This window comes from Mytilus californianus, unplaced genomic scaffold (assembly GCF_021869535.1).
Source record: "Mytilus californianus isolate M0D057914Y unplaced genomic scaffold, xbMytCali1.0.p SCAF_10, whole genome shotgun sequence".
In the NCBI taxonomy this organism is placed as follows: Eukaryota; Metazoa; Mollusca; class Bivalvia; order Mytilida; family Mytilidae; genus Mytilus; species Mytilus californianus.
The window spans coordinates 18018750-18090838 of NW_026262582.1; the positions used below are offsets into that span (position 1 = coordinate 18018750).

The 72089-nt window shown below is 32.1% G+C and overlaps 1 protein-coding gene and 1 long non-coding RNA gene across 2 annotated transcripts; one reads left to right on the plus strand and one right to left on the minus strand.

Annotated features, from left to right (window-relative positions):
- The first annotated feature begins 12255 nt into the window (after positions 1 to 12255).
- On the plus strand, positions 12256 to 23168 carry LOC127718697 (integumentary mucin C.1-like). The gene is made up of 4 exons (XM_052224753.1): positions 12256 to 12274; positions 13222 to 13344; positions 13942 to 14058; positions 22837 to 23168. The coding sequence occupies exons 1-4, from the start codon at positions 12256 to 12258 to the stop codon at positions 23166 to 23168; spliced, it is 591 nt and encodes a 196-aa protein (XP_052080713.1).
- Positions 23169 to 47273: 24105 nt separating this feature from the next.
- On the minus strand, positions 47274 to 48109 carry LOC127717724 (uncharacterized). The gene is made up of 2 exons (XR_007989317.1): positions 47998 to 48109; positions 47274 to 47655 (listed from the first exon to the last, which is right to left on the minus strand). It is a non-coding gene; the product is annotated as an uncharacterized LOC127717724 (long non-coding RNA).
- Positions 48110 to 72089: the final 23980 nt, after the last annotated feature.

Below are 72089 nucleotides of genomic sequence, written 5' to 3' on the forward strand. Positions count from 1 at the left end.
GGTCTTAAAAACTTAACAACACATTAGTGTGTCATGTTCAGGTAATTTTCAGACCTAAACACTGCTGTTAATCCAGGTTGTTCAAACTATTGTTTGCATTCTTTTATGACATGGTTAGTATTAGTTCAGCTTGTTTAAAAAGAAGATGTGGTGTGATTGTCAATAAGATAACTCTCAACAAGAGACCAAATGCTGCAGAAATTTACAACTATGGCCTTCTTCAATGAGCAAAGCCCATGCCGTATAGTCATCTATAAAAGGACCAGAAATGGCAGATGTAACAACAATTCAAAGGAGGAAACTAACGACCTAATTTATGTACTAAATAATGAACGAAAAACAAATATGTTGCACAACAACAAACGACAACGACTGAATAATAGGCTCCTGCCATGGTACAGACACTTTCAGAATATGGCGGGATTAAACTCGTTTGAAGGCGCCAACCCTCTCCTAACCTTAGACAGTGGTGTAACAGTACAACATAAGAACAAACTATGAAAATCAGTTAACAAATGCTTAACTTATCATCAGATGGATACAAGTAGAAGTACATATAACAAAAACATAGTGTGGATATTGACGGCTAAATACATCCCAAAAAAAACACAAAGACACTTAGTACAGATCTGAGAGTTCTCGCAGTTACTGACATCTAGTTGAAACACAATAACAACTAATAAAAAAATCATGCATCTAAGACTAGAATATCAATTAGTACACATCCAACATCCAATGGATTAAAGTGTAAAGACGTCATAAACAGTCAGAGAAAAACTTGATCTTGTGCAATGCCAAGGTACAGGTAACGACAGATTGTAGTGCCATGAATGTGCATATATATAGATAAATACATAAATAATATTTAGTTTGATTCAAATTAACTGATAACTAAATCAGTAGTAATACTAATAAAAACAATATTCAAAGATCTTATTACAGTATTGCATTGGTTGATTGGTCTTAACTACTTGTATAAAACTACACACTTTTGAATAATCTCAAAAGCTAATGCACAATATTGGACTGACTAAAAGGTAAATGTACTGACTTTTCAATTTGAAAATATCTGAAAAATAACTTGAACATGTCTAGCATGGTCTAGATTAAGTCTTTTCAGTTTCAATTCAGGAATATGACAGTTGTTATCCATTCGTTATATGTGTTTGAGCTTTTGATTTTGCCATTTTATAAAGGACTTTCCGTTTTGAATTTCCCTTGGAGTTCGATATTTTTGTTATTTTACTTTTTTTCGTTTGATGAAAAGATCAAAATTGCCGTTAAAGAGTAAACAATTTATTTTCTAATAATTAGATTTTTGATGTAACACTTCTTCTGATTGGCTGAAAGTTTTTTGTCTATCAGATCATATACATAATTTTGTCCTGTGACCATAATGTCATCAACGTTTTGTCATGATTTACTCCTTTAAAATGGAATTTTTAGAATTAAATCATAAGAAATGACTAATAGTTTTTCTGTCTATTCGCAATAACTTCAAAAATGTCGTGCACACTTTTAAATAACACACTACGCGGGTTATTCAATGTGCGCCACATTTTTTATTCTATGTCTTCATAGACAGAAATATATTGCAGTCATTCCTTAGTTGTATACGAATTTATCTATTCACATAGCTTTTTTTTTACAAGAAGGGAACGTTCAGTGTACATGTTACACATATGTATCAGCTGTGCATGTATCGTTATTAGAGAATATACTACAACAATTAGTTGCAGCTGATCGGTCTTTGAAAAATATAGGTTAATATGCTTACCTTAAATAGCAATTGAAAAAATTGGCGCTTCTGGAGCTTTTTTTCAAGATTTACCTAAACCAGGAAAACTGAAACGAAGGAATTTGAAAGCAGTTTTTTTTTAATATAGGGAGGATGCCAATGCGGTTATCGTAACGTAAATGATTTCCTTGCGACGGCAAAACAAATTTCAGATTTTACCCTACTTCAAATGCTTGGAAAAAGGGGGAAAATATATTGTATGACCAAAAGATTGATATGTAATTAAAGTTCAGACATTTATCTATCTAAATATATATGTTTTATGGGTATGGGAGTGATTTGGTACGATAAAAAAAAAGTTTGAAGTGGAGGTGTTGTGAAAAAAATGGCCGCAGGAAAAAACTGTGTCAAAGGTAATACTGATTTTAGAAATCATTCCGAGATCTGTTACTTATCCGATTTTCTTCATTGATGGCTTAAAATTTTGGAAATATGTTCAAGTTTTATAATCCGTTATGAGTCATCCTTATGGGTCGATTTTCAGTATAGTATTTGAAAAGATGTGAAAAAAATCGTTTACGCCTTCCAAAACACCACTGACACTCGGATTCCTAAAATTTAGAACTTTCTCCTTCCACCTGTATCCATGGTTTCACATTGAAAACAACAGCTGCTTGCGGAATCGAGTGGATATGTGTATGAACAGTGCATGGTTTACAGAAAAAAATCTGCGAGAAAAGTAATCTGTTCTCGTCTACCGGTAATATCTTATCCGACATTGTGTCTGATATGAAATTTTAACCTTGAAACAAAATGTCTTTTACCGACTCTTTTCTGGACGGATTGCTGACTGAGCATAAAGAAAACGTTGGAATAGGCCACTCACGTATAGTAAGTACCTAAATTATATCTGATATAAGCAAATTCGTCCGATTTCAGTAAGGGGATTTTCTTGTTCGAAACTTTGTCGATTTAAGTCTTCAAAAATAACTTTAACGTATTTACAAGATGTATTTTTTGTTTAATTTACTTTTAACTTATAAAATAAAAGGGACTTTCTATGAGCAATATTTTTTAAACGATCCTAATGGCCTTTTTATTTAACTATGAATATGTGATGAGGTAAATTCTCCTAACGTCCGTACGCTATCCATTCGGAATATCTCGGGTTTTAATCATTATTGATAATATTCGGATTTTTCAGTGCTTTGCATTGCGTTCTATGATAGTTGGAAGAATTTGAACAGATTATATTTTTATTTATTATTTTAAGACAGAAATATGTTGTTTAAACCATTGGATAATATTGTACCAAATATATATTTTTTTCTTAATTTGTGGATCAGGCATAATGAACAAAAGTTTTCATCTTCAAAGATGCTTACTGTCAAAAAATTATTTGATAGTTTGGGAGAATTTGCACACAATACATTTATATTTTTAATGGTTCTACAATATGTTGTTTAAATTATATTATAATAAATTGTTCCAAATATATTCTTTTCAACTTGTGTATCAGTTATCAGTTTTCTTTAAATATTCTCACTGTTTAAAATGTGTAACATGTGTAACACATTTTAGAATAAAAGTATTTGAAGTCTTAGTTTTGAGTTTAATACATTTTTCGTATGTCAATTTTACTTTATAATGTAATGTATGCCTATTAACTGACACATTTATGTTTGAACAGGATTACAGATGCTGTGTTTACTTATAAAACAACATTCTATTACTACTTAACAATATAAGAATTAAACTGCAGTTAAACTTCTTTTTTCTTTTCAACAATTTGAGTATTAAAAAGTCAGATCATTGGAAATTTGATTGAAATTATCAGTCTATTGGCTAGAGGTATAGGGAGAGGGTTGAGATCTCGCAAAACATGTTTAACTCCGCCACATGTCCCAAGTCAGGAGCCTCTGGCCTTTGTTAGTCTTGTATAAAAATTATTTCCGTTTTATTTACCTGTGTACGTTATTTTATTTGGCGGCATTTTGTCCAAGGTTATGGTTGTCTTTCTGGTATTGTTTTTCATCTAACCCCCTTGTTTTATTAATTTTGTATTTACATCGTGTCATAGATCAAATTTATTCGTTCAGTGTATGTTCACTTGTTTTTGTTTATATGTCTTTTGATTGAGTTTAGCCATTTCAATTGATATTTTATAGTGTGTCTTTCTATGTTGTGATGTTACACTATTGTTTCAGGTAGGGTGAAGGTTGGGGCCTATTAAAACGTTTAAACCCGCTGAATTTGTTTGCACCTGTCCTAAGTCAGGAACCTGATGTTCAGTGGTTGTCGTTTGTTGGTGTGGTTCATAAGTGTTTCTCGTTTCTCGTTTTTTATATAGATTAGACCGTTGGTTTTCCTGTTTGAATGGTTTTACATTAGTCATTTTTTGGTGGCCTTCGGCTATTTTCTGTCCTTTGGTCGGGTTGTTGTTTTTTGACACATTCCCCATTTCCATACTCAATTTTATTATACATTACAACAAAGTTTTGTGGTGTATATAGGAGTTATCCTGTCTGTCCATCCATCTGTTTGTTTATCCGTGACAGCTAGGGCGTCCATTTGTCTGTATGTCCGTCTGTTCATCCGTTTGTAAATATCAGATGAGGTATATGGATTAAAAGAATACCATAAAAGAAGCTTAAGGTCAACTTTATCTGAGGTAGATTGAACTTTAGTCTGAAAATAAACACTAAATCAACAGACATTTTTTGACTCCTTGGTTTTATCCTACTAAACTTAACAATCTTTTTAAATATTCGCTATGCACATGACAATGCACAGTCAATAACATTAATGGTACGAATTTTTCTGCACCAGATGAGCATTTCGACAATAGATATCTCTTCGGTGATGATCAAGGCCAAAATATTTGAAAATACAAAGCTTATTGAAAACATGATATTGTTAAGCAATTAGGTCGATTTAAAAAGTTTTTAAAATTAAAATAAATGTAATTTTACTTAACAAAATAAAAAAGAACAACAGACCAAAAACCTACAAAATAGATTATATTATACATTAATAATAATTACGATTTGTGCTTATTTTTTACTATAAGCGAGGTATCTTTGATAAATATTCAACAGTTCACCAGGGAAGATGGCAATGCAAATTTAATGAGATGGGTGAACACACTGAATTCGAAACAAAAAAAGCACCTTTTAATAATAAAAAAAAATTAAATAATAGTGTTGACCATATGCCTTATTATTCAAGTTAATATAAGCAAGATTATCATGGGTAGTCAAGGTAGTTAAAAAAACATCGTCGTGGTATAAGCAATTAAAAAGACATAAAAATACAGTACATTGCAATAAGACTTGTGAGTTCACATGATTAAAGTTCAATTCCATATGGGATAAAACGACACCATGCGTCACGTGTTTACACTACATGGAGAACATCAAATACCGTCAAATATAAGATCTATTCTCTATATCCAATCGTGTCTAGGTTTAGATTTTCATTGATTAAATAGAACTTGTTGATGAACAATCTGTACAAGAAGTACACAAATTTCTAAAGTTAACGGTAGAAGTAAAAGAAGGTAGACATTTTAAAAATGGTAAGTCTTAGTCACTGATTCCCAACATGATATAAGCAAATTTACAGATCTAACATTGTTGGGCTGATGTTTAGACGAGTTGTGTATACAGAATGTACACAGCCATGTATCACCATCACTGCTGGTGATCCGATGGATAAATCTGTTGTAGAGTTGTCACTGGTTCAGACGTACTTATATATATATATATATAAAGGTAAGTTTATAGATATTCAAATCATAGCATAAGTCCAGGTCAAAACCAGACTTGAAGTGATAGCAATCCAGATCAAATTACTTTCTGAACGGAATATGAGTTATGTTGACATGTTTGTCATGAACGTTTATTTTCATCAATTAGTTCTTTGTAAAACGTCTGCGTAATACGACAATCGTATTTCTCGAAAACCTTTGTAAATAATTTTGTTTTAATATAATTAAATATAACTATTAACATGTACTTAAAATTTAAAAACAAATGTTGACATTTTGTATGCATCTGGGTAATAATGAGCATTTCTTTTTAACCATAAAATAACATATATCGATATGATTAGAGTTTTTTTTATCATATAAAAGTTTAACAAAAAAAGAGAACTCCATGACAAATTCAATAGGGGGATGTCGATAAAAACTGACAAAATCATACGCTATCAAACAAATGAATAAAAAAATATAGCCATATTAATGACTAAATCAAGAATTTTTTAAAGAAAGTGGTGGTTTAAATATTGTTTTATAGCTAGCTAAACCTCCCACTTGTATGACAGTTGTTTATAGTTCCATTATATAAATTTGTTTATGTCATAAACATCAGAATAATTTGTTTTAGCGATGTTTGTATTTTAGAATATTAGTATATCCTACAATTTATCTTCAGGAACACTCTAAAGAAATCTATGAATTCAAACACATCAAACTCTATATTTAGCATACAGTATCCAGTAATTAGTTTACCCTGCAATTTCATTCAGCAAAGACAGCCTTCTCAGATGTTTTTAGAATTCCCATATTTGTTATAGGTAGGGAACCTGTGACTCCCTTTATCTTGCAATATGTCATGATGATAAACTTCTTAATTTGTTAACAATAAAACCATTGAAAATTATTTTACATTCTAGGATAGGTTAAATATATGGATGATGGTTATAGTCTTAGGAACCAGTTTACACCGTTCAAGTAAGTTATTATTAATTAAGGTTCTTAATGATAGAGTAGAGATACTTTTTTAAATCTTAGGGTACACTCATCACTTTGTAGATTCCTAACGGAATATGTTATCAAAGACGCTGTCATTGGAAGTGCCGTTGTCGAAGCTGAGCAGCTTTCATCCTCTTTTATTTCATTTTTTTGAATGTTACTGGATTATCTATTTGTACGAGCAAGAATATTAATTGATTGTGTGTTGGTGTTTAATCACTTTAAGCTGTCTTGACTATATCGCGGCGGTTAGATAATATGTTTGTTGTTCCGCGGTTTGCATGTTGTGTCGACTAAAACATTATTTGTTTGTGCGTTTCGCTGTGTTCTTGCGTGTGTTTGTGCTGTATTTCTGTGCGAATTTAGCGATTTTTGTAACATTGTCAAAAGAGGAAGGTTTGGCTAGCCATTAAACAAGGTTCAACCCACCATTTATTTTTCTTAACATGTCCTGTACCAAGTCAGGAATATGGCAATTGTTATGAAATAGTTCGTTTTTATGTATGTTGGCGTTTGTTTTTGTTGCACTTCTGTGTTCCTGTATTTCCTTTGTTTTCCTATTATGGTTGATGTGTTTCCCTCGGTTTTAGTTTGTAACCCGGATTTTTTTTTCTCTCAATCGATTTATGACTTTTGAACACCAGTATACTACTGTTGCCTTTATTTAGATAATTTGTTTGTGGTAAACCGGACTAGGCGGTAGAGCGGCAACCATCGGCAGCAGAACGGACAATTCTATTTAACTAGCAGTCGAACACACCTACAACCAGCGGGATTCTAACTTCTAATATCAGTGTTGACAGAGAAGTGATCATCGTAGATGATAAACTAAGAAATATTTTGTAATTCGTTTAGGCGTTCCTTGTGAAGGTAAATCCAGAAAACGCTGCAGATGCAATACTTTTATTAAAAATTCATTTTTACATATTCACGTTTCGATACAGATTGTGTTTGTCTCCAAGTGTTTATCAGATAGGAATAAATTAAATGTCGATATCTATAAAAAAAAAATCACATTTCACGAAAAGTCCCGCCAAAGGAAATGGAAAAGTCATGATGTTTATTTTTGTTTGTAACATTTTATTATTTATCTACAAACAGCAGGTAGCATCTCTGCAATTGATTAAAATCGTAATCAGATTTATTTGGATTTTAACTGACAGTAACAACTTCTTCAATATGCTATGTTCGATTTCCATCGTACGTTTAAGACCTACCTAGAATATAATTTGATATCGAGAAAACGAATTACACAACTCGCGGCAATAGTTTTTTTTTTTAATTTGTGACCTCGAATTTAACTTATCAATGATGAGTGTATCATCAATGGGCTTGCGTACGACTGAATGCTTAAATTTGACGTGTTGATACAAAAAAATCGGTAAAACGGGTGCTCCAGAAGGGTAAACACGTCTAATCAAATTTCTTTATATCACAATATGATTTTAGGTTTACTATCTTGGTTTCCAGCTGCCTGATTTGACCTTCAAAAAAAGTAAAATAAAAAAAATACCGAACTCCGAGGAAAATTCTAAACGGAAAGTCCCTAAGCAAATGGCAAAATCAAAAGCTCAAACACATCAAACGAATGGATAACAATTGTCATATTTCTGACTTAGTACAGGCATTTTTTTATGTAGAAAATGGTGGATTAAACCTGGTTTTATAACTAGCTCAACCTCTCACTTGTACGACAGTCGCATCAAATTCCATTATATTGGCAACGATGTGTGAACAAAACACACAGACATAATAGGTAAAAAATAGGGGTACAGTAGTCAACATTGTGTTGTACCCCGATTTATACGCTTCTTATGTTTTTGTTTTCTAAGGTGCTTGCGAGGAAGATATGATTGCTTGTTACGATGATGTTTGTATTCCAATCGATTATCTATGTGATGATTTTGCCGATTGTGCTACTGGGGAAGACGAGAATGGCTGTAAGTTGAGATGCATACTACCTTATACTGTATGCTTTATATATCATATATACATATATGTAACAACAACATATGAATTGGCTGTTATAAAATCTAAAGGTCTATGGGTAATTTCATTGTTCGTACCCAAAACTGCAAATAACGTCACGTCATTGATTGAATTTCCATTGTTTGGGACGTTTTTCACCAATCACTACGTTTTTGTAAATATTATCTAGAATTCATTAGATTCTGAAACGGCGAATTAAGTAAAATGTTGAACATTATTAAAAAAATCAGTTTTTAAAACTGAATCGTGATTGTATTATCATGCGACTATTATCATCATTGTTAAAGTTCTGATTTATGTAGATTTTAAATATGATAAGTCTGTGCAATGTACATTACAAGTCTAAACAGGTCAATTTAAACATTAAATGAAAGTACAAGCTTTGTAATATTTTGTTAATGTTATTCAATCAATCTCCGTTTAAGTGTTTTCATTAGGATGCTAGATACAACTTAACAACACATGCTTTATTAGGGACATTCTTAGATATATAAAAAAGACAGGAAAATGTTAAATTCTTTGATGTTAGGTTTAAATTACGCATTATCTTGCTATTATAGTAGATTCAACGGGTGTCATAGCATTTGTAATATTAAAACAACTTTAAATGTTAGTTTAAATATACATGTTTTACAGTTGTAAAGTTGAACAGGTAGACTGTTAGGCTATATACGCGCAATATCTTTCATATATATAAAGAGAAGATGTGGTATGATTGCCTATGAGACAACTCTCCACAAGAGTCCAAATGACACAAAAATTAACAACTATAGGTCTTCGTACGGCCTTCAACAATGAGCAAACCCCATACCACATAGTCAGCTATGAAAGTCCCCGAAATGACTAATGTAAAACAATTCAAACGAGAAAACTAAAGGCCTAATTAATGTACAATAATATATTTGTTTGCTCTTTTCATCAAAAGAGAGGCGAAGGATAATAGAGGGACATTCAAACTCATAAGTCGAAAATAAGCTGACCACGCCATGGCCTAAAAAAGGAAAAGACAAAGATAAACAGATAAAAACAATAGTACACAACACACAACATAGAAAACGAAAGACTAAGCAACACGAACCCAACCAAAAACTGGGGGTGATATCAGGTGATCCGCAAGGGTAGGCAGAACCTGCTCTAAATGTCCCTGTCATTGCGGGATAGATACTCTTGCTTCCATCAGGCTTGTTTAGCTAAATTCTTTTAAAAAGTATTCTGCCGTTCAAGAAAGAAAGGTATCCTCAACAGACACGTTTATTCCCCTTAAATATATTTTTACATATGCACCTATCGTTTTTGACACATATTCTATGTGTCTCTCCGACTAATGAATTTCAATTGATTTCCCTTCGGTATATTCTGCCTCTCTTTAAGATTAAAGATCATCTGACGTGAGCATTTTTCATCAACAATTAAATTGATGCACAAGCCTCATTTATTGTTAGATATAAATTGATTGTAGTTGCACATATATGATATATTAAAATAAGTTATACCTTTCGTCACCTGTTCACCTGGCCCTAATAACTGTCGCCTTCATCATGTTGATACCATTTGCAATTAGAAATTGTAATTCTAGAGTCAAATACATCATTCCAGAAATAGGTGTTTATGAAAAAGCTAGTTGCCTGAGCTAATTAATCAATAATCACGAAATCTGAAAACACATAAAAGAAAATAAAATCTATACACAACTCTGATTCTGATAGTTCAGCAGTAAAGCTAATTTGAACTAAAGTGTTAATATACTTTTGCCTGGCATTGTTTAAATGTAGCAGATCGATTTCATTTGAAATGCAGTTTAGATAAAAACAAATGTAGGAATCTGAACCTTGGTGGTACTCCGAACCGCGATGTTCACGCTGAAGTGCAATGGTTTGTCGATGACGTGTTTTTTTTTTTTCTGACACGCTGAAATGTAATGGTTGCATTGTGACACTATCATGTTGTTAGCTACGTTGAAGTGCGTTGCTGGTAATGCTGAGGTGCGATGGATTAAATAAACTGATTGTCAGGTTTTTAAGTAAATCATCGATAGTATGCAGCAAAATTAAATAGACGATCAACCAATCATTCAATATGAAACTGTAACTAAGGACAATTACATTATGAAATATACATGTATTCTTGTATTTTTTTTAAATGTATAAAACGCCGTTTAAAGAAATTCACTTTAAATGTATAGACGGAACTATAATATCAGCAGGGTACTTATAAGTGATGTTCAAACAGTATACGATTATCACATAATCCTCGTTTGTATGGTAAACTGTCTTATTGCAGGTTGATAATTCTTTTACCGATTCTTTATTACAACCATACACAAACATATCATCGATACCAAAATACAATAAATGTTTGATGGACACTAAGGAATGAAAATGTTTATACTTACTAATAAAAAATTATACTTCTCATGATAATTGCACATTTGTATATTTTAAACCACCAAACAAGCGTCATATAGACCATATCACACATTAACAAAAGAACCATCACACTTCGGCGAAGACCCTCGCACTTCAGCTTCCCCATCGCACCACCGAGTCCTATACATTTACTATGGAATAAATGTTGTTACATATCTGTTTAAATTGCAGGTATAGCACCAGAACCATGTTCGGAATTTACCTGTATGGACCTAACATGCATAAACTATTCTCAATATTGTGACGGTATAACTGACTGTCCGTATGGTGATGACGAGGCGCTTTGTGGTACAGGCATTAATATTCTCTTCAAACATTTAGAACTTGCCCATGAGATTTGTAAACACACTGCCTTCTTATTTAAAATATGCATTCTTTTTTTAACCCTCAATCTTATACACTTCTCAACTTATTAATCCGGATGGTATCACAGGATCATCAGTACTTTTATACCTTGGTTCTAACATAAACACAGATACATCTATTGTATTTTTATGGAATTATAAAAACAAAATTGACGAAAAGATTTGAAATCAAGGAATGCAGCATTTACTAATTTAATTCTGATCTTTTTGTTCGCGTTAAGCAAAAGTTTATGTTCTTTTGATTTAACAACCTCTTGTACGTTCGGAGAAAATTTGAAAAATATAATTTTTCCCTTGAACGTTACTGAAGATACATTGTTATTCCAAATCCGCACCAATGTTTTTAGCTGAAGTAAGTTACTAAATATCTAATTATCTAACTATGACTTTTAACGATAAAAACGTTTCAAAGCAAAAAAGGAAATCAGATGTTATTGATATGTTTGCTTACTTCATAGAAATCATTTTATAACAGAATCCACGAAGACAACAAGCTGACAATCAATCTTATTCATCTCTCATTGTTCGGTTCTTACAAATAATCATATATTTCACCGAATATTTTTGCAAAATAATGTCACAGATTTATGTTCATTAGTCGCATCAATTAAAGATCAACTTTAGAAACATTTAAAAAATTAATAAGGCTATCTTCGTTGAGGGATTTTTTTAACAAGTAAACATTGGCTCGAAGCTAGCATGAATCTTGATATAGCCGAAAAATAAACGAAACACTCAATTTGTTCGGTTTAAAAATCTTGAATTCAGACGTAAAAAAACATTTCTAATACAAAATCAAAAGTAAAAGGAGGTGTCTTTTAATTAAAAGATGTATCAATAAAAAGCTTAACAATATATAAGGTGATCTGAAAATGAATCATCCCACAACGTCAAGCAGAAAGAAATATCAGGTGGCCTACGATTCAAACAATTTCAGCTTATACAGGTATTTAGTAATGCTTGTCTTTCAAATGTTTGAGTATGAGAATTCCTGATGAAGGTAAATACTGAAAACTGCTTCGGTCAGCAATTTTGAATCTCGTGGTGACAAAAATATTAACAGATTATTGTTATAGGAAAACATGTATTGGTTTGTTTACATGTACTTTAATTTTATTGTCTGAAAAACACACGAATCCCGCTTAGTTAAACGTGAACAAACCAATACGTAGTTTCATATCCTGTTTATGTTCTTTACCTTCAAAATAGGAGATCTAGGAAAATACCGTTATTTGTTCTTTGAAATGTTTTTGACATTACGACTATATTCAAAATGGCGGTACGAAATAGACGGAGACATATACAAAAGGAGAAAATTAGATAATAGTATCAAGGTAATGAATATTCAAACATAAATATGTACGTAATATAATAGAAAAATATCTAACGAAACGAACTTTAAACATTGTGAAGCTATGAACAGGTAATAAATAATAAAATTTTTGAAAATAACTGCGACTTGAACCTAGGTCACAATTCCTAACGTTTAAACACAGGAATATTCAGTAGCTATTTGGTCAACAAATTTTTGAAAAATATCATAAGAACCAGTAGAGCTACGGTTCCGCATGCAGCTAGCATGAACCTCAAACACATCATTCTCACTTCTATCTGGAGAACTTTTGGTAGGTGTTTTTAATATTATTACAAATGTTATTTGTGTCATTAAGTGGTTTAAATTGGATTGAAATATATGAACCATTTGTAAAATCTGATCCATCCATTGATAAACAAGAACATGTTTGATGTATTGACAATGATCGATTTTGTATTTCTTCAGGTGTTTGATGTGTTGACAATGATCCATTTGTAGTTCTTCAGGTGACTGATGTGTTGACAATGATCGATTTTGTTTTTCTTTAGGTGTTTGATGTGTTGACAATGATCGATTTTGTATTTCTTCAGGTGTTTGATGTGTTGACAATGATCGATTTTGTATTTCTTCAGGTGTTTGCCCTCCAGGACAAATGACTTGTCGTGTAGATGATGCATGTGTACCTGCATCAAAAATATGTGATGAGATAGCCGACTGTAACACTGGAGAGGACGAATTCTTGTGCGTATCTGGAGGTAACGTTTATTGTTGAGTTTCGAAGATATAACCACCAGTAATCATTTGATATGAATTATTTGATTACATAATCTCTGTCGCTTCGTATGGCGTATATAAGTCCCAAGGAATAAGTATCGCTAAAGTATTTTCAAATTATTAAAAAGGAGTGTCCACAAGCACAAAAAAAGTAGAAAAAAGATTCAAACAGAGTTATGGGGAAAACAACAGTCGACACTACATACGTTTTGCAATCACCATCAATAATATGGTGGAACCGTATACTCTTCTTAATTACGGTACCATTTTCTTCGAAAAATGCCTGTACAAAGTTTGGAATATGACAGTTAATTTCACTTGTTCCGTTGATTGCTAGCATTTGACTTTGTCATATGTTATGGACCTCCCGTTTTTGAATTTGCCTCTGAAGTCGGAATTTTTGTTTAGAAGATGATTGGTCTGTCATGCTGTTCTCTCTGATTATAGTTTTCCTTGCCTTGATTTTAATCATTTTTCGAAACTTATGAGATTGTAGCAACTATAACTACTTTTGTCTCTATTTTAAACCAGAAAAGGCAAAGAAATATAATATCTGTTTAAATTATCATTCTTTTCAGACGGGTGTGACAATCACGTAGGTACTTTTGCTTGTGATAACTTATGTCATAATGTGATTACTAAGTGTGATGGAAAAGTTGATTGTGGTACCGGTGATGATGAACAGGGATGCACAGGTAAGTAGTTCAACAACTACCATTGCCTACAGAAACGTTCATTGTATTCACTCTGCTTTTCTGCTAGGACCGAAAATAATATTTTCCAAAATGTCACTCAAAAAATAACTTGAATCTACGTTTGCACCTTTTTGTATGTGTTATTCATTCTAATATGATAACTTTTTTATCGTCAACCAGAAAAGATCAGCATAACCACAGTATTTCTGCGTTTAGCACAATCGCTGTAATACACAAAAATTCGCTGTTCTACGTTACGCCCACCTTATTTATATTACCAGATAAAGTCAATTTGGGACAGTAAAAGCCAACGTTTTAGGTAGACCAAGCTTCATGTACAATTCAGTTATCTGTATTTTAATGCAAAAAATCAAATCTGTCCATTTCAGTCATAATATGGTGTAAAATTTCAAAACAACAAAAATCCGCAAAATGATGTTATCTTCGTTGGCAAGTAAAAAGGGTGACAACGTATGTATGCTTCTGGCGTACAATGTAAGCTTCGGGCGTTTTCAGGCTTCTTGTACATCTAAGAAATTGTATTAAAATTGGATTAAAAGAACATTTCAAGGTGAACAATGTGAGTTTTGTTATTTATTATTGAATAAGATAATATTTTTGATATTATTATACGTTCTGGTAATATGGAATAGTAAAAAAACAGTATCATGTGTATAGAGCTTTCATGTGTGACAATATTACCTTTTTGTCCTATAAGATAAAAAAATTTCAAGGCAGCCATAGATTTGTATTTATTTAATCATGGGCTTGGCGCTTATACTTGTATTTTACCCCTCGTTATTACTCGGGATAAAATAATTGAATATAAATGCCCAACCCATGATTAAATGAAAATAAATCTACGGTTGCCATGAATGATTTCTTATAGGAAGCATATTATGCTCAACATTCATATAAATAAATGAATATATGGGTGTGGTTGTAAATGTCAACAAGATAGCCATTCAGCGTGACAAAAGACACCTACATTGCATAACACTGCATACGAAATTGAATAAGTGCTTTGGGTTTGATCCACCATTTTCTTCGGAAAATGACTGTATAGAGTCATGAATATTACAGGCGTTTTCCATTTGTTCTGTCGGTTGAAATAGCCTTACTTTTGATTTTATCAGATTTTAAATTTAAGGTGGTACCTAACACCTTGACTAAAATAAACTTGGCTCGTTGAATTTTCATAAAAATTTTACAAAATACTTACTTTGACCCTTTGACAAAAATATAAAAATTTCAAAAACTTTGAACCACACATTTTCTCGGAAAATTTTCATTGGATATATAGCAGTTTGACAAACACTAATTTTGATCATTGAAAAGCTTAATATTTTCTTTACAATACAACGTGATTAAAACGTTTAGCTGATTTTTACAGAGTTATCTCCCTGTAGTGTTAGGTACCACCTTAAGATTATTTTGAATTATCATGGAATTCGGTATGTTTGTTAATACTTTTTTGAATAATACATGTAATATGTCAAACACTTAATCGGTGTTGAGAAGTAGTGATATTATAATAATGCAACCGAGACTATCAAAATATGCTACCAACACTAAATTGTTACTAATGGGAACTGAAATATGATTTTACCCGCCCTGGTTTCGACTTTTGACACACAAATTCAAACCCCACCCTTTTAATCTCAATCTGTTTTATAACGGAAAGTGAAACAAAACGAACAACAAAATCACGTGAAAGAAAAGAACTGAACTCTCAAAAAGGAGTCAGTAAACGATTAAGGGAGAAACAGTCCTAATTTTGATAAGGAATTGTTTAAGAAGATGTCAACGACTTGCACATGCCAAATCATAGTGGCAAAAGATAAAGATAGTAATAATTTAGTTGTGATTTTTGAAAAGAAATATTAATTAATAGAAATGAGATGAGGAAGAAATATTTTAGACCTTAATTGCACATTCTGTCTCAGTACCCATCCAAATAATACGACACAAAATACACGCACATCTCAGATTATTGCCTACTCAATAGGATAGTAAATCAATACACTGGTTACATATTTTTTTTTCTATTTTTTTTTAATTTCTATTTAACCGTTACATTCACACCTACATGTGCAAATAGAGTTTTACATATGAGCTTTAAGTAAAAATAATTAGTTTGCTCAACCTTCAATACCTTATGAATAATCTTAAATTGGTTGAAATTTAGAATTTGTTGAATTTGTAAATTCTAGTTCCAAGTTATACTCATCACAGAACTGTATACATATAACCCTCGAATAACAAAATAACATTTTATTCCATTAGTCTCTTAAATTGGTTCCCTTTCATGATAAATTTACCGAGTGAGATGAAAATATATTAAAAAAAAAAGAAAACATCATGTTATGAATTCCATGCGTCAGAAGCACTTTTCTAGAATTGTTTTCATCAGGAACGCTCAAAGGCGAATATTTGAAAGATTTTTGTCAAAAATACAGTAACAGTGAAATAGTTTTAGATGTTCTGTTCATGCTCTTCGGTTTTTTCTTATCAAATGTTATTTGTTGAGTTTTCGAGCGTTCTTTGTGACAATCAATCTATAAAATCTTGTCGTTTGCATAAAAAATCATACCAGATAAATTGTTAAATTACTACAGGGCGTAACGCCAATTTCCAGTGTATTGCTCGAGATGAAATAATCGAAAATATATGCCCACACATTGTTAAATGAAAAAAAAAATATACGGCTGCCATGAATGATTTCCTAAATTAGGCATATTATGCTCAACATATATATTAACAAATAAATATATATGGGTGTTATAGTCAACAAGATAGCCATTCAACGTCACAAAAGACATTAACAATGTACAACACAGCATACGAAATTAAATAAGTGTTTTGGGTTTGACCCACCATTGTTGCTCTGGTCTCTTTAAATGGTTCCCTGTCATGACAAATTTACCGAGTTAGATGAAAATATATAAGATAATTGTCAAACACACAGTAACAGTGAAATAGTTTTAGATGTCCTGTTCATGCTATTCGAGTTGTTCTTATGTTATATGTTGAGTTTTATAGCCTTCTGTGTGACGCTCAATCTATGATATTGTGCCGATTGCATGAAATCATATCAGATGAATTGTTTAATTTATACAGGATGTAACGCCAATTTCCAGTGTACTGATGGCAGTTGTATCTCATTTCTACGAGAGTGTGACGGAATTATTGATTGTCCCAGTGGTGAGGATGAGGGAAGTCAATGTAAGTAACATCTATAGGTTGCAATTCTGTAAATATAGACAATGCAATTTCCCATAAGAACTCCTTTTGCGGATAATCGCCCCTTCAACATAGAACAAGAGACTTCAGTTAAAGTTTACCCAAATGATGTCATATACAAATAGCATGAATAGTTTGTTTTTCTAATCGTCCCTTTAACATAGAGCAAGAGATTTCAGTTTAAGTTGAATAGAATGATGCCATATACATATATAGAATGAATAGGTTGTTTTTCTAATTGTACCAGTCCTTTAACATAGAACAACAGATTTCAGTATACGTTTATTAGAATAATGCCATATACATATAAAGCAAGAATATGTTGTTTTTCTAATTGTCCCTTTAACATAGAACAAGAGATTTCAGTTTAAGTTTAACAGAATGATGCCCTATACATATATAATACGTAAAGGTTGTCTTTCTAATTGTTTCTAAAACAAAGAACAATCTATTTCAGCTTAACACTCCGTATGACACCGATTCAAATGAATCCGGACGTTGACGCGTTTGAAACGATAATTTGGACAACATTTTGGATGACAACAATTTTGAATGACTTTCTAAAACTTATTTGAGTATAAATCAATATTTCAATGTGCATGGTAGTTTATCGAACCAATTATAAAGTTGTTGCAAGTTTCAGATTTTGTATAGAACCTTGAATAAATCTGCTAAAGTCAAAACGCACAGAAATGATCCAATTTCCTACGTTTTATGAGGTAAACAACGTTGAATATCTTTTCTTACATAAACTTTTGCGTATCAATAATAAATAACTACAGGTTAAATTACTTCGTGCCTTCAAATGTTGCGTAGAACTCAGAATAAACACAATATCACACAAAATAGGTTTTCTCTTACTGTACCGTTCGTTTCACCAAATGTGTCGAGTTCGTTGCTCTTTTACAGATAATCACTGTACAATTCGTTGACAAACACCGTCACAAATCCCTTTCTTTTCAAGGTATTCGAAATGGCATCAGCGACCCTCTTTCTGTGTTTCATTGTAAATTTTTATCTGTAAACTTTGTCGAAATAGGAGACCATAAAATTATCAGTCACCCAAAAGCTTAAATTGAAATGTTATTACCAGCGCACATCTGAAGGCAATTTTTCTATTGAAGATTAGGAATTTCAACGTTATTCCAGATGAATTAAAATGATGATAAATATATTTCAGATGAAATAAAGTTTCAAAACATATAGTACAGCTAATAAAACTTTTATAACTCTGACTTTTTGCAATTTGAGGCTCTTTCAAATGCCGTTGTTGGTCCAAGTTCGTCTAAACGAAAGCAGCCAGAGGAGCTCGTTGAACATTGTTTGCCGAATGCATTAGATGACATTTCAACTGTTTTTTTTTATATATGAAAATATGTAGATGTGGTATGATGGCCAATGAGACAACTATCCACCAAAGTTCAAATGAAGTGGGTGTAGGCAGTTATAGTCCATCGTAAGGTATACTACAATGAGAAAAACCTATACCATATAGTCGGCTATAAAAGGCCACAATATAAAAAATGTGAAACAATTAAATTGAGATACACTGGTGTAACAGCACAACATAATAAAAAAAACTGTACAAATCAGTTGCAAACTTAACATATAGGTACAAGGCACATAAACATCTAACATAAAAACAATACACATAAAGTACCGAAATAAGAGTACTTGTAGTTACTGATAGTTATTTCAAATCCAAAGGTAAATCATATTCTTGAAGACTAAAGTATCAATCAGTATATATCCAACATATATTTACAACAAGTCCGGCTTACAAAAATCAAGAAACATTGAGTGTGTCGGGGTTCTTTGTATCCATCTCCTAGAGAACAAGGTCCATAACATTGCTAGTTCTATTGTGAGTGGTTGGTTCTTGTGGTTTTTCATAAAGATAAGGGTGTGAAACACATAAGTCAAAATCTGAATGAAATTCATATGGATGGGTATAGATTTTTAAGATGCTATTAATATTTAGGACAAATGATAAATCAATTGGATTTTGACATCACAGTAGCAAAACTGCAATGTTCGGGGAAATTAAGCATAAAGTTTATACCTTAAAGATAATAAAAAACTTGATCGAAGATAGCAAACCAGTTAGTATTGAGAATTATCTCTTCAAATTCACATCTCCACATTAAAGGAACCGTATTACTTATTAACGATGGCTATTTGTTACATTGTATACACATATCCTTTAGCATTTAGGTAAATCTATTGTATTAGTATTGCATGGCCCCCTTGAATCCGCCTATGAGATTCAGGCCAAGAGCCTATAATCCGTTGGTTGTCTTTGATTGCTGTCTACCATATTTTGCTTATTTTCATTTCTTGCTGTAGTATAAATCAGTTTTATATTGGTTAAAATTATATCAAAGCATACATTAATACATGCAACATTCATTTAACAAATACAATATTGTCGCCGCGAATCGTACAGTATAAAACAGTGAAATGATAACGAACCGTACACAACATGAAAATAAATTTAAGACACTTCAAACATGTATTTTTTGTTGTTTCTAGATAACACTCAAACCTACGATCTTTAAAAGTTTGTTAATTCTAAACAATGATATTTTCAAAAATGTATGTTTTAAAAAATATGACGCACGAGAAACTTAAAATTTTGTTTATTTAAATAGCTAGCATGCTTTTATCAGTGGCATGGTCGTGCGTTTTTAATGTTTGCCTATAAATATATCACATATTTAAAAAACCTTGTAGTTATCAATAAAAAGTACGACAAGGAATATATTGGAGCAAAATATCCGATGAATAAATATTAGATTTTCTTTAAAAGTATAAATTCTTCACTGTCTGAACTCAGTGGTACACGTCAACATACGGATTCAGTTGTATCGGGGTTGTACGGGGTGGTTAAGTTAAACAAAGTATCATAAGCACTCAGCACGTTGTGATCTTAAGACTATAAGAACAAAACATAATGACATTATCCTTAAATGGGTGTTATAAAATGCATAAAGTGGCAACAAGTTCATATAGAAATATTCTTTTCTACGAGCTCTAAAATAAGAGTATAAACGAATCTCACCAGTTCCGCATACGTAGAGAGTACACACAAATATCATAATTGATGATACTCTTAGTGTATTGCTTAAATCCTTCAATTCAACATGATTGTATATAAAAATTTTTAATTCAAAATCGAGGTCTTTAACTACCATAGAAACTTACATGGTCTTAATCAGAACAGCAAATTAGACATCAAAATATAAAAATAACACTGTATAGATGTGGAGCATTCGAAAAGCTTTTAGGATTGAAAAATCAATCTTCACATGCATTCAGTAATCATAAATAATGACAACTATATTATCATATTATATTATCAATAGGTCAATGTCCTTCTGGTGGATTTAGATGCATCGGTGGAAGGTGCATAGACGATGCTGTGCGTTGTAATGGAAACCCTGATTGTCCTCTCCAATACGATGAAACAGAAGCAGCATGTGGTATGATAGCAATATATGTCGATGAGATAGAATCAATCATGTTTTAGGATCTGCATACCCTACAAAGATTGAACAACTTGCAGTTGTGGTTGGGTTCTTGATGCCCAGTAATTAATATACAATGTAGCATTCCGTACACCATTGTTCGTTCTTCTTGATTTTTGCCATCTAAATTTTCTGTGTCTCTTTGAATTTGAATTATTTTTTTTTGGCTTTTAATATAACGAATTAGATTTAACATCCGCCAGTAAGATTCGCATGCCCATTAACTGATCGTTGTAAATGATATGTGATATGTGACAGAAATATAATTACGAGTCAACACCAAAATGCAGTGAGTAATATATACACTAAAGCACATTCGTATGTATTACTTAAAGTCGTTCAGGGGCTTCGGTGGCTGCGTGGTCTAAGTAGTCATACTATTGTATCATTAGCCTGTCAACACTGAGGTTGTGAGTTCCAATCCTTTACGTTGAAGATGCACTAAACTCCAATCTTATTTGACTAAGATTGTCAGTATTCCTACCAAAATTCGGTGGTTCTCTCGCGGCACTCATGTTCTCTCCACCAATAACAACTGACCGCCACGAAATAGCCCAATCGTGCTGAAAATGGTATTTAACAGCAATCAATTAATCCAAATGTCGTCATCGGTGGGAGTTAGCACACATTTTGAATACCGTCTGCAATGTCTTTTGTGCTTATCCTTTAGATTCGACATGTCATTTATTTTCTTTATCACAGAAATAGAATATGCTTTACAGAAGAAAAATATGATTAGGTTTTTAAATCAATATCAAAAGTTATCTCTCTAATTTAATTTGAGTTGGCAGAAGAATTCAAAGTTTGTAGATAGCGATGACAAAATCCACGTCAACTGCAATGTATGCGTTTAAAGATATGCCATCTTCAATATCAATTAAGTAAACATTTCATCCATTCATCTGATATTTTAATTGTAGCTTAACATCTCATTTAAGAGTATTTTTTTATTTCCCTTACACATGATTACGAAAAAAACACATTACATTCCCTTCTTTATACGGATTTTCGCTGCTCGGTTTTAAAATAACAAGATTTTCAAAAGACTGTTATCAATTGATATTATATAATCAACGGTACTTAAAGAGTAGAAAACAATGACAGTTCTGTGTCCTTTTTTTTGAGATATGAACAATTAAAAAATTTGTGGGAAATGATTTTTTTCTAGATTTTTCATACATTTAACATTGACAACTTTAAAAAAAAAAAAACTATAAAAAAAAACTAGGATTTTATAAAATTATCAAAAATTGAATTATGAAGTATACGCAATAAAATTATGAAAACAAATGTAGTGGTAAGCTGCCAAAACTTTGATTTGCACTGCATGGGTAGAACTAGAGGATTCCGAATATCTGACAAAAAGTCAAAAACAAGAGTAGCAAACATCCTTAAGGCAATCATGCTACCTAAATATATGAAATATATGCCGTGACGATAGAATCAATAGTTGTAAATGTTAGATAAAAATAAACCCTAGCTGGATGAGTATTCGAAATGTTGAATAAAACATAACCATCGAGTGTAATGAAGAGTCAGTAAAAATCCTAGGTGCATTGAAAATCACTACAAAGAAGTACAATGAGGAGTTATAATTTATGTGTTAAATACGAATTAGATAAAAGCACTGCGAATACAGTGAACTGGAATAAAAGTTGAATGTTATGACGAAGCATTTAAATTTGAATTTTGAGCATGTTGAAGTCAAATAAACCTTGTTTGTGATGATAAGTCAGGATTACAACCGAGTGTTAATAAGAGTAAACTAGAGAACCAGAATTAACACACATTGTGATGGGTAGTCATATCAATGCACAGTGCGCTGAGGATTCGTCGTGGTTAATTAGAATTATAACTGAGTATATCTTATTGAAAAATAAGGTTAAATATGGATCAGCATACATTATAAATGAGTCAAAATAAGTCAGTTTGTTAACAAATGTTTCATTACATTCATTTGTAAAGAGATGTTTATTTCATAGGATGAACACTTCTTTCTATTTAATAGCTCTCACAACGCAACCAATCACGACAACAGAAGCTACAACAACACAACCCACAACAACACAATCGACAACAACACTACCGACAACAGTAGCTACAACAACACAACCGACAACAACACTACCGACAACAGTAGCTACAACAACACAATCGACAACAGTACAAAGGACAACAACACAACCGACAACAGAGGTTACAACAACACTACCGACAACATTATCTACAACAACCCAACCAACAACAGTACAGAGGACAACAACACAACCGACAACAGAACAGATGACAACAAGACAGATGACAAAAACACAGACAACAATACAGCCAACAGGTACTTAATAAAATATGAAATTAGAAATACACTGAATCATTGATAAATGATTGGTTATAAGAGATCAATTTGCGGTATATATAAACATATATTGAGGTAAATTGTATGGCTTTCCAAATACCGTTATGATCCCTAACTTCACTGAAGAGACATGAATTGTCGAAATCCGGATATGGTGTACCAAAACCTTTGCACCTTTTGTTTGTGGTATACCATCTTTTCCGCTAATTTATTGTTTTCTGTTTAGTATTAAATTTATAATTAAGATCCATTTATTACATCGATGATCCGTTTATTTTGCAATCGCCAATGGCAGTCAGCTGGGTTTAAGAACATTTGTTGTTCGACCTGTTAGTCAAGTGCGTTTTGGTGTAATACCACCATTGATTTTCCCCTATTAGTCTTTGTCAAATTTGCACTTTTCAAAAAATTGTGCAGAATTTATCTTTGTTTCAAATAAAGAAATACTTGGCATGAGTACAGTTTTATCCTGTCCAGTACTATAGAAAAAAAATTCACATAACATTTCATTGCATATAAGGAAATAACCATCACTGGAAGTTAACCAATCAATTTGTCCCCCTTTCTTTACCTGTGTACAAGCTTTAGTAACCCTGTAACCTCAAGTTTCCAAAATATTCTATAGAAACCCCAAATAAAAAAAATAATGGTGCTTTGAAATACCCAAGATATATGTTTATGACCCAGAAATGTTTTACTGCAATGAAATGTAGGATCAATTACCTACAACTGTCAAATTCAAGGGAATATTTTTTTTCGACCTATTTTCGTATGCAACCGGATGTGACGTACTATGATTTGGTGGTATTACACCTAATGAAGACTTTTTGTAAAATAAACTGAATGTGACTTTTTTCCTTTGTAAAACTTGTTATTTCAATCATTCCTGTCAAGTTTTGTCATAATCAGTTCAATATTTTGAGAAAAATCTAGTATAATGTAAGACGACATCTACAGCGATTCGAGCAAAATTTCTTCGAAAAATCCAAACCAAGCCGCATCATGATAGAATATAGTGTTGACCAATAAATGATCAAATATTTATCTCATCTGCCTACAAACAGTTGAATATGATACAAAAGATGACTTTATGATGATGAATACTACTAATGGACCTGTTTGTCTTCCTTATAAGGTCTCTTTTGGTCCATTTATACCTCTCATTTCCTCAAAATTTCTACTTTTTAGGCCAATAAATAAAAATTTTGGGGTAACTTTCTGTCATTTATGATAGAAATGTTATAATAAATGATTAATTGAAGTATTCAAGCTGAATGAACTATCCGTATAAAAGTTTACTGTCTCCAAGGAGGTTTCAATAAGTCCTTACGTAAAACTTAAATTTACGCCGCGTTCCAGAGAGGGACATAAAAAGCTTCTCTTTTGGTGAATAATTTGTTGTTACTGCTTTTAAAATAATTTCATTTACTTAAAACTATATATTTATTAAAGTAGTTCTTAGGAAAAATTTTCTGGTATAGCAGAATATAAGAAATAAGGAGAAAAAACTCCCCAATACTCTAATTATGGCTTGTTCTGTAAACTAATATTCATGGTAAAGTCCTATTTCAAGGAAATTTTCTCACATAATGTGTTTTGGAGACTCAATCCACTCAGAATATTTCATTATTTGTAATATTTCACTTAAATAGCAAGAAATTTTAACACATGAGAGTACTCACAAGGTCAAAGGTGCATGTACAGCTTCCCATATTAGGTGTAATACCACCATTGATTTTCCCCTATTAGTCTTTGTTAAATTTGCACTTTTCAAAAAATTGTGCAGAATTTATCTTTGTTTCAAATAAAGAAATACTTGGCATGAGTAAAGTTTTATCCTGTTCAGTACTATAGAAAAAAATCCACATAACATTTCATTGCATATAAGAAAATAACCATCACTGGAAGTTAACTTATCAAATTTTCCCCCTTTCTCTACCTGTGTACAAGCTTTAGTAACCATGTAACCTCAAGTTTCCAAAATATTCTATCGAAACCCCAAATAAAAAAAATAATGGTGCTTTGAAATACCCAAGATATATGTTTATGACCCAGAAATGTTTTACTGCAATGAAATGTAGGATCAATTACCTACAACTGTCAAATTCAAGGGAATATGTTTTTTCGACCTATTTTCGTATGTAACCGGATGTGACGTACTATGATTTGGTGGTATTACACCTTTTGTTAAAATATACTTTTTCTCTTTTTTGTCTTTTGGAAAATGTTGTTTGTGCTGTATTTAGACCCCTCTAACAAGAAATTTGTTTTGCATGCACACGTATAAAAATTGCGGTTTTTATCCAACGCAATCATAGGTTTGAATGTTGTTTTCAATTTAGACTTGTAAACACATATATATATATGTATATATATATGTGAGGGTGTGTGTGTGTGTGTGTGGCAGCACTAAGGTAGAGAACTAATAATTTGTTCATTGAAGCTATATTTTTAAATATGATCACTATTTTCTACTTTAACAGACAGTTAAGGTAATAATCAAGTACTATTCGTGCGTTCATTATACAAATGTGTAACCTTTTGAGGTCGTTCAGTTATAAAAAGAACTACTAAGGCAATCCAACGCATAGCAGTTGGAAGGCCAGTTCATTTATAAAACACTTGTCTGTTGTACAAAATGATAAACCTGGTAGCTCTAATAAAATATTTTTAGGAAATTGAATGACATTGAAAATAAAAGACCAATAGTTCTTCCAAAACTGACCGAGACCTTCTATGTAAGGGGATAGGTTTGGTTGGTGAGTTGAGTGGGTTGAAAAGCCTATGGGCTTATAGGTATACAAACTTTTTGGAAAGAAATAGTTTACATAATATTTGCAGCGTCTGTAATTATTTTTTACCAATTTACGGAATTGCTGTGTCAGATATTTCTGTTAACTCTTTTCGAAACACAAAACGGTTTTGAATTTAAAAAATATGACATATTGTGCAGACTTTACTTTCTAGTTCAATGTGGTTAATGGAATCAAGACAGACATCATATTGTTTAGTGACTGTACAAAATTGAATTAAAACAAAACAAAATATTAGTGGAAATAAACCAATGCATCTCTAAATGTCTAGGGTCACATTCTTTTTATGTAATTGCAATCTTAGGTAAAGGTCAATGAGATGAATGAGAGTTACAAGAAATAATATACCTGCTTAGAATCTTTACTTTAATTTAATTTTCGGAAGCTCACGAAAAAACGACATTAACAAAATGTCGCTTACGAGGATAAAATATGTAAGTGTTAGTAATTTACTTTAATTTACTTATCAATGTACCAACTAATTAAAAAGATATGTTTCGGATACCAGTTGTATCGACAGGATAAGTGTCTCCTGCTCTGCATTTAATACCCTCTATGAGAATCATTCAAAAGTGTCGCAAAAGAGAAATGGGTGAAAGTGGTAAAAAGAAAAGACAACCATGAAAATAACACGTTATAAATATGTGCGTTCAAGGTCCTGTTGTTGATAAACCTTCGTCAGGAATCGTCAAATTGAAAATTTAAGGTAAAAATCCTTGATTACGTTAGGACCTTATGACTAAAAGGAACACACAAGAAAATACTCTGAGAGCTCACGATCTAAGACCACGGAGATGTGGCTATATTCAGTTGAGATACAGAAACATTTTATCGTCAACGAATCATTGATGTCGTTAAACGTGTATATCAAAGCCGTTTTTCCTTAAATCCTAAAGGACTTTTGCATAATGAGCATGATAGGCTATGTTACTAGTGAGAAATGGGAAGTTGACAATGATAAACTTGTCTTATTTGAAATTTGCACTAAACACGTGGTGGCGAGGATAAACTAATGACAAGGAATAGGTATGGTGTATTAGTCATGACCAAAACAATTAAATACACTTGACAGCACAAACAGCAACAGGACGGCGGTTTAAATCCACCCATCTAACATCACAGCCTATCTATGCTATAACCAGGTGTGTTTTGTTAGATACATTTTTAAATGCTGCTGTTTGGTTTATGATATTTTATGTTTTTAAACGTTCCATGTTTTGTGTTACTTTCATACTTTGTGAAATAATGTACACGTAAACACCGTAATTAAACAGGGTGCTTTCTGAACTTTCGAGGAGGGAACTTTGCTTGTTATTTAGAATAGAACTTGTTTTTCACTCGTTTTTTTTTATTAAAAAAGTGTTTTATACAAATAATGAGTTATTTGCTTAATTCGCTCTATGATAATTGGTTTGAAAGAATCGTTCTTAAAATGATGTTAGTTCTTGTTTATACTTTAAGGTCTGAGATCACGGCCTGGATTTTTTTTTCTGTTAGTGTGTTCATTGGTGTTTGCCATTTTGACAGTTACACCATGGGTCAATATTATTTGTTAACATTATTTTGTCTAAAGTTCAATTTGCAGCGCTGTTGTCGTCTCATGTATGTCCGGGGTCTAATATTATATCCCTTGTCTTCAAGATAAATATTTTATCAAATGAACACTGAATTGTAATAATTTCTAATTTACATTTTAGAATTAATGGAAACTGTAAAAATCTTCAAAAACTTTATTTCTGTCCCTTTTAATTGGATATAGGAGCGCCAATATTTTTTTTTTGTATTCAAAACATCAGCTTAACTGGATTAGTTTTCAGTTGATAGGATACCTCCGGTCTGATGAATAAAATCAAAGATTTCCTTTATTTGTTGGTGTTTATTTAAGCGTAACACTACATTAACGATAGGAGCGCTAAAACAATGTGTAATCCCCACGTCAAAACAATTATTTCTGAAAAAGTTGTAAAAACAACGCATTCAAGTAATATGTGAAGCCATCTGACCACACATTTCATTAAACCATATAATTTACACATCTTGATTATTATTGTCGATACCTTTTAAATGCTTGTACTTTTTATGCGATTAGCTGAGTATTTTTTTTTTGTATCAAAATTTAAACATGTAACAAGTTTAAGGTCAAACAGCTGTGTTTACTGACAAATTCGGAGAAGCCCGTTCTAATTCTTTCAATAAATTTTTATCAATAACGATGTTTTAACAAGAGCTTTTTTCAAGCGGAAATCCTGACATGATATTTTCTTAAGGATGTATTTAGGTCAGGTTTAGGAATTTTTGTCAGATATTCGGACTCCTTGGTTTTTTTCCTACGATACAGGGTAAAATATTTTGGCCCATAACATCCATTTTTCTCTTCATATAAGACTTCAATAGCTCAAAAAAGGTCATTTGCCAAAATTTAAGCAGATTCTAGATTTCTTTTCCTTCGATTTGAGACCCAAATAATACCAATGCAAATATAAGGTAAAAGTCCGAGTCAGTCTTTTCCCGCCATCCCGCCTAAAAAAAGGAGCTCCATTACTTATCAATATTTCAAGCTTATTTTGTTCCTTAACCAATGCTTTTCTGACTGAAAGTATCATTCTCAAATTCTAGATTTTTTTAATTTCACCTAAGTACATCCTTAAATCTTAATTAGTACAAATGGAAAGCATACACACTAATGTACCCGCAAAATATAAATGGGGTTAGACAATTCATGCTAATATTTCGTTACCTACATTACGACAGATGTCTGTATATTCATCAGTACAAATGTAAAAGGAGTAAGTTCTAAAAAGTGAAAGACCAAACGGCCTATTAATTTCCACCAGTGACTTTTTCTTAAAATTTTGAGTGAAAGTATTTCATGATTTTTGGAATAAAATATGATGAAAAAGTTTGGGGGTAACCGTCTTCGTTTCGTCACTATAGCAGCCTGTGTTTCGTGTATTTCCGCCATATGAACATTATTTGGTGGTTATTTGAATTTTCAAATAATCCAATAATACCAAACCTAGGAGCATAATTTTTTTTTCACATTGAACAGTAGATTTGTATCTATCAATTTCAGATTCTAAAGTGAAAGATTCTTGATGTTTTGATCTTAAAAAGTATGATTTATTTTATTTCCGACAAAAATAATACAGAAGAATGAAAACAGTTTCCAGTATTGGAAAATATCTACCTGTGATTTCTTCCTAAAAGTTTTAAGAGAGAAAGTGCTTTGTGTTCTCTTTCATATAAGGCCACACAAACTATATTTCACCGACCTTTCAAAAAGTTATAAGTAATTTTCATTTTCAAGGAAAGTGTTGTCTTTCTATAGAGCATTGAATCTGACGTCATTGTACAAGTTTCCCGTAATTTTCGCAAATATTGCAAACTTGAAGTTTGAAACACACATTCAAATTTTCAATAATAGCGACAATATACTAGTACATCTACTTTCTACTCCGCTTTAAAACAAAGTTTGTTTTTTTCCCTCACTTTCTTTGACATAATTATTGAAAATTAAAAAAATTAAAATCAAAGATGACACTGACCATGCTGACTAACTTTTCTGTTAACTTCTACGTCATTTGGTCTTTGTTGGGGAGTTGTCTCATTGGCAATCATACAAAATCTTCTTATTTTTATGCTAGACTATAGCGTGTTGACGGACGGACAGAGAAGAACGTACGGACAAGTGTATACCATACATCGTTCCGACTAAGTCGGGCGTATTAAAACTATTCAATCTAATTTGCAGATTTGTTATTTCTAGATATCAAAAATCTAAGGAACTTGAAATGATAGGTTCAATTAGGTATAATTAGTACTGAATTGTTACATGTATATCATCTACTATAAATAACGATTTCTATTATTACTCCTTCACTGTCTTTATACAGTAAGTCCAAAACACAAATAAGACTTTATTATTTATTAACAACACTATTGTTCATTTTTTTAAATTTTAGAATGTGGTTTAGATATTGTAAGAGACTATTTAAATGGATGCTCGGGTAAGTAAGGTGAATTTATATTGTTATAATCCATTTATAGTTTCGGTAAATAGTAAACTTTTTAATATATACAGACACATGCAAACACAGCAATGAGTGAATAATTGTTTATAATTATTATTTTCACCCGCAGTGCACACAAATAACGACAGCAGTGGTATACCGATGTTCAAAAGTCATAAATCGATTAAGCGAAAACAAATCCGGGTAACAAACTTAAACCAAAGAAAACAATGGAACAACAAAAACACTGAACTGCAACATAAACAAACGCCAAAATACATAGAAACGGACTTTTTGATAACAACTGCCATATTCCTGACTTGGTACTGGACATTTTAAGAATAATTAACATATGGTTGCAATATATGTGTTATAGCTCATAATGAACATCTTTTACCTCTAGCATTGGTAACATAAACTTGTATAATTTACTAGTAGATTTATCTAGTCAATGGACACTTTTCAAACTTCGATATACGAAATGTTTTACAGCTTAATGTGTAATGTGAATATAACGAGAAGAATATAATTATAATATAATGTAGAGTTCTCTGATTTTTTTCTTCATACAGGGATTTAGTCGTACTAAACTTTCTTATATTCTAAGATTCACGCATTTCAGGTGCAACTAGTGTTGGAATGAGCATCATAGTGGTTGGACTCTGTGTAGTTGGAGCCATATATCTGATTACTTGACGGAAGGGACTAAATATCAAATATAAAGCGTACTGACGTTGTTTGTCATCTTAATAACGTGTTATAGTATTCTTTTATTTGTCTTTATTAATATTACTTTTAATGTTAAGTCTGTTTTTTGTAATATCCATTTGACGTGACTCTGTAATTATGTATCCCGTCATACTTTGAACGACAAAATTATTTTATTTTTTGAATATTACTTCTACTGTTCAATCTGTTTTTTTGCGATATGCATTTGACGTGACAATGTACTTATGTATCCCGTCATACTTTGATCGACAACATTATTTTATATCTACATGTGTGACGTCAAACGCGCGATTCTACGCCAGGACTTTACCTTCCATCCTTTATGGGTGGATTTAACATAGATAAATAAAATCGTCTAATAAAAAAGCAAAATGAGGATGTTAAATTTGATGTATGCTTTTTTGTGCTTCTTTGTTACATTTGTTTGTTTTTATAGTGATTAAGATGATAACACAATGTGGACTGCTGTACCCCTGTTTTTGACATTTTTACCTATTGTGTCTGTTTGTTTTGTTCACGCATCGTTGTCAATATAATGGAATTTAATGCGACTGTCATACAATTGAGAGGTTTACCTAGCTATAAAACCAGGTTCAAATCACCATTTTCTACATAAGAAAATGCCCGTACCAAGTCAGGAATATTACAGTTGTTATCCATTCGTTTGATGTGTTTGAGCTTTTGATTTTGTTATTTGAATAGTGACTTTCCTTTTTGAATTTTCCTCGGAGTTAAGTATTTTGGTGATTTTACTTTTCCTTATTTTTTTTTTGGTTTTCTCTGGAACTCTATATATAACGTTTATCAATGTTTATGTTACATTTCATATTAGTCATTTGATTTTCACATTTATGTGGTAACAAGTATGCATATCTTCATGATTTCTTGTATTTATCTTATTTACTACCTCATTATTTATGGGTATATTTAACATCATTTCTTGAGAATCGACTTTTACAACATGTCATACGTGTACATAACATGGTAATATACCAAATGTTAGTCGCACTAACGAAACTCTTTACAAATATTAAAAATATTAAATGTTAACCGTAATATGAATTTTACAATAACATTCACCACATTCAGTCAATGAAAAATTGGAATCTTTGCCATATTTCCAATTTTCCGAATGAAACTTTTGAATTTATGAATCTGATTTTCTGTATTCGAAATAAGAATGGTTTTTAGATATTGGTAGTAATTGAAAACATGTACTTATGTATTGGACATTTTTAGTAATCATTTCACAGAATACCATACGGTTACTATTGTTCAAAGTCAGTTAATAAAATACCAACTTCAAAAGTTGATTGATTAATTTTGATTTCAGGCGCGATAGCTGGGTTTAATATTTACTTAATGCTTGTTATTTAACTTATAATGTACTATTGTGTATGTAGTTTAATGTGGTTATCATTTAATATATCATTTTAATCCTTTCATCCTCCTAAAGCAATATAGCGGAAAACATATTCGGAACTTATCATTTCTTTTTTTTTCTATTTTGTGGATATGTCGACGAATTTCAATAGCAATAAAGGATCAATCAATCTCACGTTGTTACGATTAATTTCCTCCCAGCTCATTATATAAAAAAAAATCTTTAAGGGTTTTGTATAACTTATGATAAGCGTTATTGGGTCAGTATATATATAGCTAATTATTTAAACATAGCTTAAAATATATTCCTATGCAATTATAACTACTTTTGGTCCACACAATAAGACCATAACACCCGCTAAATATATCAATATACATTACGACGTAGCCTTGACAATTAATAGAGATTTCCAATAAAATGGCATACGTACGTAACTCGATGTACGGACCTTATGGAACTGGTTATTGCCAACCATAGAATTTGATGAAATACGTCGCTCCAGTTTAAACAAAGTATTTCAAGACTTCTAAAGTCATACAATGGAATTTTCGTCCGTATGAAATAGTTTTAACATAATGAAAAAAATGAAAGAAATCATGTTTTATTATTTATCAAGTAGTTCTTCAGATTCCCGCCTTAATTTTCACTTACACAGGATTATGTATAAACACACGTATCACATACCTGTCATGTGATCGACTTGAGTTAACTTTCATGGTTTAATTAGGACAACTGTTTTTCATTACACTTTCCAGATTCACCCTCCATTATTCTATATTTTACATGCTTATTTTTTGCGTTATCCGATGTTTTTTTTTTTTTCTCTATCTATTTATCCATTTAAACTTTTTGTGGGAAAAGCATTTTTTTAAAAGGATATTTTTCTGACAATTTATAATGTCAAAATCAGTGTTTGTCAGAATATCGCTTTTAATTAATTTCTAAAAAAAAATATTTTATAGAAACAACATTTCCTGAATAGTTGGTATTTTAAAAGGTGATCGATTAAGGATTGTTTCATTAAATTTCTAAATAAAGTAATTTCGATTTTTATAAAATGTAAATAAAAAAAACCCCAAATATTGATTTTTTTTTATACGTGCTCGATTAAAGATTGTTTTATGTTGTTTTGTTTAACGTTGATGCTTGATGAGTCATCATACAAAAGACAATGCCAGGCAAAATATTGTATAACCCTTAAAGTACATTGATTTATAGTATTTCACCAATTTTATTTTAAAAAATATAGGGTCATTAAATTTGTTTTACTGCATAAATCCTCCATTTGGTGCGCTATGCAGTCAAAACGGCACATTTTTCCCCTGTTCGGTATTTTTTTCCCAATCCAGTGCAGAGGATCACGAGTTTGCGAAACGCTTTAATATAAGCATCAACAGAATGTAGAATCATATATATATAGACAAGAGTCACCTGAACTTCTCCCTGCGGGTGGGTATTGTTTGTTTAGCATAGCGGGATGCACCAGTATGCACCCTATACAAGACCCTGTTCAATAGTGTAACCTATACTTAAAGGGTCGTCTGTTTCATTGTCCGGGATGTATAGATATACAGCGATGTCCAGTCGGAATTAGTCTGTTCAATCAAATGAAGAAAAAGTGCAACCATAAGCTCTACGCGATTAAAACAAATAAAACATGGATCCATAGGTGGTCTGTTGCAAGCAAGAAATGTCTGCCCCTGTCTAACATGCTCTCCTTTTCCAATTGCAGTTGAAATTCGTGCTCGTATGCTATTCGACTCAGTCTACATATCTATTTGATTATTTTATTTACCTGTCCTGAATATGCATGCAGTTTTTGTCACTTGATTTCAGGCAATAACAATCGATCAATATATTCAACCTGTTTAAAATTTGAATTTTTGTATTCGTAAATGCTGAAAACAATTTTGCGATTCTGATTTGCTATACTCTCTACTCTCCATTGACATTGTGGTCTGTTAACCAAGTTGAGGCTTTGACTGCCAAGATTCAAATCGTTTGTCGATTAGGAATACAATTCAAGTTACTCTATTGTCGAGGTAAGCACGTGCACGCTACCACGAGCTTAAAGAGGCGGCAATGAGCATGGAAGCTACACATACATGTACATGCATAGTCATAAAACAATTAAAACAAGAATATGAAGAACCATGCCACCTCACATTATCACATTGCTATGTTCAGTGAACCACTAAATCCAGGTCAAACTCTAAATTAGTATACAATGTTGATGCACTGTTTTGACTATGACCCTAGAAGTGGAGGTGTAGAATGCCAGGATGATGAGGGATATGAATATGATCTGAAAGATGTTTCTCTGAAAAATTACCAATCATGTCTTCAGAATGCAACATAACAGCCTCGAAATATGAAAAGACGTGAATGGGAATGTAAACAACAAATTTGCAACAATCATGACAATGCAAAAGACAGCAACAGAATTTTACCAATGTTAAATCACATAAATCGTTTCAGAATCAAGGTCGCTAAAAAGTAATGGAACCAAATAAACCAAAAATGGACTGCGATTGGATGCGTCGACTGGACCAACATCTTCAACATGTTCAAGGAAAGAACAACTTTAGGTCTAAAATATTTATTAAGATAAGATGAATCTTAACAACATATACAATGTCTTTTTGACTCCTATATATTTCCAAATTGTAAAATATAGTTAGAGACTACTGAATATGCAGTAAATATAAAGGAAAAAAACAACATCGATGATGATTTTCGGACGTCATTTTAGGTAGGTCGATCATCATTAAATATCTATTTTAAAGATGACGACGGATATGTTCTAAAAGAGGGACGAAAGATACCAGAGGGACAGTCAAACTCATAGATCGTAAACAAACTGACAACGTCATGGCCAAAAATAAAAAGATAAACAGACAAATAATAGTACAGATGACACAACATAGAAAACTAAAGACTAAGCAACACGAACCCAATGTCTAAATCTAAATGTCGTAACAACAATCCAGTCGTCAAATGAGACCTACCAAATTATTAACAAGTTTGTACTAACATGAAATAACACAACGGGTGTCATATGTGGAGCAGGATCTGCTAACTCTTCCGGAGCACCTGTGATTTCCCCTGGGTTTCCGGTGTGGTTCGTGTTGCTTGGTCGGTAGTTTTCAATGTTTTGTTTTGTAGGTTGTTGTTCGTCTTATAGTCGTTTTTTTTTTACCATGGCGTTGTCAAATTTCAATAGATTTTGGGCAATTTCCATTGCTGTACAACTTTGAAATCCCTATGTTCCCAAACTCCACATTTGTAACAAGAAAATTGAAACGTGTGATAATGTATGCTTTCAATTAGCAAATGCCTACCCCAATGCAAGTTGCTGTTTAACAACATAATCAATTATAATTAACATTTTCTACAAAAGGTGGACAACCAGTTTAACATATGCACTCCAGAAATTATAAGGTGAAGGTAACAACAAATCCTTACCATTGATAATGTTCCAAAGGGAAGGAAATATTGTAAAATTATCATCCTTGATTTCACGAATTCTATTCTAAATCTTATGTAAAAGTAACAGAGCACGTGAGAATACACCCGGTTTGTGGTGAAGTTCGTTTTGCTCATTCGCAGTTTTCTATTTTGTGAATTATATACTGTTGTTTGTCTTGTCACCATTTTTCGTTATTTTGCCATGAAATAGTCAGTTTGTTTTCGCCTTTCTTTTATGGAACATACATTGCATACCATGTTTATATAATGTATATAGTATAACAATAATGTACGCAAACGTAACCTAAGATTATGTCATGACTGTTAGGATATTGATCGAGATTCTACGCCACAATCTTCACCTACACAGTTTTCCAAAGTAAGATCGACCGGTGAGTTTAGAACCAGGATAAACATGGTACTATTTATCCATAAAATATAGTTAGGATACTGCCCTAGATTCTACATATTCAACTTATCAACGAAATCAAGGCATTGATTAATGCTCGTTACCTTTTAGAGCGTGACATTGTCGGTAAGGGTAATTGTTGACCTTAACACACTTGGGTTTATAGCGTAATGAGAATACATTTGTATACGTGTCTTTCGAAAACAAATTGTGCCACACATTAAATATTGAATTCTGAAAATAATTCATTAAATACCAGGATTATAACTATGTATGCCAGACGCAAAAGAGACGCCTTGAAATGTGACAGTAAGTTTACTTAACTTAAGTATCTGACTATAAATGTTTAAAGTTTATCATTTCTTTAAATATTTACTGTTTAGTATTCGTATACAATAGATATAAGAAGATGTGGTATGAGTGCCAATGAGACAACTCTCCATCCAAGTCACAATTTGTAAAAGTAAACAACTATAGGTCAAATTACGGCCTTCAACACGGAGCCTTGTCTCACACCGAACAGAAAACTTTAAAGGGCCCCAAAAATGACTAGTGTAAAACCATTCAAACAAGTCGGTTTTACCATCTTTCTTAATTGTGTTGAATTTGTGAATGAAATAACTACAGGGTTAGAATTTGTCCTACCTTATTTGTTCCCCATTCTCCGTTTCAAAATCTAATTCATTCTGGGTAATATTTTCAAAAGCGTACACTAAAACGTTGTGGTTGGTTTAAAACATTCTAAATAATGAAAATTCATGTTGGTATATGAATGATGAGATTACCATTAGTACTTTTTAGTCTAAAAGTAAGCAAACCATCTTTTATAAACCCCTTTTTTATCTGTCTATAAGCATCCAAGTCATAGAATTATGTTATTGGACAAAAACCTAGGGTGCAGCACCTCAGGTAAAGCTAACATAAGAAAAGTTTTAAATGTTTTGCTCTTTTTTCAGAAGTAGATGTTGACCTGGTATCTAAAGATCCATGACTGCAAAAACATGACACCAGTGAGTAGAGATAAATATATCGCATGTCTTAACGGTAGATCCTCGTCTCTTTGATATTTATACCAAAAAAGAGTTGGACAAAATTGTGTTATGAAATATCTTCTTTCGAGAATGATATAAGGTATATTCATCTTTTTTTTATTTCATATCTTAGGACTTATAGTACGATAGTATACATATAAAGTACTAGTAAAATAATTCAAATACAGATAAATGTATTTATCAACTTTGCTCAAATTAAGTTAGCATTTAAATAATATTACCGTAAAAAAATGATTGTTTATAACTAGGTGGCAAAGCTCTAAATACAATGAAATTCAAATAAAACTTAATTCACTCAACAACAATAAATTTCTTCAAAACTTGTTAAAGTTGTGACCAAAAAACCATTAGTAGTCGGATATTGTACCGTTCATATAAATTTAATTGTTTATGACGTTTACAAAAGATGCTTCTTCATTCAGTTAATCACGAACATTCGGTCATCAGGCTAAAACATTGATAGCTATTCCTTATCCGGTTGACACGCAATTTTTAGGCTTAGAGCAACTACTGCTAGGCCCAAAGTCTGAAAAATGTGTCTGTATAGGTAAAAATGTCTTCCTGTGAACTATAACATTGTAACTATCACAATTAATATCCTACGTAACTGACCGTCAAGTACAGGACTTCATATTTATATCACAGACAAACTTTCTCGTTCTGAAATTCATCATATGTTTGTCACTGGATGTATGACACAAATCTCTACATCTTTGGCCATAACAAAATGACTAAAAGACAAATTACTCTCCAAATACATGTTGTAATATTACACAGAAAACTAGTAAATTAATGATTAAGCGACACTGAATATTCTTACCACTGAGATGAATTCCCAGTGCCCTGGAATGGATTTTGTTTGTTGTTCGATGATTACCATAAATCTCTAAAGAATTTTATCAAATGGCACAGAAAAATTAAAGTTGTCAACTGTTTTGTAAAACTACTATGATATTTTGTCAACGCATAAAAATTGTCCAATATAAAGACAAAAAAGAAACAAATATTCCACTTTGCAAATGAACGTAAACGTTATGTATGATGAAGGAGAATATGCAAAATATGCAATTAAAGTCGGTTCTACAGAAAAATTCATCAAAGATGTGTATTTTATATATTTCCTGTTCTCTTAGAAAAATTAAATGCGAAAAAAAAAAATGTCAAGTATGTTTTTAAAGGAGTTCAATTTTTTAATATGTTTGGCAAGTATTCTAAATTACTACATCCGTAGCATATTTTGTTTACAGAAGTGTCCCTGTTTGCAACATCAGACAAGAGTTCTAACTCTGATTTGAAATCGCAGTCGAATTCTAATTTGAAATCGAACTCGAGATAATTCAAACTTTAACTCAAACGTACACTAAATAGTTTACTCATTACATAAATGTGTATCTGTATGAAGATATAATCTTTAAGTAGCATCTGTTAAGTTTGAAAAAGAAATAAATTAAGGGAAATGTATTAAAGAAAACCTTATTTTTTAATGTTTGTGAAGCTAGCGGCCGATTCGTTAATATGCTTGATACGCGACACAGATTATTTATTTTTCTACTATTTAAGGTTGGAGTTAAGTACGGAGAACGTTATATACCCTTTCTGTTTAACATATTCATTAATGATTTAAACTGTTCTTCTCAATAGTACTCATAAATAATGTATATTGTATTAAAGAACTTTGGAATGCAGGCATTGTATGTTTTATTCTGTAATATTATACCACTGGCAAAATCTGTTAACGAGTACAAAAATTCCAAAACAAAGTTACATAGAACTGTGTGGAGTAGAAACTACGCGTTAATCTAGACAAACAGAAGTTGGGGTTTTCAAAATAGAAAAAAAAATATTGAATGCATTACACTACAAATTCCGAAATGTCAAGACTTCTGAAGATCTGCATTTTCGACTTTTGTATTGTATTTTTTTCTCCCATCTGACTTTTTTCGTCAGAAATAGGGTAGTCAGGAAATTAAAATCATGAAATGGGCTTTGCGCATGGTTAAAGGCCCAGTGTCGACCTAAGTCAGTATTTGCTTACATCCGTGTCTGTTTGTTTTTGGTCGATAGTTGTCTCGATCATTGGCAAACATTCCACATCTTCTTCTTAGATTAAAAAAAAATGGCATATATGAGATTAACAACACTAAACAGTTTAATTCAGGTCAAGTTTTAGCCTTTAAACGTAATGTATGGGAAGATTATGTTTGTGTTTTTATTTTTGTGTTATTTTTCGTCTTTCTCCTCCAAGCTGATTGCTTGGTTTTGAAAATTCGACTTGACGCAACTGAAAAAAAAACAGCAATAATCTCACGGTTGAAAAATGTCAAGCTTAGTGCAAAACGGCAGCCATTTATATATAATTTTGGATTCGTACCATTCAATACATAACTTGTATATCTGAGGTCAATATGGTATTAAGCAGTTCTTAATAAAAGACTGGACGATACGGAATTTTGTTTTATCCCAAACATTCTAAAGACACAGTATGCAATGCAATGGTGAGACATTAACGCCGAAATAAAATGATAAATTCAATCAGCGTTTGCGGCATTATGTTATAGATAGGCAACTCACAAGTTAAATAACACCTGATATGTGCCGTCAACTAACTGTATTCAATAGACAGATTGTACATTCATACGATGTGACAGGCCCTATGTCGCTTTCACTAAAACCAAATAAACTACTTCTGACGGAAACATTACAATTTGATCTGACATTATAGTCATATGACATAAAGTTGTAATATGTCTAAAGAAATCCACTGACAATGTGCATGCGGTTGGAAAGAGAAAATAAACATTTAGCAGATTAATATAATATTCAAAGCACTCAACTCTGACTTTTCCCTTTAAAATTTGATTTCTGGAATAAATATTGTTTAACACATGTTATATGAGTAAAACCATCTAACTTTTTATAGCGGTATAATAGCAAACTTTATACATATATCAGTTGATTTGTTTATAGGATAAAGAACAATTATTATTATACTGCCCTGATGCTTAAAACCTAGTTTGTTTCATTTATTTGTTGTAATTTCATATCAATGATATAAAAATGAGAAAACAAGTGGTATGATTGCAAATGACAAAATTATCCTACAGAGACCAAATAAAGTAGAAATAAACAACTATAGGTCACCGTGTGGTCTTCAACCCATACTGCATAGTAAGCCATAAAAGCCTCCAAAATGACAAATGTAAAACAAACAAAATCAGAAAAAAAAACAATATACGAAAACCAAATATAGTAGACTGAAAAAATCGACAACCACTGAACTACAGAATTACACTGACTTGGGACAGGCACACAGAGAACGTGGTGGGGTTACACATGTTTTCGAAACACGCTCCAAAAACCTTTGACAGTGGTGTAACTTCACAACATAAGAAAAAAATAAAGAAATCAATTGAAAGTTCTTAACTTATCAGAACGATAGAAATCACAAAAACAAGAAACAAAAACATAAAAGACACAAAGCACAGATCTGAGAGAACTCGCAGTTGTTGAAAGATAGTTGAAAGCCAATAACAACTTACCACAAATTATGTATCTCAGACTAAATGCCTGAAGTCTTTTTTAAATTATCAAAATGAAAGAATGTCTGAACGAGTGAAACCCTACATAAAATACCTAAATATAGATTCCGTTTAAAAAAAAAGTCCTATAAATGGGGTTATGCATGGCATCACATCTGCACCTAGAGTAATAATTTATCATGTGCCCCCAAATCAAAATGTTTATGTTATATCTTGTGCATGCCGTCTTGAACTAGTAAAATGGAAAATAATTAAAAATGTCTCATATTTATACTTGATATCATTTAATTTAATAACAAAGAACAGAATATCATTTAAGGACAATTTAAAACTTACTTAACTGTAACTAATTTAATGAAAATAAAGAAATGAAAAAAATTAGGACTCAAGTTAAATGAAAAATTAAAGTCTAGATGCCTTTATCCAAAACGTCTTTCTGGAGCTTTATTGTATTTATAACTAATATGAAACTCAACTACAAAATACCTCTGGCAGTACTAGATAGCATTGAAAATATAACTGATTTGATTACATATTCAAACATATGAAAAATATATCTAAAACCGATGCCTACAGGTAGTTTTGCCATTAATTTTGAAACATCATAACCAGGAAACCACAAAGGATTCATATACATGACTAAAAATCAAATCTATAGCAATGTAAAATGCGAGCATGTAAAAGGTATGAATATTCTATTACCAAAATTGAAAATTATTCAGTAATTCTTGTATAAGAGGGGTACATCTAGGTGAAATGTTTCTTTTTTTCAAAATTGCAGCGGGACAATAGGTAGAAAAATGGCATATGTCGTCATCGAGACACGTGTTTTACGACTGCCGACAGCAATCAAAAGATAAATTTCAATTCAGATACGACTAGGTCGGTAAATAACTTAAACTTACGCTGATTTGATACTTATACAACAACTTTGAGACGTGGCGATAATTTGCTATAATTGACATTATCAATAATTTGCGGGCTTTCATCAAAATTGGTATGGAATATTTATGCACGAAACAACATCTAATTTCTTCTTTGAGAGTATAGTAAAGCATGTTATTGGCGTGTTCAATGTAATGTGAAGTCTGTTAGTCTTTTTTCATATGAACTTGTCTTGTTCTTTATATTACCTTCTGGTTTCTTCCAGCTTTGGCTGATGCCTCGTGTAGAGTCAGTGTCATACAATCTCTGCACGATATTGAACCCTTGCTAAAAATCACTGAGGGTTCCGTTGGTGGCCTATTTAAAATAAGAAGAATATAGGGAAAGTTCAAGTTGATTTTTGGTGTGACGCGTGGAGGTGGATGTAGTTTCAGGACGTCAGATACGATTGCATCCATCAAAGGACATAAAATAAGTTCTGCGCGTGTGTGTGCTGAAGTGTGCCACGGAAAACGCAAAATGAATAATACTTTTACGTATTGGTTTTTCATATTTTTAATATAAGCAGACTGGGAATTTCCCGGCCATTTTCGTTCGTACATTTCGGTAGTGTAAGTAATGTATATGTATCTCGGGTTTTTACCTCATGTTTCATTGGTACAAAATCATGCAAAGTATTGATGAAAAGTGGGTTAAAGATTTATAATACTAGTAGTTTGGCCTATCAAATTATTGTGTGTCACGGAAGATTTAACTCAATCGTTAACCCTGGAACAAAGGATTAGATGCCTTATGTGACGTTCAAAGTCCAGAGGAAGTGCTTTCTACATGTTCATAAAAAGAAGTAGATGTAGTTTTAATGTTAGTTCCATGGAAAGTAATTTGCATTAAGTGGGGTCGTGGTGGTTATTGTACGAGTGAATGTTCATGCTTACATTACACAGGTGTCTTAGGAATTAAGTTCTTACTTTCGTGAGTTTGTCAGTGATGTCAAGATTTTAACACAAACAAAATAAACAACAACAAAAAAAAAAAAAAACAGAGGAAATAGAAGAAATTAATAGGACGTTAAGCGGCATGACTTTCATTGAAGTAATGTTTAAGATTGAGGCTGTCTTCTGGTTTGATAAGACTCAATTACCAACCCACTATTACGTGATACACGATCATTGATATAACCAATCAACATATGTTATAAGAGTAACATGACGAGTGTCACAGGCAGTTTAAATCTGCTAACCCTTCCTGAGATCAACCCATATTGTAGTGGGTTTCGTGTTGCTCAATCTTTGGATTTCTATGTTGTGTTTTGTATACTGTATTTGTCCTTTGGTCGTTTTTCACTTTTTTCAATGGTATTGTAAGTTTTTTTTCTTTTATTAATGAGTGTGAATGTCCCTTTGGTACCTTTTGCGCCTCTCTTTTAGAATATACAATGATAGTTGCCTTCTAAAACGATAATTATGTATAATTCATTGGGATTTGAACAAACTACAGGAGATAGCAGAAGGGCATATTCCCACCTTCCATAAAAATACGAAAATAAAAATATTTCTTTTCTTGTATATCATTTTAGGCCTCCGATGGCTTCACCAGCTCACTAGTTAATGATTTGGTATGGCCATTATTTATAAGGTATTTTTTTTAAATTCCCCTTTTATGAATTAAGAACTCACTTAGAAACTCAAGTAACAACTCCGTCAGGCAAAGTTGACCTTAGCTTGATTTGGATATTGATTGTAGATCCCTTTTGATCATATTGCTTCGGACGTTTTGACGTTTTTAAATGTTTGCGTTTGACCGTTCTTGGTGAAAGATAAATGCTGGAAAGTTTTTCGGATGCACGAAATTTATGAAGTGTTTTTTTACGTCATTTACTTTTTTTTGTTGTCTCTTCTCAATTCTTTTACGAGATTTTAACATCGATAACATACTGTCGCCTTAATTTTAGCAAATGGTTATCTCAGATGGTGCCATTAAAACAAAATACATATATGGTTTGGCGATATCTGGCCACAGCTTTTATTCATAATATAGATTCATATGATATATATATATATATATATAGATAGATAGATGTATATGTAGATAGATATATGGTTGGTTACCCGAAGATAATATGGCAACCTTGCTGCAAAATGCAGATAGATAGATAGATATATATGAAAATGTAAAGATGCACCGTGGAATACACTGGTGCTTTAAATTTAGAAAACACCGTGGGATACACAAGTGTAGTCTGTATTATCCAAAAACCTAAAATTTCATAGTTAACATTAAGATTCTATGCAGCGAATTCTGCCACATTGACGGAGGAAAACAGAGACTCTGTCAACCGCCATAAAAAGGGCGGCTCGCTGCAAAGCTGTGAACCAGATATGAAATAACTACAGATAGATAGATAGATATTTTTATTCAAAGTACAACTTGGTACATATATATGTTAAATAATCTATATGATGTTTTGTGAACAACTGTTCAAAAACATATTTACCTACACAGATAAAAATACTAACCAAAACTACACCAAACCATAAGATAGTTGATTGTATTTGTATACCATAAAATATAGTATATTATAGTATATCATCAAATATATATTCAAGATGTTTAACAATTCATTTCATAAGCATGTTAAGGGTGACAAGTGAAAAACATCCAGTTGAAAAATTTCTGGTCTGATCGAAAATCATAATATTGTATGTAGCAACCCTGACAGCTAATTATAAAGGCAATAATATAGTTGTATATTCTATAGCAACACAAGTCCATGCTTTGCAATAACCTGGTCAAATTTGAGACCATACTTACTTAAGAATTGAAGAACCGCATAATCCATCTGATCATGTTCTTCATCTCATTGTGCAAAAAACCCACTCTAGAACTACCTGTGTCATTACCTGCTACATGTTTTATTAAGAAATATGGTGGATCCTCATAGTTTCATGTTCTGAGTTAACTTTTAACAGGCTTGACAATCATGCCACCACAAAGATTCATTTCCGTGCCTAGACCTAAGTCAATCCCATCTGGAGGATGTCGGTCTGCTACAAAAACATACTTACTATTGAGGATTCTACTATCTAAACATTAAAGCTAATAGGATCTCCTACAATTCTTGTACAGTAAATAGCTACATGGAAGTATATGTTACATATGTAATACCAATACCATTTAAAGCATAATTAATCGAGAAAAATAATAATTCTTCTGTAACCCCTGTCTTAAGTTGTCAGCATTGGATCTCCGACCCTTTAATAATCCTCAAAAACAATTGAAAAGACAGCTTCAAACACACAGAATTCATACCAAGTTTAGCCAACAACAAGATAAGCAAATATTTGCTAGACTTCAGCATGACTCTGGTTAAGGTAAATGTAAAGGCCTGGAGTGTTTAATACCTTCTTAAAAACTGACAAACCTCAATTTTTTTTTGACACATCTGTTAAATTTTCCTAAAAAAAATATCCAAACCTAGTAAAAGTAATGTCACAATTTTTGTTGAGAGAGATACAAAATGTACAAGTAAGCAATACCTGGACAATTCATAGAGAGAGATAGGAAATGTATTCATTAAAACAATTAGAGATCTGAACTCATGAAAAAAGAAAGACTGTCCTCTCTGACACATCTGTATGTACTGGGTGCTGTGGAACTTGCAATTAAACGGTTACTAAAGGTCTGAAATAACAGTAATAAAACCCGTGGGGTAATAGCAGGATAAACATCTGCAGTTGGGACCAAGCATCTGAAGCGATCCACCTAAAAACCAGAAATGGCTTCAGCCATAATGAAAAATTTGTACCAGAACAGTGATAATGAATGTCATACTAAACTCCCAAATATATGAACTAGAATAAAAATTCATACAAGGCTAACATAGGCAAGAGGCTCTAGACTTGGAACAGGTACTAAATTTCGGAGGGGTTAAACAAGTTATTTAAAATCTCAACCAAATGCAGAACAGACAAACACACAGCAATACGCACAGTAAAAATCACACAGTTTAAAGAAGTCCGAGTCCAATATCAAAATAGGTAACAAAACAAACAAGACAAAAATTGAAAAATGACGACATTACATAAATCAACAATGGACTACTAACAGTTACTGACATGCCAGCTCCAGACCTCAATTTAACTGATCGAAAGATTATGTCTTCATTATATGAAATATCCAGCACCATCCCTCCAATGGGGGTTTAGTATCATATCATCATAACATATATTAGAGGAACATAACCCGTATCAACCAGCAACTGGTTTAAGAATTAATGAGATTTTGTCCGATGCAAAGACTGTGCAAGAGAATCAATATTGAAGCCAAAATATGCCATTTTTTATGCAGGCAACAGTATTCCTTCTTTGTAAGTTTGCTTTAATGTTTTGTTAGCTTTTGAGGTAAACTGACATTTTGTACTTTGTAAAGTATATTACCATTAAAGATTGGATGGGAAATACCTGAATGTGTAAGATGTCTATGTAGAAGTGAATTTCTTATAATGTTATAAAACTGCCCATAAATACAAGGCAAGAAGAACTGGAAAATGAAAACTTATTTCCATTTGAGGTCTATAGTTAGGTGACCTGAAACTTGGATTATCATAAGAAGGCCTAGATTATGCAAAGTAAACATGGTAAATGTCTCCTGTTAGGACAACCAACAAGTTATAAAGGATGACCTGTGTTACACAAAAAAAAAAACAAAAAAAAAACACAAACAAGCTGCTTAACAACATCTAGGTACCCTCATAATTAAAAGCATAACATTTCAAATTAGTCCCAGTGTTCATGCTAACTGAAATTCAACCTGTACTATAATTTTCATTAATAAATATCAATCATAATTTGGAATCAACAGTAGCCCAGCAACCAGTAGGGCCGGGCCAATGGTTTTATGAAAATGAAATTGTTGTCATAATGCTTTCAGCCTAAATTAACAAAGCTTGGCACCTAAATGTACAGCGTAAGATACTCATCTATTTGAGCAACTCCTAGAATCTTCCAGGATGAAGATTACAATAAATTCTAGTATATATATATAAATTAAAGCTGTTGTCGACACCTAAATACTAAAGATTTTTAACTGGTTTGGAGCAGACTGCAAGACAAGCTGTAAATAATTAAAAAAATTAAATTGTACTAGTTTGCTAATATTACATGTACATACATGTATATATCCTTGCTTATCTGCGTCTGACAATTTACATATAACTCTGTAATAGTCTCATTTAAAAATGTTTACAAGATAAAACCATTTTGGCCCCTATTTTCCCTTAAATATATAAAAAAATAAAATTAAAAATAATGAAAATTTCCCACACACCTAAGACTGGTTGGTAGGGTTTGGGCAAACAGAAATATTTGCAGTCTGTCCTAAAAAAGTGATCAATAAATATACACTTCTATAAATTTTGTCCTTTATAATTGTGGTACTTTATTGCAACATCTGTATTCATGCAGTACATGCATATCGATTTGTAATATTCAGATTATGTATCAAGATAAATAATATTATATTAGTTAATAGTGATCTCCATTACAAATCATATGTCACAAATCATATGATAATTTACAAAACAACATTTAAAAGTTTCACATGTAATATATTTATAATAATATATAATTGTAACCTTATATTTAAGAATTGTTTTTTATTTCTAACGCATGATGTGGCATCCCCTATAAATTGTAAAGATAACACATTCAGCAATATTTTGTGGATTTAAGTTTAGAAACTGAGATATAATCATTACACAAATCTTTTAAATCTAAACAGATTGGAAAAAAAAATAAGAGTTGCCTTAATCTTTATACATATGTTTGTTATATGTTAGAATCACATGTACATGTAGGGGTTTAACTTAAAAGTAATATACTGCTTTTGTAAATCTGATGATTACCTGGTAAATTATCAACTGTGAACTGGAACATACTAATGCAGAGCTCTGGGGGTTTGCATAAATGACGTCTGATGATGATCCAATGTACAAATGTATGTGACCTAAAGGAGTTGAGTTAGTGGCGTGATGAGTCGTAAATCCAGTTCAGTCTGGTGACCCATTTGTAAAAACTGGTGTGTCATTGTTGTCTAGGGCTCTGGTCCAACTGTTACAACCCTGGTGGTGTTCTGTTGCAGAGCAAGGTCGCACTTTTCGCTTTCTAACTGATCTTCCCAACATTGTGCTACAACTCAACAAAAAGTAAATATTAGTTCCACCATGCTACAGCATTGACATAACAAAATCAAATGACTGTACAAAGAAACAATAACAATAAAAATATTACGTATACTCCTAGTTGTGTCGAAGATAGTTACAATAATTTCAAAAAAAAAAAAATTAATTTAAAATTAGTATATATACATGATATATATATTTATTAATTCTTAAATCCATAGTCAGTTGATAGTGACATAGCAGCATAGTGTAATATTTGTATATAATTAAGTTATTACAACAATAATTTAAGCTGTGGCCTGTTGGTGACATTATGACTAAATTTGTGATTTATCTGAACTATTCATACCATATCGACCTAGTCTAGGCTAGAGAGTAGTAGCAACTATACATGTCACTGTGATGACTAATGTGACAGACTCGACACTCTGACAGTTTTTAGTAACTAGTGTGTAGGTACACGCAAAATTTATAGCAGGATATATACAGATAATGATATATGTTTGCTTAACTCCACCAGCAAGCTGACATTTAGACATGACGATTTTTGGCTACTGCTTCTTAACTCCGGGCATGGTCTATGTGCAAGATTTCCAAGATTTTTGTATATTTGTATCGAAAGTTGAACTTCCGGTTACGAACCTGGGTCCTTTCGCCCTAAAGGGTACGTCCCTTTTACACCTTTGTACGTTCATATCTTTCATGGAATATTTGCTGTATATGTGCTATGAAAGATCTAGATACACAATTACCGATGTATACCCTTTTAAGGAAAATTTAATTATAATTCGGGAGTTCATCAGATAACGCCTGCCCCACAACACATAAACATTAAAGACACGTTACTAACCTGCATGATCTGTTAGTGTTACAGCGCAAATACAATTGTTAGGCCACAGGAGTTTGAAATCCTAGCAATAACGGTGTAAAAATATGCCAAACTCGACTATCACAGTAGTCGTCATATATATATATATATATATATATATATATATATGAGTACCTTAATATCAGTATCAGGCAGACTATATACATGCATCTAATTTGATGTAGAAATACAATGACGAAATCATTATTATAATCTGCAAATCTTAGGACAATAATGCATCTAATTACTCATATTTGTAAAAATTAAATAATTTATAAAAATGAAAACGAATAATGGGACCAATCTCTTTCAGTCTTTGCATGTGCTCTCCACGTGGCGATGAAATTCCTGATGGAATATGGTTAAAAAAAAATGACGATCGATATAATTATTTCTTTCTAAGATTACTTCTAATAAACATTGGAAGCATGAGTAACCATACAATACAAACATTACTTTACCATTTACAAGTTACTACTTTTCATTTTTTTCAATTTTACCGCTTACGAAATTTAAACAGCTTGCTTGCTGCGATGAAATTCTGTAAAGGACTAAATTACGTCACAGAATATAACGTCACTCATGTTAGGTAAATCTAAAACATGAAACACAATCCGTCAGTGGCCCCAGCGATAACTGAATTTAAGTCTATTTACTTAAATTCCATTACAGTTGACATCATTGTGACATCATATGTGACATATAAGTATTAGGGTTTCCACTTGAAACAAAATGTGCTTCGGTCAACGCTATTACACCCTATGAAATTACAAGGACAAGCATTTATTTTTTAGATACATTTGTTATTCATTTGTCTTTTGGTTGGTACGACAGAACGGATTCGCATTGCTGCTCGTGCTTTTAAGATTTGTTTCACTATCGGGTAGTTTTTTTTTCTATATTTATATTGTTAATTTCTCTTGATAAATAACTGAGGGTCTAACTTTACTTAAATGAGTTGAGCCTATATTGACTTTGCTTTTCTAATTTGAGGTTCATATTCTAAACATAATTCAAATGAAAGTGTGGATGGGATTTGCAGAATAAAGAATAAAGGGCACAACAAATAAAATTAGAGAAATATTATTAAAACTTAATTCTAGGAAATATTGATGCTTACATATAGAATAGAGAATTATGTTTTATTACGTCGTTTTTTCGTTTTTTTTTCTATAATTTTGTCTGTCTCTCATCGACTAATATGGGTTTTGATAAAGAATAGAGCATTATGCTTTATTACGTCATTTCTCGTTTTTTTTCTATAATTTTGTCTGTCTCTCATCGACTAATATGGGTTTTGATAAAGAATAGAGAATTATGCTTTATTACGTCATTTCTCGTTTTTTTTCTATAATTTTGTCTGTCTCTCATCGACTAACATGGGCTTTGATAAAGAATAGAGAATTATGCTTTATTACGTCATTTTTGTTTTTTTTTCTATAATTTTGTCTGTCTCTCATCGACTAGCATGGGCTTTGATAAAGAATAGAGAATTATGCTTTATTACGTCATTTTTCGTTTTTTTTCTATTATTTTGTCAGTCTCTCATCGACTAACATGGGCTTTGATTCTCCTTTTGGTATCGTCCGCCTAATGTTTGTCTCGTGGAGAACTTATCCAGCGTTGAATATAAAAATTTGCAAATAATTAGCTACGGTAATCTATTCAATTCGAATTCACAGTACATTATTATCTTTCAACAACCTTTTTCTTTTCATTAGATATAAATAAAGGCAACAGTAGTATACCGCTGTTCGAAACTCATAAATCGATAGAGATAAAAACAAATCCGGGTTACAAACTAAAACTGAGGGAAACGCATCAAATATAAGAGGAGAACAACGACAACAAAAACACAACATTAATATGTAACACACACAGAAGCGAACTATAATATAACAATGGCCATTTTCCTGACTTGGTACAGGACATTTTAAGAAAAAAATGGTGGGTTGAACCTGGTTTTGTGGCTGTTGTCATACGATCAATCGGATGAGTTGTTTCTCAGTTTTTAAAGCATTGTGTACCTCTTAATCTAAAATGGGGGTAAACACTTTTCTAATTTGGGGGATTTTTAAGTTGCATAATAGAGTAAGAATATGTAGTTGGAAGGAGAGTTGTCTCAATGGCACTCATACCCCATCTTAAATCTATTTCATGGAATGTGGAAGATTATATCGTTTTCCAATTTCTACTTTTTTGAAATGGGAACTAGACATTCTCAATAATCGTGGTGTCTACACCAAGTTTTAACTCATATAATTAATACTGCCGCCTGTTTTATTTATTTTCAAAACTATGTCGTAATGTATATTGATTTTACACAGCGACATTTATGGGTTCATGCATTTTATGGTGTGGACCCTAAATAGTCATAGTTGCCTAGGAATATATGTTAAGTTCTGTTTTAATTCATTGATACAAAAATAGTGTTGGTACCAATAAAACAATATTGAACGATCTTAGAGACTGAAATTGATAACATTTTAGAATAAGAGTATTCAAAGGAGTAAGTCCAGTAAGACCCCTTTTTGGTCCCAAAATAAAGCAGTTTTACAAAATTGTTAAAATGTAAACTTTTAGTTATTCATTGGAAAGTAGAATGCTCCTGCTACATGAATATGGGCTGTTTTTGACAATTAAACATTAAAGCCAACAATGTTTTTAAAATATCAGCAAATATGTTTTTATTATTCAAAAATAAAGCAAAACCTAAAACAAGATAAAAAAATTTCCGGGATTTTGTCACGTGTTGAATCTGAAAAGACAGTTGAGTAGACTATATTTTATTGTGCTCAATTTTTGTTTTTATTGCTTTCATTTTTTTAAAGTGACCGCGGTTTCCGCATTGTTTTAGTAGTTCATCTACTGTAATCACAAGTTTGTAAACACCGATGTTGAGAGTTCGAACCCCGCTCATCGAAAGGTGTTTACGACTTTCATCTTCTTTGACAAGGAGTGTCGGTTTTCTTTCCAAAGGTCGATTGTTTGCTCCGTGCACTACAGTTTCCTCCGCCAACAAAAAAAACCGTCTTTATAAAACTAAGAGTAATGAAACATACGTTTAACACAAAAAAGCAATCAATCGTATAGGAAATTGTCACGGATACATTGTTTTATTTTTAGTGATTGCTAATACTCTTATTCTTTTCATAGTCCTAAAACAGTTCTATATAACTCTCATTTACTAAGAAATGCATGTCACCATGGCCACTTACACACTAGAATTGTTGGATGAGTAAATTGGTTGTATATCTACTCGCCCAATAACTCATATGATGAGTTATATAAAAATCTTAACAATTTTGATATCGTGCGATGGGAGGGAATAAATCACAACAAAGTTTGATTTTTCAGTGAAAATTAGTCGATATATTTAATTAATAGACAACTAAATTCATTAGACACGATTCCCAATTTTATATTCTTGTACGTGTTTACAATAAAACTAATCTATTCTATTTTAAGAAATTTACCTGTGATAAAATAAACGTAAAAAACGTCACTTTTTTTTAGCGTTGATACATTCATGTGACGCACAGTTTATAATTCGTTGTGGTGTCCTGATGTACTGTCGTAAGTTCATGGGAGGTGTCCGTTGTTTTTCTCTGGTTAAATGTACTATTATATTATCTATTTATGTATATCTCTGTCCTGAGTGTTCTTGCGTTCATTTGTATTGTATTCCTGTCAAGTAATGTTGTCATTTTAGGGGTATTTTGAACATTGTCATATAAGCGGGAGGTTTGGCTAGCCATAAAACCAGGTTCAACCCACCATTTTTTCTTAAAATGTCCTGTACCAAGTCAGGATTATGGCAGTTGTTATCAAATAGTCCGTTTCTATGTATGTTGGCGTTTGTTTTTGTTGCAGTTCAGTGTTTCTGTTGTTCAGCTGTTTTTCTCTTATAGTTGTGTTTCACTAGGTTTTGGTTTGTGACCAAAATTTATTTCCGCTGAATCGATTTGTGACTATTGAACAGCGGTATACTACTGTTGCCTTTATATATTAATATTATGTTTTATCGCCAAATTCTATTTATTGGACAGAACTTTTCCTTCAATGTTATTTTCAGTAAAAATACACCATGGCAGTATGGGTAAACATTGCTATTGAAATTTATTTTTCCTTTTTTGCAAAGGTTGTTTGCTGTTACATAAATGTATTCTTAAACACAATTTTCAAAACGACACATTAAACTCTAAATTTTACGCAACATATCTTTGATTTAACCTAAAACTGTGGAATTTCAAACCAAAAAAAACTTGTATTCTGATTATTGAATGAGAAAATAATTGAAAGCAATCATTGCGAAAACAAATCTGTTACAGAACTGCTTCGCGCCTTAAATCAAAAATTTCCAATCAATTGTTGATATTTGTTTAGTATTAACTTACCTCCAAAAATAGCAACCTTATGATGTTCTATGAAGTTATTACTAAAAATGCCCAAAACACATGTACGTGTTTTCAATTACCACCAATATTTGAAAACAATGCATATTTCGAACACAGAAAAATCAGATTTATCTATTCATAAGTTTTATTAGGAAAATTGAAAATGTGGCAATGATTACAATGATTCATTTATTGAATGTAGTAAATATCATTGTAAAGTTCTGATGACGGTTAACATTTAATATTTTGAAAGATTTTTGCTAGTACTACAAACGTTTGGTATATTACTATGTTATATGTATGACATGTTGTTCAAATAAATTCCCAAGAATTGATTTAAAAATATGAACATAGATAACGAGGGAGTGGGAAAATAACAGGCTAGTATAAAAATAAATTCAAGAAATAATGCATACTTGTTATATTTTAGCGCATACAAGTGAAAATACCATAGATATTAATGAAGTATAACATACACATTATATATCGAGTTCCATAGAAAAACCCTAAAAAAGAATTAAACAATTTAGTTGATATTCAGTCCATTTTCAATTGTCATCCGTCAAGTAATCACATATATTGCTCCAATCACTTTAAAATAAAACAAATAATAAAATAACTTTTTTACAACTCTATTTACAATTATACATAATGAATATACAGATATCTGTCGTAATGTAGGTAACAAAATGTTTGCTTTCAATGTATAAAGATATAAGAAGATGTGGTATGAGTGCCAATGAGACAACTCTCCATCCAAGTCAAAATTTATAAAAGTAAACCATTATAGGTCACAGTACGGTCTTCAACACGGAGCCTTGGCTCACACCGAATAGTAAGCTATAAAGGGCCCCAAAAAATTACTAGTGTAAAACCATTCAAACGGGAAAACCGACGGTCTAATCTATATAAAAAACGAGAAACGAGAAGCACTTATGAACCACATCAACAAACGATAACTACTGAACATCAGATTCCTGACTTAGGACAGGTGCAAACAAATGCAGCGGGTTTAAACGTTTTAATGGTACCAAACCTTCACCCTTTTTCTGAAACAATAGTGTAACATCACAACATAGAAAGACACACTATAAAATATCAACTGAAATAGCTTAACTCAATCAAAGGACATATTAACACCATTGAACATACACTGAACAAATAAATTTTACCTATGACACAATGTAAATACAAAATAAATAAACTAAGGGAAGAATAATAAAAGTAACATGTTATATCGGTAAGAAATGTTAAACAATTAAAGAATAACAATATGTTCGAACAAAAATACCATCCATTTGCAATAACTTTAAACACAGGTAAATGAAAATAATTTTGTTATTAGGTATACCTGTACAGTACCAATAGAGAAAGGAAATATTTTTACAAAATAAATAATTTTGAATACAAAATAAATAAACTAAGGGAAGAATAATAAAAGTAACATGTTATATCGGTAAGAAATGTTAAACAATTAAAGAAAAACAATATGCTCGAACAAAAATACCATCCATTTGCAGATGCTTGATTTCTTGATTGACAACATATTTGTTACGTTTGGAGGACGTGTTTTTCAACAGACTGTCGGAATTCCAATGGGAACCAATTGTGCCCCTCTTCTTGCCGACTTGTTTCTTTATTATTATGAGGCTGACTTCATACAGGAGCTTCTTAGGAAGAGAGATAAGAAGTTAGCAATATCCTTTAACTCTACGTTCCGCTATATAGATGATGTTCTCTCACTAAATAATACAAAATTTGGTGACTATGTTGAACGAATCTACCCCATCGAACTAGAGATTAAGGATACTACAGATACAGTTAAGTCTGCCTCATATCTTGACTTACATCTAGAAATTGACAATGAGGGTCGGTTGAAAACAAAACTTTACGACAAAAGAGATGATTTCAGCTTCCCAATTGTGAACTTTCCATTTCTATGTAGCAACATTCCAGCAGCGCCTGCATACGGAGTATATATATCCCAATTGATACGATATTCCCGGGCTTGTGTTTCCTATCATGATTTGATAGAGGATTGCTGCTCACAAGGAAGCTATTAAACCAAGAGTTCCAAATGGTGAAGTTGAAGTCATCCCTTCGTAATTTTTACGGACGCCATCACGAGTTGGTTGATCGTTATGGAATAACCGTTTCACAGATGATATCGGATATGTTCCTTATGTCGTAACTACAATACCCTTCCCTTTTCACGAATGTGACTTACCGAATTAGACTATTTACCGGATTTGTAATAACATAAGCAACTCGACGGGTGCCACATGTGGAGCAGGATCTGCTTACCCTTCCGGAGCACCTGAGATCACCCCCAGTTTTTGGTGGGGTTCGTGTTGCTTAGTCTTTAGTTTTCTATGTTGTGTCATCTGTACTATTATTTGTCTGTTTGTCTTTTTATTTTTGGCCATGACGTTGTCAGTTTGTTTTCGATCTATGAGTTTGACTGTCCCTCTGGTATCTTTCGTCCCTCTTTTGCAATAACTTTAAACACAGGTAAATGAAATTAATTTTGTTTATATATTGCAATTTCATTTTCCTGGTACATCGTAGTATATGTTTTCAATTTGTACTAATAAATGTAAATTGTAAAATAGGTACAAGCATTTGAGAGCTATCGACCATAAACTAAGAAACAAAATGTGTCAATTTTATGGTTTAATGAAATTGTGTGGTTCACCTAGCACTTGGATGGGTTTTTTTTCAACATTTGAATAAATAATTTTGTTAAAGTAGGTACTTCACAATTGTTTAAGAGCTCCTATCTTAACCGCTTTAACTTACGCTTTAACGGAAAACATTTTTTTTATAACAAACACCAGCAAAATAAAGACAAATCTTTGATTTTATTTATCTAGACCGGAAGTTACATATCAACTGAAGCCAAATCCCGGCCTTCTGTTTTTGGTATACAAAAAATATTACTGGCACTCCAAAATCCAAATAAACGGGCGAATAATAAAGAATTATTTACTTTTGTTAGGAGTTTGTTTACAGTAATTATTTATGAACTGTTAAATAAAAAGTGTCCAGTTTAGTGTTCATTTGGTCAAACGTTTGTCATGAAATAGAGATAAAAGAATAATGAAATAATGAACACTGGAACATAATATTACAAGTTATATAAGATCCCGGATATAAACAAGACGACAACGCTGGATATTGAACTTTAGCTTGTTTGCAAAAAGGAAAAACAAAATGCAAGTGTTGCCCCAGGTGAAACCCTGTCATGTATTGTCAAAACGACAAACACTCATTAACACACTATCCGAAAAGAAATGCATGCAGTGAAATATGAACAAGAGCTAACATCATTTTGAGAACAATTGTTTAACACCAATTTTCATAGAGATAATTATTCAAATTAATTGATCATTTGTGGAGAACACTTTTTTATTGAACTTTAAATTACGACAGAAAGACACGTTCCAGGCATGTTAAGTCTCTCCCTTTAAGGTTCCGAAAGCACCCTGTTCGATGACGGTGTACGTGCACATTATTTCACAAAGTATGAAGGTAACATCAAACAAGAAACGTTTAAGAACGTAAAATATCATCAACCAAACAGCAACATTTAAACAATTTATCTAAAAACAAAAACCTGGTTATAGCATAGATAGGCTGTAGAATGAAAAATTTTAATCGTCGTTCCATTGCTTTAAATGTTGTCACGTGTATGTTTTTTTGTTTTGTCATGAACTATACACCATACCCCTTCCTTGTCATTAGTTTAAGCTCGCCACGTGTTTTAGTGCACATTTGGAGCCAGGGTCCCTGTCAGTAGTGTTTTAATTTAACTTGTTAAGTTATAACACTATATTGGTGTTGATGACCAATCATTGAAAGCCTCAATTTAATCTATTCACTTCTTCTTAAAACTTAGGCCGGATTGAATACCGTATGTCTTATATATTTTTTTGTCTTTGAACTGTGGAATTATGCTCATATATCTCTTTTTTCTAGAGATCACCATAAGGCTTTCAAATTAAACAATAATTTTGTAAATTAACTCCTGTGATGACATGAATGATCATTGATATTGTCATAATCATAAATTAACTGTTCACAAAAAGGATTTTCTATCCCAGGAAGAGATTATCTTGGCTGTTTTTGGCCTAACCTTAATGCTCTTCAATTTCGTATTTTATTTGGACTTTTTACTTTTTATATTCCAGCGTCACTGATGAGTCTGTTGTAGACGAAACGCGCGTCTTCATGATAAGTTTATCTGTACCTTACTTAGAAATAATACAATTCATATCCAATAAATTAATTTCGGTGCAAGCAAGAAATAAAGGAAAAAACACGCGTCTCCATGATAAGTTTATTACAAACCTTGCTAAGTTGTCTGTTAGTAAATTTGGAATTATTAGAAACTAAGGTTTCAATTTCCTCAGGCAAGGTTGACCTTATATGGATTTAACTGTTTTATATCATTTTTGGTAATATAGTTCTTTAATTGTTTCTGTTGATATACATCCTTGGTTGTCAAATATTCGGCTTTGGACGTTCCTGATGAAGGTAAATCCAGAAAATGCGATTAGGAGGCATGAATGTTATTACCGGAGACCTCAACATTGTCAATAACACTTCAGCTACGTTATTACCGGAGACTTCAACATTGTCACTAACACTTTCCTGCGAAATTTGTTATCTAAAGGTCCGAAATATCGTGAGCCTAAATCCCTCAATTGGAAATACAACTTCAAAATACTGATGGATTCAGTCGAGGATTATGCCAGGCAATGGGCTAAACGCGAGAAAGAAGACGTAGATACTCTTTCCGAATGGATTAAGGCTGTGAGGTCGTTGATACAAATCAGAATTAAGAAACTAAATGGGCATATCAAAACCCACGCTACATCAATTTTTAAAGACCCAAATATTGCAAATCACTTGTCCTACCTCCATGACAAATATGTTGTTGTCCCCGCAGATAAAGCCCCAAACAACATTGTTTTTGTGTGTAAATATCATTACATAAACTGCTTGATAAATGAATTAGGTATTGACAATTCACTTGGAAACTCAACATATACCCTCACGACACTTACCAAAGAGGAAATCCTGGATAATCAAAGGTCTGTTCTATGTTCCTTTGGAATTTCAACCAAAGATGAAGAACTGGATCGTCCATCACTGTATTGGATACATAAACTACATAAGTGTCCTTACAAACAACGGTATATTGCTGGGTCTTCCAAGTGCTCCACGAAACCTCTTTCTATATTATTAACATCTATTTTATCAGCAATCAAAGCCGGGCTCCAAAGTTTTTGTGAAACTGCCTATTCTAGAGGTGGCGTGAATCAGATGTGGATACTAAAAAATTCCAAAGATCTTTTAGAGTACATACAATCTAAGACTCTCTCATCTTGCAATAGTATTAAAACATTTGACTTTTCTACACTTTACACAAGTATTTCCCATTCCAAACTAAAAGACAAATTGAAAGAGTTGGTATTACTTTGTTTCATTAAAAACAATGGCGAACGTAGTATCTTGTTTTGGGGAAGGATAAATCCTACTTTGTAAAGAATCACTCTGATTCAAACAAAACGTTCTCTGAGACTGACATTATCAAGATGCTTGATTTCTTGATTGACAACATATTTGTTACGTTTGGAGGACGTGTTTTTCAACAGACTGTCGGAATGAAGGTTGATCCAGAAAAGGATTTTAAACAAACCACATTTAGAACGTTTTATTTTTATGGTTGTCTGTACATTCCATCAATTTTACCCTATTCGCTTGTGCGACACTTTTGAATGATCCTCATGGAGGGTATTTAATGCAAAGCAGTAGATGTTACTCCTGTCGATGATACTGGTCTCCAGTTAATGTCTTCTTACATGACATCAAATAAATCAGATTCAAGTTAGGATTCTAAGCAGGTGTATTATTTCTCGTTATTTCCTCCTTGTTGACCTATAACTAACGTTGCAAATACCGTAAACATTTAAATAACAAAAATACCGAAAGTTAAATAACCAAAATAACGAACTACAAGGAAAATTCGAAACAGAAAGTCAATAAAATCAATAGCTAAAACACATCAAATGAATCGAAAACATTTGTCATATGCCTGACTTGGTACAGGCATTTTCTTGATTAGAAAACAGTGGGTAAAGCCTCTCATTTGAATAACAGTCGCATATAATTCCATTATATTGACAACAATGTGTGCGCAAAACAAACACACACATGAATGTGACCTCAGACGGTTGTTGGTGCATTTGTTTATCGGCATTTGTACATTTTCCCTTCGATCTTACTGCCTAATATTTTTAAGATCATAAACAGGACTTGATACTCAAAAATATTGGGCAATGACGTCATGTATCAGTGCAGCAACGTCACGCAGGTATGTTAAGGCAATTTTTGCAGGGGCAAATAACTCTTGTAATGCTCATGAATATTAATGAGCAACGTTGCGTCTCCATAGTGACGACGCTGTCCGCTTCATTTCTCTGGTCGTCAATCGCTCTCGTATTTTGTTCTTTTTGTTGATAAACTATGCAGAATTAGATAAATAATGATAATTTGTTGTAGTTAAAAACCATATGTCACATTATTTTACAAGCCATAACTTGTATTGTATGAAAATCCTTCTTGTCGATCTCGCAACAGAGGCGTGGCTTATTTTCCTTATTTGGAAAACCGATTCAACAGGAAGCTTGAAACCCACATGTTTTGAACGGACGGATTGTTTTTGTTGGATGAGGCGAAGAATGGCCCATGTACCCAAGAATTTCAGCATACAAGCAGAATCATACGACATAACTTGACTATGAGTAAGTATTCTGTCGTCTTTTTTGTTGTTTTCTGTAGCCGACTATCTTCATTTTGACAAAAATCTACCCTTAGGCCTTGAAGTTGCATCTTCTCCCCCTTTTTTCCATCTGTTCAGTAGAATTTAGAAATTATCCCTGAACCAAGGATTTGCATAGTATACTATTCCTGAACTATCTTAAATGCAAGTCCATTGATTGTCCACAGTATTTTTGTGCAATTTAGGTGAAGTTTTAGAATACCCATGTGTTGTCCTGGAAATTTGTTTTGCTATAGTTACACTTTTTGATATAAAGAAAACTTTATGTGCTCTAGCCTATTCCATTGTTGGCCAGTTGACATTCAATCTGTTTGAATTCATGAATCATGGATATAATTTCTTTTGAGAGCGAGTGATATCAGAACATGAGATTGGCAATTCTGATAACAAGGGGCTGGTCTAAAATGAATCTGAAGGCAACTGTAGAAGAAGAAGACACTAGACTAAATTTTCAACAAAGACCCCTGCTCAATATTATAAATATAAACTGTATTGAGCACCTTTATTATCACAGAGTTTATAACTTTGCAGACAGTGTGTAGGAAAGACACTGCCAGATGTTTTAAAGTTAGCTATGTACATGTACATTAAACTACACTTTCCCTCAATTTCATTGAAGAAGACACTAGACTAAATTTTCAACAAAGACCCCTTCTCAATATTATCAATATAAACTGTATTGAGCACCTTTATTATCACAGAGTTTATAACTTTGCAGACAGTGTGTAGGCAAGACACTGCCAGATGTTTTAAAGTTAGCTATGTACATGTACATTAAACTACACTGTCCCTCAATTTCAAAGCTGCATCATGCAAGGTCAGTTTTTCGACGTGCCAAAACAACAAAAATTCTAGATTTTTATTCACATAAAGACTTGAAAGACTTAAGTGTAACTGTAAGCTGATTTATTTTTTATTCTTTTGCTGCCGCAGGCCAGATTCTTATTTTCTAAAGAAAATTTTGCATAGTACGTATACCTATTAGTCTGTAATGTACAAGCAAATGTAGTACTTACTAAATAGAAATTCTGAGAGACCTAAAAGAAGTTTTTAAAAACCTGGGCTATTGGTCCTGTGTCCAAGTGTAAATCTTATATATACAAATATATATACCCTTATTTTATTCTGTATGCTACTTTGTACATCTGTTCATGTTGTAGTTCTTTAATATGTATATGAATAAAAGGAGATGTAGGGTGTACAATGTACATTGTTTGTGTACATAATCATATATCGTGAGACAGTTACAGAAGTTCTTTCTGTTCGACATGTTGTACTACCAGAATAAAGTTCAAATGTATATACCCTTATTTTATTCTGTATGCTACTTTGTACATCTGTACATGTTGTAGTTCTTTAATATGTATATGAATAAAAGGAGATGTAGGGTGTACATTGTACATTGTTTGTGTACATAATCATATATCATGAGACAGCTACAGAAGTTCTTTCTGTTCTAGATTTTGTACTACCAGAATAAAGTTCATTCTGTTTATATACTAGTAACAGTCTTTATGAAATATGTAACATGTATTAAAAGGGAAAATCAATATTATAATTATTCAGCCTAAGGCTAAATTGATGTCATGTATGTGGAGGTGTCTTCGAAAATATTGAAAAACAAATGTCACCCACGGAATCAGACAAGTACCAAATAAAAAAGATTTACATTTGTATATAGCGGGTGCTGGGCCCACCTTTTCTGGGGGAAATTTGGTTGTTATTATAGGAAATCACTGAAGCATGACTGGGGCGGGTCCCTTCGTAGGTAGTCAGTGCAGTGGGCCCCAACTTATGAAAATTTCTGGATCCGCCACTGAGATAGCATCACATTCAAGAAATATAGCATCACATGACACTGAAAGACCCTGGGGATCGGGAACACTGGGTTGCTGTATGGCGTTTAATGCTAATTTGGTATAGGTTTGGAAGTTATAATATTCACTTTTCTGAAATGTACCTGTATAATCATTTTGAAAAAATAAGAAATAAAATAAATTTGTCGTTTCGGAATCTAATGCATTCTGGGTAATATTTTCAAAAGCGTTCACCAAAAAGTTGTGATTGTCTTAACATGTTCTAAATATTGGAATTCCATCCAATGATGTGGCGTTATTTTCATTTTGGTGTACAAACAATGAGATTACCCATAGTCCTATATATAGATTCCGAAAAGGCGAATTACCTACCTGAACCTTTTTGTTTCAACTTGGAGGCTGGAAACAAGCATTTAATTTAAATTTGTTTTGGCCTGAAGTAAATTAAATTAACAAACATTTTTTTTGTAAAAACTTGTTATATAGATAGTCAAGGACTGTTTTACAAAAATGTTAGGTGGATATTGTTAAGTTTTTAACACACCATTTTTTCACAAAATTATTGCATGTAATTACTTGGAATACAATATAAATCATACATGTTTATATATGAAAAATATTTGTATCTGTAATACTGCTTACTGGATGGGATCTTTTTTTTTGTGTACACAATTGTAAATTGTTTTTTTTTTAATTATTACAGGTTCAAGATGACAATGATGAGAACAAGAGTGCAAAAGATAAGCCTTACATGTGCATTGCAATAAGTGACTGCAGAATGTATGAACAGTTGGTAATCCACAAGCTTTGTGTCAAAATACTTCTTTTTCAACACATATTTGATCGTCATCCAGAAAACATGGAAAACAATGTGTTCAGGGCAACATAACTTTTTGAAATGGAATAAAGTTAACTTTCCAACCAGACATTCCACAGTGTGTTCATGGTGATGTCAAACAGCATGTTAAAAATGGTTAAAAAAATCTATTAAGACTCAGCTTAAAGGTAAAAGGAGGAGCCAGTCATTGACACCCACCTTTTCTTGCCTGTTTTTCTGGAAAGAAAGAAAACCCTCCATTAATAGAATGCAGAAAGTGAAAGATGAAGCTAATTGACTTTTAAATTGTAAAATTAATGGAACCTATAGATGGAAACGTGTGTAAAGCAAAAAAATTTATTCAATCTATAAAGTAATTCAACATCTTGTAGCAGCCTCGTAAAGATTGTTCTACAGCCATACAGGTTGATCTAAAGTGAACAGTTCTAACCTTCAACATGAACACAGAGATTTTTTTAAACAAGTACAATTTGATCACAAAGAATTTGTGTACATTGTACATTGTACATGTATAGTGGAAAAATTACATGTGCAATTTGTTACTAACAGAAGACCAACATAATAGGGCTAAAAGTTATAGATATCTGTAAATTTACATAAGAACAACAGTATCAACATTTGAACAATAACTTCATCCATTTTTTTTTTGTCAAGCGTGTGTATCAAAACATTAATTTGATTAAATATTTCTTTTTATGCACTGTATTTACAATTTCATGAGTAATTAGGTTAGATCGATTACAGATTTTTATGAAGTTATTGGGTCTTTCATCACAATTATTTATAGGTCACTGTACAGCTTTCAACAATGAGTAAAACTCTTATCATGTGCATTTATACATTAAATTACCAGAGTTATGCTACATTAAATACACAAATTAACAAATTAACAAATAATGACAGACAGCAACCAAAAAGAACAACATCAGCTTGATCTTGAGAGACTGGCATATAAAAAAGGACATAGTAAACATGTTTTTGAGAGTTTTACTGTGACATTAACATGATTAAGAAAGGGCATTAAATATCATGTACATGTATGGGTACATATAAAAATAAGAAAATGTGGTTTCATTGCTAATGAGACAACTCTCCGCAACATGGACAAGCAACTAAATGACGTAGAAGTCAACAACTAAAGGTCAGTGTAAGGCCTTCAACTATGAGCAAAATTCATACAACATAGCCATTTAGCTTAAGTCTTATAAATTGTACTGCCTTTAATAATCGAGGGTGTTACAGTATAAAATTCAATAAAAAGAAACCAGAAAAAAAGTTCAATCCTGAGAAATCCTTAGAAAATTGTGTAAATAATGACAAATGAAACATGCAGTGGTGGATCCAGGTTTAAAGTACATGAAGTATGAGATTCAGGTTGTTCAATAGGAGGTGGTACCCCGTACTTTTAATTCCCATGTTACGGAAAGTTTCATGTACATTCACCAGCTAAATTTAGGGTTTTTTATATTCTTGTAATATATTTAAAAGAATCTACTATAAGGTGAAAAGTGTCAGTCAACATGAGAGATAATCAAAACCCTGGTGACTAGCTTAAGTATAGATATCAATGAATACCAGCATTTGACAAGTTCAAATTCCATGGACAATGCAGAAAAACAAAATAAATATATCAATAGCTCAATCAAAATTGATGTCAAATACACAAAACATGCAAAAGGACATCAGTTATGGTAAAAGAAATATTTTAAAGAAGTTAAACATAAAATCAACAATTTGGTATTAAACATGAATCCCAGGAAAAGTTGAACTTGTACACGTATGTTCCATTAGATTGTATTTGGACAGAAAACATACTTTCAGTCGTGTTAAATTTACAGATACATGTAATCATAAAGTATTGCCATTTCAATTATCAAAATAAGACACAGATGAGACTTCTATCATTGTCTATGCTTATATGTTTTTCTTCCGTAAAGTTCCATTTCACATATTGCCTTTTTGCAAACCACTCACACTTGATATACTGTAAATTCAGAAATTATTGAATGCAAATAATGTGACTAGGTTAGTATCGCAATAAAAAGAACTTGCCTTCTTATAACTGAAACATACACATGTATGCAGAATTATTTGAAATCACAATAAATAAACATTTTTTTTGTAAAATTGAGAATGGAAGTTGGGGAATATGCACGTCAAAGAGACAACCCAACTAAAGAGCAGATAACAGCCAAGGCATCCATTCTTGAATAATTGCAATAATAAATGCATGCAAAAATTTCAGTATTTACAGTTTTGAAAAATTGCTGGGTATCCTGATTTTACATGTTTTATAAACTGTTTTTATTTTAAATAATAAATCATTGTTTAATAATAAAAAGTTGAAAATTGACATATATATATATGTGAAATCCCATTTTAAATAATTCTAGTGTTGGTTATTATAATATATAAGTTTATCCAGATTTTTGTAAAGAGGGGTCAACAAGAAATCTGTAAGCAATACATGGTCACACAAAAACTTTAATGCCATTTGTCTGTTTTTATATCAAAATTAGGAGATGTAGTATGATCGCCATTGAGACAACTATCCATCAAAGTTCAAATGGAATAGCTATAGAATTTAGCAATTATACTATAGGCAACTACCACCTTTGACAATGAGAAAATCCATACCGTATTTTGGGCTAAAAATGGCTTAGACATAAAAAAAAAAAAGAATTCAATTGAGAAACTTAACAGCCTAATGTATAATAAAACATATATGACAGACATGAACCAAATTAAAGGAAGCCACTGAACAAATAGTCCCTTTAATACTGTAACACAACAACACAAATTCATTTTTTTTTGTCACAAAATGAAATGCGATGCTTGATAACACAATATACAAGTAAGAACTGGAAAAACACAAAATGAAGGAAAAAAAGTGAAAATAATTTTTCACACAGCAACCCTCAGAAAAAAATATGTCTGTGTAGCAACAGATGAAAGGAAACATTCCATTTTCCCCACCCTGAATACCAAATTCTCTTCCATTTAAAATAAAGTGGTATTCTATACTTTTCAAGACTTCTGATTGAACTTGTCATACTCATTTCCAAACATATTCTGCAACTGAATATGTCAGAACTGCTTGTTTTCTTTTATTCTTCTGTTATACAATTTTTAATGCATACCATTAGCATAAATTTACAAACCCATAATTAATAAAAGATTTATATAGTTAGAGATCAAGGATTTATATAGTAAGAGATCTGTGATTTATATAGCAAGATCTTGCTTATGCTATATACAAAATAAATAGTCTGATATGAATATAAATCACCTGGGGCTGGAGGAAAGTAAATGGTTGATAAAAAGAACCACAGACAACACATAACATATATATAGAACTCGGACAACCAACATATACACCATAAGACTACTCTTCAAAGTTTAAGCGACCAAATTTGTATAGAGATTGGTAGTACAAATTATTTATGAAGGTGGAACTGCACATATTTTGTCAGTCCTTTTTACGGGAAAAATCAATATTCTACATACAATTGAAGCCTAAAGAGGGGCATCTAACACAGACAACTTGTTTTACTATCGTCGGTTACTACAAAGGTCAAACGATTTCAACAGATATTGTCAATAAGACCAATTTATGTTGAGATTTAATAATGTCAATACTCCCGCATCGTCAACTGTGACAACAGAGTTGCGGTTCTTTGATGATTGTTCGAGTCTTCAGTGCGCTTGAATAACATAGACAATTTATCGAAACCATAGTTACCAATTCTAAATTCATAAAAAGCGGGTTACCAGAGACGATATTTCTAAGAAAATTCAACTGAAATAGAAAGCTAAAGATATAACCTAATAGAAAAGTGCAGCGCGCTTATTGAATATGAAACTGTAATCACAATAGGAACGAAACTGTGTACAAATTTAACGTTATATGCGGCCTGGTAAACTAAAAATTTTATTTTTATTTAATATGTCCACTTCTGGAAAATCGCGCAGCACTTTTAATTAACGGGAAAGCACAAGGATTCGTTTAAAAAAAAGTTTGTTGATTTTTATTCAGTGTAGTAACCCGTTTTTTGCCAATTTGGTTAAGGCATTTTACCCCTGTAGAAGTCACGTGATCTAGGCGATCATGACCAAAATTTCGGTTTACTGAATCCTTACTATACGAATATATAAATTCAACAACTACTAAGATTCCTGAATTTCGGTTTAAACAATTTTATTCTTGATATATCATATTTTTGCCACTATTTACGTTTCAAAGTTCCTTAACCTACTAGCGCACGTGCTTAAGTCCATCCGCGTCAATTTATCAATAAAATGCATACGACTTCATTCTTACAACCGAACAACTACCCCAACGTTTTGTGCGCGTAAAAGTAGTTTATTTAACTTTATATTCTAAACCAAAAAAAAAAAAACATACAGTTAAGACAAATTGCCGATAAAAAGAATTTTGGCATTTTATTTTATTGATACTGACTTCATCAGCTGCGAAAAAAACAAAAATGCCATTATTCTATATTTATTCCCTTTAATATTTTGCTGTTGTTTTATTCTATTTTGTACTGTCATTTAACAATTTGGTGTCTGTGTTGATTCGATTTATCACATTGAACTACAGAGTAAAGGATAAGATCTGCTTGATCCTTTTACTTCAATAAAAAAAGCAACAGTTATGGTCGGTTTAGGACTAAACCTTTTGTAAAAAGAGGGGTTTTTTTCACTGCCAACTTCCAGTTCATATGTACGAACATTTCAGTTTTATGGAGGCCATCATTATTTGATTAACTGTTATGGAATATCTCTGTAATTGATTATACCGGCTATGTACCAAGTTTTCAATTGCCATTCAGTGTGTGTCATTGCCATCACGAAATGTCTATCGTCGGTAAAACCTCCGTAAATTGTTTAACAACAATTTTCTACGAAACTACTTATTCAATCGGGGACAAATAAGAAACAAGTGTTCAATTAGTTTTTCAAAATGTGTCCGGATATCCCCCGAGTTATAACAGGACCGTCATGATTTAATATACAACTTAGACATTTAATGTAACTAGTGTCTCACTTCTTCAAAATCGCTGTATATGGCAATATGGGAATATGACAGTTGTTTTCCATTCGTTTGATGTGTTTCAGCTTTTGATTGTGTAAGTCCGACTTTTCTTTTGGAGTTTTCCTTAGAGTTCAGTATTTTTGTAATTTTTACTTTTTTGATACGTATATAAGTATATATGTATCTCTTATAACCAATTCTATATGAATAATTCAGTGTATTTCCAATTTTCTTGCTTTATTCAATACCTGTTGGCTGTATTGTTGTCTTTGTTGTTGTCATCTGTTCTGTTGTCGGTTATGTTGTTGTTATCTGTTCTGTTTCGGTTGTTTTCTTGTCATCTGTTCTGTTGTCGGTTCTGTTGTTGTCATTTTTTCTGTTGTCATCTGTTCTGTTGTCAGTTGTGTTGTTGTAGCTTGTGTTGTCGTGACTGTTTGCGGTGTGAGAGCTATAAAACAGAAAGAAATATTAATGCTATGAAATAAATATCTCTTTATAAATGAATATAATGAAACATATGTTAACAAAGTCATTACATTAACACTATTATTTTAAACTGACTCTTTCTAACTTATCTTCACATTGTATTCTAGTTGCTATTTAACTTTTCTTTTAGACATACTCAGTTATAATTCTGATTATCTATGTCGAATCCACAGCGCACTTTCTATTGATTATGACAATTCACTACAATGTGTTAATGGTGGTTCCCTAGCTTACTCCTAATATTACACTCGGTAGTGATTCTGATTCATCCTTCCCCAACGTTTGATCCACCATTTTCTACATAAGAAAATTCCTTTACCAAGTCAGAAATATTACACTTGTTTTCCATTCGTTTGGTGTGTTTGAGTTTTTAATTTTGCCATTTGATTAGGGACTTTCCGTTTTGAATTTTCCATGGAGTTCTGTATTTTTGTTATGTAACTTTTTACTTTGAAATTCTGACTCCATTTCTTATCCATAACATTCAACATGTATTCCAGTTTACCTTTTTTATCCGCTGTCCTTTTTATCTAATTCTGACTCCTCATAGTACTTTGTAATGGACCCAGGGTTTGTACTGACTTCATTACACTCAATAGTGATGTTTTATTCACCATTTCGAATACTCATATAGCTTGTGTTTATTGTCATCTAACATTTATAACATGAGCAACACGACGGTGCCACATGTAGAACAGGATCTGCATATCTTTTGGAGCACTTGAGAATCCCCCCTCCCCCAGTTTTTGAGGGAAATTATATGGCCTTCCAAATACCGTTTCGATTCCTAACATCACTGAAGAGACATCAATTGTCGAAATCTGGATATGGTGTACAAATTATTGCACCTCATGTTTGCGGTATATCATCTTTTCCGCACGTTTATTGTTTTTCGTTTGGTAATAGATTAATAATAAGATCTATTTTGTTGCATCTTGTGATCCGTTTATTTGGCAATCGCCAATGGCAGTCAGCAGGGTTTAAGAACATCAGTTGTTCGACCTGCTAGTCAAATGCGTTTTGTTAAAATATACTTTTTTGCTCATTTGGTCTTTTGGAAAATGTTGTTTGTGCTGTATTTAGACCCCTCTACCAAGAAATTTGTTTTGCATGCACACGTATAAAAAGTGCGGTTTTTATCCAACGCAATCATAGGTTTGAACGTTGTTTTCAATTTAGACTTGTTTATATTTTTTCGTAATGGCTTGTATTATATTTGCTTTCGGGTTTATATGATCCGTTCATCCTATTTTGACTCTTTCAAAATTCAAGAGTCTATCCTAAATTGAGGTAAATTATATGGCCTTCCAAATACCGTTTCGATTCCTAGCATCACTGAAGAGACATTAATCGTCGAAATCTGTATATGGTGTACAAATTTTTGCACCTCATGTTTGCGGTATGTCATCTTTTTCGCACGTTTATTGTTTTCTGTTTGGTAATAAATTAATAATAAGATCTATTTTGTTACATCTTGTGATCCGTTTTTTTGGCAATCGCCAATGGCAGTCAGCAGGGTTTAAGAATATCAGTTGTTCGACCTGCTAGTCAAATGCGTTTTGTTAAAATATACTTTTTCACTCATTTTGGTCTTTTGGAAAATGTTGTTTGTGCTGTATTTAGACCCCTCTACCAAGAAATTTATTTTGCATGCACATGTATAAACATTACGGTTTTTATCCAATGCAATCATAGGTTTGAACGCTGTTTTTAATTTAGACTTTTTTATATTTTTTTGTTTTGGCTTGTATTATATTTGCCTTCGGGCTTATATGATCCGTTCATCCTATTTTGACTCTTTCAAAATTCAATAGTCTATCCTAAATTGAGGTAAATTATATGGCCTTCCAAATACCGTTTCGATTCCTAACATCACTGAAGAGACATTAATCGTCGAAATTCGGATATGGTGTACAAATTTTTGCACCTCATGTTTGCGGTATATCATCTTTTCCGCACGTTTATTTTTTTGTTTGGTAAAAAATTAATAATAAGATCTATTTTGTTACATCTTGTGATCCGTTTATTTGGCAATTGCCAATGGCAGTCAGCAGGGTTTAAGAGCATCAGTTGTTAGACCTGCTTGTCAAATGCGTTTTGTTGAAATATACTTTTTCACTCATTTGGTCTTTTGGAAAATGTTGTTTGTGCTGTATTTAGACCCCTCTAACAAGAAGTTTGTTTTGCATGCACACGCATAAAAATTGCGGTTTTTATCCAACACAGGTTTGAACGTTGTTTTCAATTAAGACTTGTGGCAAAACTCAAAACGACGAAAGGACAAACAACAGCCTACGAAATGCTACGTAGTATATAAATAACTGCGCAAGAAGAACTCCACCAAGAAAACGGAAGTGGTTCCATCTTAATTTGGTATGCAGATCCTAAAACATAATTGATTCTTTCTAATCTATATCTATTACTATTATACCACATGCTGCTTCTGTTTCATCGTCCTGGCCAGGACAGTCGGGGTTTCCATCACAAAGCAACGCATAGTCTATGCACATTCAACCGAGGCATCTAAATCCACCAGAAGGACATTGACCTATAAATTAATATGACATGGTAATATGATTGTCATCATTTATGATAACTGAATGCATGCGAAGAATATTTTTTCATTCCTAAAAGCGCATCGGACACACCACATTGATACAGTGTTACTTTTATATTTTATTGTCCAATTCGCATTTCCAATTTAAGCCATGTGAGTTTCTGTGATAAAGACATCGATTTCGAATTATTGTAAGTACACAATTTTGTCATAGAGTTTATTTTGATTATAAATTTTTTTTTCAAATTCATTAAAATTTTTCACTTGTATCATGTGTATCACATGTTTTTGGAATAATTCCCAAACGAAATTTCAACGAGACTGAAACATCAGAAGAAAACATCCCTAAGCTGGAATCTCTTGCTCCTTATTAAAGGAACAATTAAAAAGACAACATGTCTTTTGATTAAGTTTAGCCACTTCCATTGATATTTTATAGTGTGTCTTTCTATGTTGTGATGTTACACTATTGTTTCAGATAATGGTGAAGGTTTGGAACCATTAAAACGTTTAAACCCGCTGCAATTGTTTGCACCTGTCCTAAGTCAGGAATCTGATGTTCAATTGTTGTCGTTTGTTGATGTGGTTCATAAGTGTTTCTCGTTTGTCGTTTTTTATATAGATTAGACCGTTAGTTTTTCCGTTTGAATGGTTTTACAATATTAAGTATTGTTTTTTGGCCCTTTATAGCTTGCTGTTCGGTGTGAGCCAAGGCTTCGTGTTGAACACCGTACTTTGACCTATAATGGTTTACTTTTCTAAATTTTGACTTGGATGGAGAGTTGTCTCATTGGCACTCATACCACATCTTCTTATATCTATATACATGATTTATATGTATATGACACCATTCTATTAACTTAAGCTGACATATCTTTTTTCTTTATTAAAGGAACATTTAGAAAAACAATTTATACACGCTATATATGTATATAACATCATTCCATGTATTTTAAGATGAAATCTTTTGTTCTATGTTGAAGGAACAACAAGAAAGACAAATCATAGCTACATATATATATATTCTTACATTGACTTCCTTCATCCTCTCCGCTGGGACAATCAATATCGCCGTTACACTCTCTAAGAAATGAGATACAACTGCCATCATTACACTGGAAATTGGCGTTACACCCTTTAGTAAATAAACAAACTCGTCTGATATTATTTTTTAATGCAGAAGACACGAGATAAAGGATTGAGTGTCATAAGGAACGCCTGAATGTCAAAATATATAACATTTGATAGAGAGAAAAAAACGTAAGAGCTTGAACAGAACATCTAAAGTTATCTAACTTTTACCGTACTTTCATGTTTTTGACAAACATCATAGATGTTTTAATCTCACTCCATAAATTTATCATTAAAATACCAATGCAACAAAATGGTATTTTGTTATTCTAGAAATATCAGTAAGCAGTTCTGTGATTTGTATAACTAGATATTGACCAAATTTAAAAAATAAAAAATAAAAAACCTATTTTTCAATATTCATATGTTTCAAAGTTGGAGCAAACTAATTATTCGTTTACTTACAGCTTAATTGTAAAACTCTTTTCGAACATGTAGGCGTAAATGTAACGATAAAATATA

Coding starts and splice junctions, on each gene's coding strand:
- LOC127718697 (XM_052224753.1), top strand. Junction 13,345..13,941: donor ATTCTTGTGCGTATCTGGAG/GTAACGTTTATT, acceptor CATTCTTTTCAG/ACGGGTGTGACAATCACGTA. Junction 14,059..22,836: donor TGATGAACAGGGATGCACAG/GTAAGTAGTTCA, acceptor TCTATTTAATAG/CTCTCACAACGCAACCAATC.